Here is a 60948-nt window from a genome sequence, read left to right on the forward strand (position 1 = left end):
GAGCTTCCATAGCCAATGTGGTTATATCTAAGTGTGTGAGTTGTTTACTTACTTTTTAATTAGTCTTCCCATTAACAGCATTACATTGTTCATTCAGACTACTATGATTTTTTTTATCATCCAATATTTTGAGAAGACATTGCCTCCCTTGCCTGCTTGAAGGAAATGCCCCTGATGATATAAAACATGGGTTGAAGTTTGAGTATTTATGTACAGACATAATATGTTCCCTATGCATGTATATATACACTCTTGATGTCGATTCTTCTGTCTTAGGGCCTTGTAAACAAAAGAATATCTGTGTTTCATATTCAGCACTATGTCCATCTCTTTATGTGTCTGGATCTGAGACAGGGAGTGGCAGGATGATACTGCATTAGCCCCTGGCTGCTGCCCAAGAAACTCCACACCAAAATCAATTTAGGCACTTGAGAAAAACAGAATGTGCCCGGCCACCATCTTTGCCTACACTTCTTCTGCAAAGACCTACCATAATGCCTCCTCAGCCATTATGCACCACAAATTCTGTCAACATTGAATAGGTGATTCATCCTCAATATGATTTATATATATTAACATGCATTTGTTGCCACATCTTCAGTGCCATGTATAAACCTTCCGCTTACAGAGTGGAAAGTTTGAGTGTGGAAGGAATCGAAAAGACTGTTATTTTGTTTCTGCTGATAAGCAGATGCTTTTAACCTAATGCAAATAACACTTCACCACTGACAGATTGTGCTCAGGGTGCAACCTGTTGTTTGTTTCAATTGAATTTATTAAGAGGAGGCGCCATTTTTAATCCAAAGTGAATGAAAACAAGGGTAATTATGGTGTCTACCCTGACTGAGGTTATAAGTAGTACTATACCTATAGGCTGCCTGTACCGGGAAGTGGATTAGTAGCTTTCTGTATTTTAGTAGTCTCAAACTCTTGGTGCCATCCCACCAACAGGAATTGATCTAACAAAGTTGCTTGAGGAATGAGTTTTCGATATTCACATTTGAAATGTCTATCTGTCAGTCTCCAGCATTGAGAAGCTGTAGTTTGCCATGAAGAGTATTCAGTGCACGTACAGTAAGAGTAAGTTTGAAAAGTTTTATCCCTCTGAGTAATAATGCTCACTTTTTCCAAAGTGACCTCAAAAATGAATCTCGTAAAACACTTTTGAAATCATTGTGCTCCAAACTACTTTCAGTCTGACACTGAACATAAATTTATGGTTTAAATAATTGCTTTCCGATTGTTACAGTGTGAGCTGTGAGGACAAGAAAGGTCAGAGTATTCCCCATGTAAAAAAAAATACAGTGTTTTGTCTCTATTTAGTGGCCTTGTATTTCATTAATATTATATTAGTATATTAATATTATATTATTATTAGGGCCGGGACTTTAACGCGTTAATTTAGATTAATTAATTACACAAAAATAACGCGTTAAATTTTTTTAACGCATTTTAATTGCACTTAGTTTTGCACTGCGGAACGTTTCTTACTGGATGAGATTCCGCGGACCGATTATACTGGAGCACCAACTAGCGTTTAGACAAGCTGCGTCCGTCCTAAATAGTATTGTATGTCCCAAATCGTAGTATGTTTAAAAAATTATTCCAAAGATTCCCGGATGGTCTACTTCTTAACGATCAATGCACACTCTTAACAGCTAATATTGCCCGCAACACACTGCGCCGTGAACGAGGATTCGATTAGAACTACAAACACGCATAAAAAGTGTTAAAAAACTACAAACATGGAGGATATACGCGACCAACGGACAGGTAGAGAAAGGGGTTTACGTGATAAATAATCAGTGTGTAACCTGATAAAAAATATTTTTTAAATGTTATCCGCGTTATATTCCATGTGCAGCAACATTTATAATGATAGGTTTGGTCATTAACGTTTAAATGCATAATTAAGCAAACACAAGAGCAGAGTTCTCGGCATGAAAGACTTGTTAAAGAACGTGCCTCTTGCTACACTTAATGGCAATATTGCATTGGTCTGTTGGACTTGGTTGAACAAAAATAAACAATATTTTGTTGCTTAAGCTTATGTATTCAGTCATTATTCAATGGTATACTAAAAATCCATGTAAAAATCTTAATTCTCACTGTTCTCAGGTCAAATATTTATATGCGATTAAAATGCGATTAATTTCGATTAATTAATTACAAAGCCTCTAATTAATTAGATTACATTTTTTAATCGAGTCCCGGCCCTAATTATTATATTAATTATATAATATAATTAATATAATTAATTATATTATATTATGTCACAACACATTAAAGAGCCACAAAATGGCATTAATTGTTTGAATTTCTTAAAAAAATGACAAAATGTGAAAGCTGAGATTTTTTCATACCTAACGTAACCTGCTCTGTCTTGTCTGTCTTGTATTTTATTTACTGCGTCAGAACATGATGTGCCATTGAAGAAAAACATACATTGTGGCACACCAACAAACAAGACAGAGCAGGTTACTTTTGGTATCACTGTAGTGTCTCAGTTCAAGCGGCACGTGACATAAACATGACATGAACACGACATAAATGTGAATAAACATCAGAAGGTATCTTGTTTCAAATGCGGAAAGACGTCAATACACACCATTTTTCAAGTTTAAGTCCACCAATGTCAATCTACTTTACTGTCAGGTTTGTTTGTGGGACAAAATGTCAGATTCAGCGTTATGATTGGTCCGGTCACCTGTCAGTCAAACTCCCAGGAAAGGGTCAATTAAATCTACCATAACATCACTTAAAGGAGAAGTTTACTTCCAGAACAAAAATGTACAGATAATTTACTCACCCCCTTGTCATCCAAGATGTTCATGTCTTTCTTTCTTCAGTCGTAAAGAAAAAGTTTTTTTAAGGAAAACATTTTAGAACATTTTTCTCCATATAGTGGATTTCAATGGTGCCCCAAGTTTGAACTTCCAAAATACAGTTTAAATGCAGCTTCAAAGGGCTGTAAGCGATCCCAGCCGAGGAAGAAGGGTCTTATCTAGCAAAACGATTGGTTATTTTCTAAAAAAAAAAAAAAAAAAGTAGTTTATATACTTTTTAACCTCAAACCTCAACCTCAATTCCGGTTCAAGACAGTTAGGGTATGGTATCTCATTTTCTCCTTCAACTTCAAAATCGTCCTACATCGCTGCAGAAGTACCGACCCAGTGTTTACAAAGTGAACACGCAAGGAGGGTCAAACGCCCTTTACAAAAAAAGGTAAAACAGCAATGTAGAAAATTATTTTTTCAACATACCCTACCTGCCATGAACTGAAATACACAGAGTTCACGTAGAGCTAGACAAGATAAGCTTTTGAGGTTAAAAAGTATATAAATTGCTTCTTTTTTTTTTTTCTTTTTTTTTTTTTTAATTAACTGATGGTTTCGTTAGATAAGACCCTTCTTCCTCGGCTGGGATAATTTAGAGCTCTTTGAAGCTGCATTAAACTGCATTTCGAAAGTTCAAACTCGGGGCACCATAGAAGTACATATTATGGAGAACATTCCTGAAATGTTTTCCTCAAACAAACAAATTAATTAAACATCTTGGATGACAAAGGGGTGGAGTAAATTGTCTCTAAATTTTTATTCAAATAAAAAATTGTATTCTTCTCCTTTAATTCAGTGTAAAATACAGACTTACACGTTACACAATCTTACTCCAAATCCACACACTCTGAAAAGCTAACAAGGAGAAATTAATGAACAGATTGAATTAAGTACATCATGAACTGATTGGATTGTGTTATACTGTAATGAAGACAAGTGTTGGGAGGGGAAGGGCTGAAAATGTACAAGTCATTTGAGCATCTTCCAGCAGTTCTGCTGCTGTTTCTGTATGAAACTGATACTCTATTACTGCATTTGTATGACACAGCATACAATTTTTTTGCCGAATCTGCAACTTCTGTAGGAAGCACTAAGAGAGGATGAGCACTGATGCGCTGCATGCAACATTCTTTTCCACAGGAGACCATCTGTGAGATACTTTGTATGTGCTTTTTTGTTGAGAATCATTTGATACATCAAGCTTTTATGACTCATATAGTAGGATATAGGGGAATATGGAGCTCCTTAGGAGATAAAACCACCTCAGATTTATGCAGAGGCCCAGACTGGTGCAAATTTGGTGCAGTTGATATTTATATGGTCAAAAAGTAAGATGATATGTATGTACATATACATGCAACTAAATGGGATCTTTATAAACTTATAGCAGAGTACTTACATAAATGCAATACATTTTAGTTGTCACACTATATTTATCAATATGTTTTAGTAAGATGATATTTAAATGCTTAGTTTATGGTCCAAGCTCTAGAGGACAAATATAATGCAGTGCACAATGATGATTGAAAGATGAAATAAACATTCCTCATCTATCCTTTATACTTCATACTATCTTTATACTCATGATTGCAAGTACTAAAGTAACGAAGGCAATATTCTGACTTTTTTCTCAAATTGCATGATATAAACTCACAGTTGCAAGAAATAAAGTCAGAATTGCAAGAGAAAAATCATTTTTTTTTACTTTTTTACTCACAAATGTGAGTTTGTATCTAGCAATTCTGAGAACTGTAAGCTATAAACTTGCAATTGGCCGAGTATATGTCATACAATTCTGACTTCATTTCTCAGAACTGTAGTTTATATCTCACAATTCTGACTTTATAACTCGCAATTGTGAATTTATATCATGTAATTCTGAGAAAAAAGACAGAATATTGCCTTTGTTACTCAGAATTGAGTTTAAATCTCGCAATTCTGACTTTATTACTTGCATTCGTGAGTTTATATCTCAATTCGGAGAAAAAAAAAGTCAGAATTGCGAGATAAAAATTGCAATAACCCTTTTTTCGCAACTACCTTTTTTTTTAATTGAGTGGTGGAAACAGGCTTCCATAAGATTGTGTACATCAGGTTTTTCAGCAAAGTTTTAATCATGTTGATAAACTTGCATTTCAAATGTGAAACAGCAGACTTTATAGGATCATAGGCCTGTTTTTGTTGTGTACGTTGTATGTCAGAGTTCACTAATTTAGCCCTTGTGATTATAGTGTGCCAATTTAATAATTTTATACCTAAATTCCATCATAAACATGTGTGGGTAGAAAAATGTTCTGTTCTAATCCCTGACAAATATGTACCCTTAATGTTCTGTGACTGCACTGACAGAGTTATAAAAAAAAAGTATGAATCAATCCACTGTCGATTGTTTTTCCCTGAACTTTGAGGACAAGGTTGGCATGCTTGGAATACTTGGTTTGTTTTGTAAATTAGAGCCGGAGAGAGGGCAATTGTTCAATCACAAATTATTTAATCTTGTTAATTAGGGTTTTCTTAAGGTAATTTCTAGTGTAAATGTGCACTAGAATATAGTAATGTATACGGTGTAAGACAAAATATATTTAACTGAGCACAATAAGGCCATTCATTACAGTCTCCCGAACATACCATGGGAAATGTTTAATTTATTTTAATCGTTGCAGTGAGCCAGAGGACAACTGAATGCGATTACGAGAAAAACATGTAGTAGAAAATCCAGGAGAAATGTCAGTCTAATGATTACTACAGTGTGCTAAATTAGCTAATTATAATTCATTAGCTAATTACATTTTCGAAGGAGGGCAGATAGATGTTTGCCTAGGGGAAACCCAGGATGCTCAAGGATGTGATGTGTTATTCATTGTAACGTTAACCACAAGATGTGTTTTGGAGAAAGGTCACAATGACGTCTTTAACTTCTTTGATCAGGTGATCTGACTAGATTTAACTTTTTCTCAGGTGTTTATATATAAAAAAAAGGCATATTAAAAATAAGCATTTTCTCCAGTGAACTTTTAATCACAATTCAATTATTGATTAACAGCAGAGTCTCACAAATTAGTTTTGGGAGAAAACATTTACTTCCTTTTCTTCCACTCTACAATTCCAAGACTTGCTAAGCCTTAAAGTGGTAGTTCATGCAAAAATGAAAATTACCCCATGATTTCCTCACCCTCAAGCCATCCAAAGTGTTATTCTTTCAGATGAATACAGTCGGAGTTATATTAAAAAATGTCCTGGCTCTTCCAAGTTTTATAATGGCAGTGAATGGGTGTTGAGATTTTAAAGTCCGATAAAGTTCATTTATCCATCACAAAAGGTACTCTACGTAGATAGCCCTGGGGTTTAATAAAGGCCTTTTGAAGTGAATTGATGTGTTTGTGTAAGAAAAATATCCATATTTAAAACTTTCTAAACCAGAATCTGTAGTTTCTGCTAACTGTCCTATGCATTTATGAACGAGAGTGGCGTTCCACCGGATGACGTAGGACATACAGTCAAGCCTGAAATTATTCATACCCCTGGCAAATTCTGACTTAAAGTTACTTTTATTCAACCAGCAAGTTTTTTTTTTACTGGAAATGACACAGGTTTCTCCCAAAAAATAATAAGACGCTGTGTAAGAGGCATCATTGTGGAAAAAAAAATACAGTACAGACCAAAAGTTTGGACGGTACTGTATATTTTTCTGTTTATTAAAGTTTTTACTCTACATTTGTGCAGTTTTCAGTGGGTTAGTGATATTTTTAAAATATATATAAATTAATAAATATTTTTTAAATGGGTTTCTATACAAAAACTGCTTTTTTATGTAAAATTCACTTTATAAAAGACCCACATTTCTAACTTTAATTCATGGGGATAACATGGATAATTTCACATGGTTTAGTGTAAGATTTTTGCCCATCTTTTGGAAAATCCAGTTTTAAAAGTAAAAAAAAAAAAAATAACTTTTACCAGTAGGTGGCTGCAGAGCTCCACTATTTGCTATTTGCTATTTGACCACCTGAAAGATATTTTTCACAAGTTTTTTCAGTTCAATTCATATCTACAGTACAGACCAAACGTTTGGACACACCTTCTCATTCATTTGAATCTTGGATCACCACACACCAAAGGCTGCTTGGCCTTTGCAAATGCTCATCTGGACAAAGAAGAAGACTTCTGGTCTTCTGATTTATCGTCAGATGAAACAAAAATATAATTGTTTGGCCACAATGATGTAGCCCTCATTTGGCGTAAAAAAGGAGAAGCCTTCAACCCTAAGAACACCATCCCCACTGTCAAACATAGTGGTGGGAATCTAATGTTTTGGGGGTGTTTTTCAGCCGGTGGACCAGGGAACCTAATCACAGTAAACGGCACCATGAAAAAGGAGCAACACATCAAAATTCTCAACAACAACATCATGCAGTCTGCAGAGAAACTTGGCCTTGGGCACCAGTGGACATTTCAGCACGACAACGACCCAAAACACACAGCAAAAGTTGTGAAGAAATGGTTAGCAGACAAAAACATTAACGTTTTGCAGTGGCCCAGCCAGAGTCCTGACTTAAATCCAATTGAGAATCTGTGGAGGGAGCTAAAGATCAGGGTGATGGCAAAGAGACCCTCCAACCTGAAAGAGTTGGAGCTCATCGCTAAAAATGAATGGGCAAAAATACCAGCGGAGACATGCAAAAAGCTGGTTAGCAATTACAGGAAGCATTTAGTTGCTGTAATAGCCAATGAAGGCTATTCAATTGATTATTGAGAAGGGTATGAATAATTATGGACATGCCACTTTTTGTTCAAATGTAAATAAAAGATGAGTAATTTTTTTTTTCCCACAATGATGCCTCTTGTACATCGTCTTATCTTCTCGGAGATGTCATTTCTAATAAAAAAAAAAAACTTGCTGGTTTAATAAAAGTAACTTCAAGTCAGAATTTGCCAGGGGTATGAATAATTTCGGGCTTGACTGTACACTGCAAAAAATGCTTTTCTTACAAAGGATTTTCTAGACAAGTAAAAATTATTTCGCTTGCAGAAAAAAAAAAGTCAAAATTAAGTGAGTTTTTGCTTAGAACAAACAACATAATCTGCCAATGGGGCAGATTATTTTAATTAATCTATAATTAAAATCTATAATTATTTTTCTCACCCCATTGGCAAATTATTTAGCTTGTTTCAAGCAAAAATGCACTTAATTTTGACTTGTTTTTTTCTGAAAACAAGTTGGAAACAAGACAAAAAAATCTAAGTAAGAAAAGCATTTTTTTTTTTGCAGTGTAGCCATTGGGTAAACTCCAGTGAAAATATGCTAGTCTCGCAAAGAACCAAGTTTTGTTTACAGCGAAGGAAAACCTCTCCTACTTTGTTGAAATCCAAGAACGATGGATTTGTTTCTTACAAGCATATATCTTTTCATTTCACAAGGGATTAACCAATGGGCTAGGTGTGGATTACTTGTGGATTATTGTGATGTTTTTCATCTGTTTGGACTCTGATTCTGATGGCACCCATTCACTGCAGAGAATCCACTGGTGAGCAAGTGAAGTAATGCTAAGTAATTTCTCCAAATCTGTTCTGATGAAGAAATAAACTCTACATCTTGGAAAGCCTTTCCAGGTAATTTTAATGTTTGGCTGAACTATTCCTTTGAAATAAAAACAAAGCCAGAGGGAACACATTAAACTCTTTGACTTGCTTACTCATTCAAACATCAGATTTATTTGCTGAGCGCCTCTATATCTGTCTCCCTTCAAAGTGAAAGAATTCAATTGTCTGTCTGCTTAAATCATTCACTGCTTTTTGACTGAGCAGAGACGAGACAATACATTACGCTCTTCCCTGATGATATTTTGAATGTTTTTGGAAGCTCCCTTGCATCTCATTTTTACATTTTATGCATTCTTACTCTTAGATTTCTCATGTTTTGCTGAGTCACGTCAGTGCAAAATTGTATATCAACCAGCAAAAACATCATCAGGGGGATTGAGGCGCCTGGCCCGCATTTGAGTGGATACTCATTAGGAATGAAACATGTTGCTGCATCTCTATAACAAATAAGTCTTAAACTCAATGATTCATTTATACAATATAGCTTAGTGCAGATATATTGATTATGGCTTTATAAATTGAATGATGTCAACACTTTCATAAAAAGATGCCATAATGTCATAACTCTCATCAAAACAAATTACCACCAAGTATTAGCACAGCACTGTTTTCTATGCAAAAGGTTTTAGTCTTAAAGGAATAGAACCATGGTAAACAGAAGCTCAAACGTGCTTACTTAATGCACAAGAACCCATAAGGTTTGTTATGTCACTTTTTATGCTATTGACTATTTTTGATTAGTTTTAGGTATGTTTTTTTTAATATATATATATATATATAATTTTTTAGTTAGTAAAAGCCTAAATTAAATCTGTTTATCATGTAAAGTGATTGTGTCACTTCGGGAGACTTAAGTTACAGTTGCGGTCAAAAGTTTACACCCCCCATCAGAATCTGCAAAGTACTAATTATTTTACCAAAATAAGAGGGATCATACAAAATGCATGTTATTGTTTATTTAGTACTAACCTAAATAAGATATTTCACGAAAAAGACATTTACATATAGGCCCTTGTTTGTCCTTAACAGTTAAACTGCCCGCTGTTCTTTAGGAAAATCTATCAGGCCCCACAAATTCTTTGGTTTTCCAGCATTTTTGTGTATTTTAACCCTTTTCAACAATGACTGTAGGATTTTGAGATCTTTTCACACTGAGGACAACTGAGGGACTCATATGCAACTATTACAGAAGGGTCAAATGCTCACTGATGCTCCAGAAGGAAAAAACATGCATTAAGAGCTAGGGGGTGAAAACTTTTGAACAGAATGGAGATGTGTAGGCTACATTTTTCTTTTTTTTGCCTAAATATCATATTTTTTCATTTAGTACTGCTCTTCAGAGGCTACAGAGAGTAAATACATGTTTCCCAGAAGACAAAATGTTAAATTTACCCTGATCTTCAAATTCCAAAAGTTTTCACCCCCTGGCTCTTAATGCATAGTTTTTCCTTCTGAAGCATCAGTGAGCATTTGAACCCTTCTGTAATAGTTCCATATGAGTCGCTCAGTTGTCCTCAGTGTGAAAAGATGTATCTCAAAATCATACCTAAAGGATTTTTCTGAAGAACAGCAGGCAGTTCAGGACAAAAAAGGGACTCATGAACAACTATCACTAAACAAAAAAACAAAAAAAAAAAAAAAAAACAGCTGTGGATCATTCAGGTAACAACACAGTATTAAGAATCAAGCGTATGTAACCTTTTGAACGGGGTAATTTTTTTATAAATTCAACTATTATTTTCTCTTGTTGACTCTTTATGTGAAATATCTTATTCAGGTCAGTACTAAATAGACAATATCATGCATTTTGTATGATATCTCTTATTTTGGTAAAATAATTAACATTTAGCATATTCTGAAAGGAGTGTGTAAACTTTTGACCTCAACTGTAAACTGCTGTCAAAAGTTCATATGGATTACTTTTTGTGTCTTTATGAAGTTTTGGTGGAATGGAATTTCAATGGAGGACATAAATCTCTAAAGTGTCTGAAATACTATTTTAATTGTGTTTGGAAGATGAACAGAAGTCTCATGGATTTGGACTCATATGTGACCCTGGACCACAAAACCAGTCATAAGGTTAAATTTGACAAAACTGAGATGTATACATCATATGAAAGCTCAATAAACAAGCTTTCTGTTGATATTGTTTGTTAGGATAGGACAATATTTGGCCGAGATACATCTATTCGAAAATCTGGAATCTGAGGATGCAAAAAATCAAAATACTGAGAAAATCACCTTTAAAGTTCTCCATATTAAGTTCTTAACAATGCATATTACTAATCAAAAATTACATTTTGATATATTTATAGTAGGAATTTTACAAAAAATCTTCATGGAACATGATTTTTACTTAATTTCCTAATGATTTTTGGCATAAAAGAAAAATCAATAATTTTGACCCATACAATGTATTTTTGGCTATTGCTACAAATATACCTTAAGACTGGTTTTGTGGTCCAGGGTCACATATGAGGGTGAGTAAATGATAACAGGAGTTTTGGGTGGACTATCCCTTTAAAAAAAAACATGGTAAAACATTGTGTGCCAAAGATCAAAAACAGTGGAACAGAACAACATCCCACTGAACATTGAATCAGTGCCTGTGTGACCCAGACTCAACTCCAACTGTGGGCCGTGACTGTGAGTTTCTCAAAGTTGGAATTTATGGCAGTATTGCCATTTAAAGACCACTTGTAACCAAGGCCAACGAGCAAAGATGCGTAACCCGATATAAAGAACACAATAGCTTGATTTCAGAACAATATATCAAGAGTTTCATGAACACCAAATGCCAACGGCCTTCCCAGTCACCGGCTCCAAACATGACAACATCATTATGGGGCATTTTAAAGCACAGAGTGTGGTCGATTTCAACATTTAAGAAGGAATAATATCACACATTTTTGGTCAGATAAAATGCAATATATATTTTACACTAACTTGAATTTTCAAAATGCAAAAACAACCCTTTTAGCCCCAAAATGATATCCCCACACTATCGATGTGTGATGCATTATGAGGTAATGTGACAACAGTGTAGTGTGTTGCTGATTCAAACAGATTACAGTTCCATTTTGGTGCTACTAAAGGAGTAGAAATGACACACTGCACTTTTGAAAACCTGATTAGACCGCTAATGGTTTCTTAAAAATGATGTAGGCTAATTTGATTTCCTTCACTTTGTGTGAATTATATTAATCAAGTATAGAAAACCACATGAGTAAAGGCATTCACTGTTCATAAATCATTTTAAGTAAACTCAGAAAGTTGGTTGTGCAGGTTGGAACATTTTTTGGAAAAAATAAAATAAAAAATTAAATAATTTATGTGACCCTGGATCTATTTGTAGCAATAGCCAACAATACATTGTATGGGTCAAAATCATTAGGATATTAAGTAAAGATCATGCTCCATGAAGATATTTTGTATATTTCCTATCATAAATATATCAAAATAATTTTTCTCTCCAACAGTTATGAAAAACGATATCTATTCAGTGACTCAGCATCTTGTTTTGCTGGCCAGGCTAGAAGGATTTGATTTATATTGTATGATCGCCCTCTAGTGGAGAACCACTAGCAGTTCATCAAACATCACGTGGTCAATCCAGGAACAAGAAGCTACTATCAATAAATAATACCAACACTAAACTATATTGTGAATGTAAATGGATTTATTTGTTTCACAAATGTATAAATATATAAAATGGTAATTGCATTATGTTATAAGGAGGTTAATATATATTGTTGGTTATTTGTTTAATATAAAGCATCCTTCTGGTTTGGTTTAATTTATTATTAGGACAATGATACAAAAGAAAGTGACAAGTCAGGTAAAACAGAACTGTGTTCTAGTTCAGACATTTTGAGTATGATGTACACATGGTTTGTTAGCCTTGTGTTAATTAGGAGCTTTTTGGCCCATTTCCTTCCAGCTCTTCCACAGCAGCAAGCTTTGGCTCTTACCCTTGGTGACCAAAAAGCGAGGTAGTTTATAGCCATTAAACTGGCCTACTCCAGCATCCTTGCCCATAGCAATCAGCATAGTAACATTACCTGATTGGGGAAAGGACATTGATCAGTCAACTGCTGTCTGAATTCAGTTTATAAAAGGACAGTTCACCCAAAAATGAAAATTCTGTCTTTAATTCTGTCACTCACCCTCGTGTCGTTTCCAAAGCCATAAGACCTTAGTTCATCGTCAGAACACAAATTAAGATATTTTGGAAGAAATACAAAAGCTTTCTTAGACAGCAAGGGTCCTACAATGTTCGAGGTCCACAAAGGTACCAAGAACATAGACAAAATAGCTGTTATTTTAGTTTCTGCGCAACAAAAAGTATTCTCACACTGTAGCTTCATAAAATTACGGTTGAGCCACTGTCACATGGACTATTTTGTTGATGTTCTTGGTACCTTTCTGGACCTTGATGTGGTAGGACCCTTGCTGTCTATGGAGGTTCAGAAAGTTCTCAGATTCACAAAAAATCTTAATTTGTGTTCTGAAGATGAACGAAGGTCTTACAGCTTTGGAACGACATGAGGGTGAGTAATTAATGACAGAAGTTTCATTTTTTTGTGGACTATCCCTATAATTTATAGGCTATAAAGAACTATGAGAAAAAAAAACTATATTGCTGGTTGATTTATGTTACCTGTGTGATATGAGGTTAAACATTTTCCTGTCAGGCTGTTTATGATATTGGTGGCTGCAACCGCAGCATGAAGTCCAGCATGATACGCCAACTTGGGTTCATCGAGATTGACACAGTCACCCACAGCATACACATTGGTAAAGCCTTCTACCTGCAGGTGCTTGTTGACCTTCAGAGCACCACTCTCGGTCATAGACGCACCTGAAATATCAGAAAAAAAAAGACCAAATATAAACACACAGAGTGAGAGTGAATGGGTGAGGAATCAACCAGTTAAATGAGATCATAAAAGGACTAAACTACAAGTCAACAAAGAATTGTGTGACATGAAAACATAAATATAACATTCTCCAAGCTTTGCAACTGCACAAGTACACAATCCTAACCAGGGAAGTGTAGTTTTTAATAAGGCATGATTATCCCTTATGAATTAGCCATAACTTTTATCATGCACACAAAATATGGGGTAATCCAAAAATATTCACATATATTAATAATCGGTGTTTGAAATGGTACCTATAAAAATGCTTTTCTCTTCACTTCTGGAATAAAAATTTCCTGATTTTCCTTCTTCAGTCAAAAAGCAATTGCGTTTTTTAAGGAAAACATTCCAGGATTTTTCTGCATATAGTGGACTTCAATGAAATCCGACAGGTTTCAGGTCCAAATTTCAGTTTCAATGCAGCTTTAAAGGACTCTATACGATCCCAGTTGAGGAATAAAAGAAGAGAAATCCCTTTGGAAAAGTCACACATGGTTAGTTCTTCATCTGTGTACTCTGGTTCAAAAAGGTAAGGTGGGGTTGAAAAACTCATCTCATTTTCTCCTGCAACTTTAAAAATTTTTTGGAAATAACTGATCGTTATTCCTTGGCTGGGATTGTGAAGAGCATTTGAAGCTGTTTTGAAAATTACAAATTTGCAATTTGGACCTTCAATATGTTGGGTCCCACTGAATTCCACTATATGGAAATCATGTTTTGTTCCAAAATGAATGAAATTCTGCTATTTTATGACTGTTCAGCGAATTCACACAAAACAGCTATCACCCAAATTCCATTTGAGGATGTAAATAAAGATTACTAAGATTAGATCGAATTTCAACAATCACAAATAACTATTAGCTCATTTATTACATACAAAAAGCACTTACTCAGACTGGACCTGTATGCCTCAGAGTTGATCTTACTTCCTGTGCAGCAGATAATTAGATCCGCAGTGACCTGATCGTTCTTATCGGTCTTGACCACCATGTCCTTCCGACACACATTTAATTCCAGCTCATTAAGGTTCGTCACTTTCCGCCCTTCATTCAGGTAAATAGGAAAAAGAGAAGAAAACAGTCGCACATTTTATGTTATTCGTTACTGTGCAAAAGCTATAGGCCATAAGTATTTTCCCCAACAACAAAACAAGGTTTTAAGACAGTTATTTCTATATTTTGATGTAGTGTGTCAGTAGAAAATATCAGTTTACATTTCCAAACATTCCTTTTGCCATTAATTGTAATAATCCAGGGAGATTTTTGTATGCACAAGAAATAAGTGCTCCACACAGAAATCTGATTTTACCATCATCCAGTAAGTCTGTGATTACATGACAGACTAAATCCAGATGAACTGTGACAAAATCTCCAAGACACTTGAAAAAACCTTACAGGTACCTGAAAAACTATGCAAAAGTGTACCTAGAACAAAAGCTGTGTCACACCGAATGTTGATTTGATTTAGTTGATAGATCACTTTGTTTCTATTTTTTTTACACAAGTGCCTAAAACTTTTTACAGTACTGTAGCTTTGCAGGAAGGTTTCCTCAAGCGTCTTGTAGATGTTGCCACTGTTCTTCTGGATTTAGTCTGTCTCAGTTTGTTTCTTCTTGTAAATGCAGACAGACTGGATGATGGTGAGATCAGATCTCTGTGTGGAGCACTGCCTTTTGTCAGACTACTTGTGCAAACAAAAATCTCACTGTATTGTTACAATTATTGGCAAACAGAATGTTTGGAAATGTAAACTGATATTTCCTACTGACACACTACAGCGAAAAAAAAAAAAAAGACAAAACTATTTTTTGTTTGTGAAAATACTTATGGCCTAAGACTGTTGCACAGTACTTTATATGTGGCCTAAAGCATAGTGCATGTAATCCAATATTGTATTATTTTGCATAATCAAATTTTTTATTTCCTTTTCCTGAAACGGCAAACTCCCCATATAGATCACATATGTAAGGAATAATGTACAATCAATCTAAACACTTTCAGGATGAGGAAAGTCCCCTTAGCCCCATACCCAACCTTAACTGGCTTCTAATTAAATAAATCAATAGGTGGACATGAAATATTGATTACAGCTGTTCGCTGTATAGTATTTTAAAGCTCTCATTAAGAAAAATATATGGAAGCCCGTTTCCGCCAATAAATAAAAAATAAAAAAGGTTTATTGCGACTTTTATCTCACAATTCAATTTTTTTTTTTTTCACAGAATAAATTGAGATATAAACCCACAATTGCAAGTTATAAAAAGTCCTCTCTTTCTGACTTTATTTCTTAGAATTGTGAGTTTATTTCTCAAAACTGCAAGTTTATTTCTCAGAATTGCGAGTTTACGTCTCAGTTTTGCCAGTTTATATCTCAGGATTGCCAGTTTATATCTCAGAATTTCCAGTTTATTTCTCAGAATTGCCAGTTTATTTGACTAACATGCAATTCTGAGTTTATATCACACAATTCTGACTTTATAACTTGCAATAGCGAGTTTATACCACACAATTCTGACTTTATTTCTCAGAATTGCAAGTTTATATCTCAAAATTCTGATTTTATACCTTGAAACTGCAAGTTTATCATCCAATTCATTTCTTACTCGCTTTTGCGAGATTGTTTTAACGTAATTCTGCTTTCATTTCTTAGATTTGTGAGTTTATTTCTCAGAATTGCGAGTGTATATCTCAGTTTTGCCAGTTTATATCTCAGAATTTCCAGGTAATTTCCCAGAATTGCCTGTTTATTTCCTGCAATTGTGACTAACATGCAATTGCGAGTTTATATCATGCAATTCTAGCTTCATTTTCACAATTCTGACTTTTTATCTGAATTTATATCACGCAATTCCATATCTCATATACATGTCTCAGAATTGCCAGTTTATTTCTCAGAATTGTGAGTTTATATCTCAGAATTTCCAGTTTGTTTCTTAGAATTTCCAGTTTATATTTTACAATTGTGTCTTTAGAATTCACAATAACGAGTTTATATCACGCAATTCTGACTTCATTTCTCAGAATTGCGAGTATATATTTTACAATTCTGACTTTATCCCCCGGTTTCACAGACAAGGCTTAAGCCTAGTCCCAGACTAAAATTTAAATCTGAGCCGTTTAAACTGAAAGAAACTTCCTCTGACTGATATTAACATATATCACTCCCTTTGTTTTGCCTCAAGATGCACACCAGCAATGTTTTTTCTAAGGCATGTCTATAAAAAAAATACTTAAATGTCCTAATTAAACTATTGCCTAATCCTGGCTAAATCTAATCCCTGTCTGTGAAACCAGGCCTCTAACTCGCAATTGCAAGTTTATATCTCACATTTCTGAGGAAAAAAGTCAGAATTTCGAGATGTAAACTCGAAACTGCGAGAAAAAAGGTAATTTTTGTGACATTAAAAGTCGTAATTACCTTTTTAAATTTTTTTTATTCAGTGGTAAAACACACACACACACACACACACACACACACACACACACACAAGAAGTTTTCTACAGTCATTCTCAGGATCTGCTTCCAGTTAAATTTGCTAACAACTGCACAACTGCTAATAGTATTATTTATATTGGAGCGCAATTACCAAATATCAGCATTCAAATTTGAGCCAATGTTTTTGTTTCTTATGTTTTGAAATGCAGCAACTGTCAGTGTGAGACAATATGTTTCCCATCAATTTCAATATCAATATCTGTATCAGCAACACTGGGTCTCCAGTGTCTCATATTTCTCACTGTAGTTCCCTCAGAAGAATAACAGACATGTGATGCCCCTGTAGATGCTAAGCAACCCTGACACGCAAGATCATTACCTAGTAACAGCTCCACCCCCTTTTCCAGCAGCACCTGTTTGGCTTGTTCTTTGACAGACGGCAATAGATCAGGATCAGCCACCTCCTCCCGCGGGTGGATCAAAATCACCTACATGAAATTTGCGTGAGACAATAAAAAAAGGTAACCTTACAATATAAAATGCAAAGTCCATTTGTGTGCAAATGCAGAGTTCTACCTTCTTGTCAGTAAATTCAGTCCTGATTTCAGCAGCCATTTCAACACCGGTGGTTCCGCCACCAACAACTACAACCGTGCCTGCTTCCTGGATCTGAAACATTACATGAAAATGTAAATAAGTCGCTTTTTAACAGTATAGGCTGTGTTGTCAGTTAACATCATATCACACTGTGGTTATGTAACAGCTCAAAATAAACACAACTCACCACTTTAACAAAGTCCTCATACTTCTGAATAGCTAACTGGTAGGTGTCCACAGAATTGTGTTTGCCTGGGAAATGTCCGCTTGTTCCAGTACACAGAATGAGGTGGGAATAACGTACTTGCTGTAGATGTAGATTAACATAAGCACTTACTGACGCTCACATATGCTCATTATTTGTTTTCTTTTGCTGGAACATTGTTATATTACATACCTTTTCATTGTCAAGCACAACTGTCTGCGTTTCGGTGTCTATCTGCACGACACGGCCTTGGAGGAAATTCAGTCCAAATGTCTCTTTGTATGGTATGAATGTCTGTTTGGCAAAACCTAGATGAACATACAAAATAACTGCATTAGTGAATTATTTTGTTTGTTTTATTACATTAGACATCTTATTATTAGCATACCAGGTTGAACTGAGGCACGCAGTGCTGCAACGTTGTGATGAAACGCATCCAGGATGTCAATAAGCATGAAAGGCACTCCATGATGTTTAAGGTGTTGAGCAGCTGCAATGCCACCAAAACCACCGCCAACAATCACCACATGGACATTATTGTCAATGGACACCTGACCACCCATAATGCTGCTTCACTACTGAGAAGAGAGAAGGAAAAAAAACAATTAAAATGTCTTAAGCTAAATTCAAAATTTCATGATGCATCCTTGAAAAGTGTTCGTTTCTTTTTTTTAAAGTATACATTTTGAACACACACACACACACACACACACACACACACACACACACACATATATATATAAGAAATACCCATTATTGCACATTTCTACACGTCTTTTTACTATGCATGTCCAAAAAGGCGATTGTACCTCAATTTGGAAGATAAGTAAGCATTCCTTTATCTTATATAGAAATGTATATATTTTAATACAATTACTTCACCCGAAATGCTTGGTAATAATAGATGACAAGATTAAGAAAAACACTGACGATAAATGTTTTAACATAAACAAAGTGGCCTACACCTATGTGCTCATATAATGGTATATATCCATATACTGTGCCTGCGATTAACACGTACCGCTATATTAAAGCTCATACAAATGCTCATAATCTTTTGCATGCAGCGTAAAAGTTTTTTTGTATACATACCAACTAATGTGTGGAGGCTTCTGATTGTATTCGGGCTTCGTTCTTCTACACGGATGTCTTCATGTCTTTCTGCTTATAGAACTGTATTATATCCAATAGTAGAGCGCGTAGTATGGTGGTGGGCGGGACTTTTGTGATTGAGTTGCATCGTAGCCAATGGCAAAGAACTTGGTTAGCGTCGAGTGGGCGTGTCTGTTTGGTTGCGTGAGTGGTGAAATGTGTACTTTTTTCCTCTTTTATACCACTGACTGCTGCTCTCATAAGAGGTTGAATCAGAAGGTCATTTTAAGAATAAGGAAAAGATAAATACATTTAAAACAAACAAATAAATAAAGCAGATTTACACAAATGTTGTCCAACTGCAGTAATCGTTGTGATTCATATTCCCAGATGATTCATCGAAACACTTTACATATCAGTGAAAGGTCAGAAGTCCAGCTGAGTCACGATGACAAAGTTTTCTTCAACTGATTTACTGTATACCAGATCTACGTTGTACATGTATTTTTCCAAGAATGAATATCAAATAATAATACGAAATATTATTTAGAAATATAACTGATAGCCAGTGTTGAGGAAAGTTACTTTCAAAAGTAATGCATTACAAATTGCTTCACACGGTAAAGAAGTAACTTAGTTACCTTTTATGGAAAGCAAAACTTTTGCGCTACTTTTTTATTAGTATGGTTGAACTGAATCAACGAAGGTCAGCAGAAAATACATTGGTTGATGAAATGGAATGTGTCATATTCTGAGTTTGCATTTTACTGTTTTTATTCAATTTGAGGAAATACTGGATCTGTTTTTGCGCAAATGAGATGAGTAAACGCATGTTACATGCACCAGTGTTGGGGGTACATTACAAGTAACGTGAGTTACATAATCAGATTACTTTTTTCAAGTACACTAGTAAAGTAATGCATTACTTTTTAATTTCCAAAAAAATATCTGAGTTACTTATTAAAAAATGTAACACACGTTACTGTGTTTTCCTATTTGTGACCCTGGACCATAAGTCGCACAGGGTTATTTGTAGCAGTAGCCAAAAATACATTGCATGGGTCAAAATGATTGATTTTTCCTTTATGCCAAAAATCATTAGGATATTAAGATCATATCCCAGGAAAATTCTTTGTAAATTTCCTACCGTAAATATATCAAAACTTACTGCGGTCAGGCCAGCCGCCAAGTCGAAAAGCACGGTCAATCTAGCCGCCAATATATTTCGGCGGTCGCGTATAAACTGCGTATTACGGTAATAGCGTCAGAGAACTGATCCAAATGGCAAAGCTCGTCTAGAACGCGATTTTTACCATAGTGCTCATATATATATATATATATACTCTCTGTTTCTTACAAAATAAGAGCCCACCCAAATCTGATTTATTTGTTATTTTGTCTCTACTTTAGGAAGCTATAAAAATAAAAGTTCTAGATTGCACAGACTACTTTCACCTCAGATTGACAGTGCACCTTGCCACAGTGCTAGCAGCAGAGTTTCAGGATTATCTGATGTGGAATTACAAAATAAGAGCCCACCCAAATCTGATTTATACACTGTTTTGTCTCTATTTTAGGAAGCTATAAAAATAAAAGTTCTAGATTGCACAGACTACTTTCACCTCAGATTGAGAGTGCTCCTTGCCACAGTGCTAGCAGCAGAGTTTCAGGATTATCTGATGTGGAATTACAAAATAAGAGCCCATCCAAATCTGATTTATTTGTTATTTTGTCTCTACTTTAGGAAGCTATAAAAATAAAAGTTCTAGATTGCACAGACTACTTTCACCTCAGATTGACAGTGCACCTTGCCACAGTGCTAGCAGCAGAGTTTCATGATTATCTGATGTGGAATTACAAAATAAGAGCCCATCCAAATCTGATTTATTTGTTATTTTGTCTCTACTTTAGGAAGCTATAAAAATAAAAGTTCTAGATTGCACAGACTACTTTCACCTCAGATTGAGAGTGCACTTTACCACAGTGCTAGCAGCAGAGTTTCAGGATTATCTGATGTGGAATTACAAAATAAGAGCCCATCCAAATCTGATTTATTTGTTATTTTGTCTCTACTTTAAGAAGCTATAAAAATAAAAGTTCTAGATTGCACAGACTACTTTCACCTCAGATTGAGAGTGCTCCTTGCCACAGGGCTAGCAGCAGAGTTTCAGGATTATCTGATGTGGAATTACAAAATAAGAGCCCATCCAAATCTGATTTATTTGTTATTTTGTCTCTACTTTAAGAAGCTATAAAAATAAAAGTTCTAGATTGCACAGACTACTTTCACCTCAGATTGAGAGTGCTCCTTGCCACAGGGCTAGCAGCAGAGTTTCAGGATTATCTGATGTGGAATTACAAAATAAGAGCCCACCCAAATCTGATTTATACACTGTTTTGTCTCTACTTTAGGAAGCTATAAAAATAAAAGTTCTAGATTGCACAGACTACTTTCACCTCAGATTGACAGTGCACCTTGCCACAGTGCTAGCAGCAGAGTTTCAGGATTATCTGATGTGGAATTACAAAATAAGAGCCCATCCAAATCTGATTTATTTGTTATTTTGTCTCTACTTTAGGAAGCTATGAAAATAAAAGTTCTAGATTGCACAGACTACTTTCACCTCAGATTGACAGTGCACCTTGCCACAGTGCTAGCAGCAGAGTTTCAGCATTATCTGATGTGGAATTACAAAATAAGAGACCACCCAAATCTGATTTATACACTGTTTTGTCTCTACTATAAGAAGCTATAAAAATAAAAGTTCTAGATTGCACAGACTACTTTCACCTCAGATTGAGAGCGCACCTTACCACAGTGCTAGCAGCAGAGTTTCAGGATTATCTGATGTGGAATTACAAAATAAGAGCCCACCCAAATCTGATTTATACACTGTTTTGTCTCTACTTTAGGAAGCTATAAAAATAAAAGTTCTAGATTGCACAGACTACTTTCACCTCAGATTGACAGTGCACCTTGCCACAGTGCTAGCAGCAGAGTTTCAGGATTATCTGATGTGGAATTACAAAATAAGAGCCCACCCAAATCTGATTTATACACTGTTTTGTCTCTATTTTAGGAAGCTATAAAAATAAAAGTTCTAGATTGCACAGACTACTTTCACCTCAGATTGAGAGTGCACTTTACCACAGTGCTAGCAGCAGAGTTTCAGGATTATCTGATGTGGAATTACAAAATAAGAGCCCATCCAAATCTGATTTATTTGTTATTTTGTCTCTACTTTAGGAAGCTATAAAAATAAAAGTTCTAGATTGCACAGACTACTTTCACCTCAGATTGACAGTGCACCTTGCCACAGTGCTAGCAGCAGAGTTTCAGGATTATCTGATGTGGAATTACAAAATAAGAGCCCACCCAAATCTGATTTATACACTGTTTTGTCTCTATTTTAGGAAGCTATAAAAATAAAAGTTCTAGATTGCACAGACTACTTTCACCTCAGATTGACAGTGCACCTTGCCACAGTGCTAGCAGCAGAGTTTCATGATTATCTGATGTGGAATTACAAAATAAGAGCCCATCCAAATCTGATTTATTTGTTATTTTGTCTCTACTTTAGGAAGCTATAAAAATAAAAGTTCTAGATTGCACAGACTACTTTCACCTCAGATTGAGAGTGCACTTTACCACAGTGCTAGCAGCAGAGTTTCAGGATTATCTGATGTGGAATTACAAAATAAGAGCCCATCCAAATCTGATTTATTTGTTATTTTGTCTCTACTTTAAGAAGCTATAAAAATAAAAGTTCTAGATTGCACAGACTACTTTCACCTCAGATTGAGAGTGCTCCTTGCCACAGGGCTAGCAGCAGAGTTTCAGGATTATCTGATGTGGAATTACAAAATAAGAGACCACCCAAATCTGATTTATACACTGTTTTGTCTCTACTTTAGGAAGCTATAAAAATAAAAGTTCTAGATTGCACAGAATACTTTCACCTCAGATTGACAGTGCACCTTGCCACAGTGCTAGCAGCAGAGTTTCAGGATTATCTGATGTGGAATTACAAAATAAGAGCCCACCCAAATCTGATTTATACACTGTTTTGTCTCTACTTTAGGAAGCTATAAAAATAAAAGTTCTAGATTGCACAGAATACTTTCACCTCAGATTGACAGTGCACCTTGCCACAGTGCTAGCAGCAGAGTTTCAGGATTATCTGATGTGGAATTACAAAATAAGAGCCCACCCAAATCTGATTTATACACTGTTTTGTCTCTACTTTAAGAAGCTATAAAAATAAAAGTTCTAAATTGCACAGACTACTTTCACCTCAGATTGACAGTGCACATTGCCACAGTGCTAGCAGCAGAGTTTCAGGATTATCTGATGTGGAATTACAAAATAAGAGCCCATCCAAATCTGATTTATTTGTTATTTTGTCTCTACTTTAGGAAGCTATAAAAATAAAAGTTCTAGATTGCACAGACTACTTTCACCTCAGATTGACAGTGCACCTTGCCACAGTGCTAGCAGCAGAGTTTCAGCATTATCTGATGTGGAATTACAAAATAAGAGACCACCCAAATCTGATTTATACACTGTTTTGTCTCTACTATAAGAAGCTATAAAAATAAAAGTTCTAGATTGCACAGACTACTTTCTCCTCAGATTGAGAGCGCACCTTACCACAGTGCTAGCAGCAGAGTTTCAGGATTATCTGATGTGGAATTACAAAATAAGAGCCCACCCAAATCTGATTTATACACTATTTTCTCTATATTTTAAAAAGCTATAAAAATAAAAGTTCTAGATTGCACAGACTACTTTCACCTCAGATTGAGAGTGCACCTTGCCACAATGCTAGCAGTAGAGTTTCATGATTATCTGATGTGGAATTACAAAATAAGAGCCCACCCAAATCTGATTTATTTGTTGTTCCCCTTCAGTCGAATCACTTCGACGTTACTTTGGGATCTTGCTTGAGAGACCAATCATCTCTGAGCCTTATTCAAAAGGCCAATGAAAATTGGCGAGTGGTGTGTGCGTGCCAGCCACACCCCCGTACATACGGGTATATAAGATGGCGGCGCGCACCACTCAAACAGACTTTTTGCTTCAGAGCCAATGGTTCGAGCCGTCTACAGCTGTTACTACGAGCGATTCATCTGCCGTCAGTTCTTCGAGAGTTCATGCTATCTCTCCGCTGGTTTTTGCCAGATCTAAAAGAGTGTCTTTCATCCCGCGGGCTGCCGTTTTCACGGCATCAACAAAGCCTTTGCAAACCAGCGAGCAGCCCCGGCGAGTGCACTGCTGCCCCCGCGGCTCCTCCCTGTGCAAACCGGGATCACAAAAGAGCAATTTCTCACAGCTGTTAAGACGTTCTTTTCAGAATGGCTTTTCGGCCGTGCGTTTCTGGGTGCGGTAGTTTCCTCTCCTCAGCGGACGGACATGAAAGCTGCCTCACGTGCCTGGGCTTCGAGCACGCTGACGCGGCTTTCATGGATGGTTCATGCCCACACTGTGAGAGCATGACCATGGACACGCTGAAGTCCCGCCGCTCGTTCACGAGCCGGCTCCTCCCGCCTTCCTCCCGCGGTCGGTCGTTAAGCCGTCAATACTTTTCGGCCGCCGCAGTGAGGCCTGGGGGAGACATTCAAATTACTGTAGAGAATGCTCCGCTGGGCCGTAAAGCCCAGCGGACTTCTCTACATCAGCGTGACCCCGTCGAGTTCCCGCAGCAGTACGCTTCCCCGCCTGCCGGGCTGAGCGTCTCCTTCGGTGCTCCTGCAGAGAATGAGATGTCTATCGCAGCATCAGAGGGAGAGTCAGATGGTGAGACGTCTTCTCCATTGGCGCAGCACCCCCCCGTGGTCGCTGCTCCTTTGGAGACTGATGTCGAGCTGTCGGCTATGCTCCTCCGGGCCGCCAGGGGGATCGGTTTGGAGGTTTCCAAAGAACCTCCGTCCGGTCCTTCCAGGCTGGACGATTGGTTCCTGGGGTGGGGGCACCGGCGGCCTAAACCAACACCAGCTCCGTCCCCTGCAGAGATACTCGCAGCCCGACATCGAGCTCCCCGTGGGAGAGGGACGCCGCCCGTTTCTCAGGGTCCTGCGAGGAATACCCGCAGGCGAGCCACGAAGCGTCCCTGAGGCGGGCACTCCGGAGGTGGAAAAATCCGCTCTTTGGGGGACGCGGACAACTGCGTCCCCACTTCCGGTGGAGGGCCGGGAGTTGCTGTACACAAAAAGAGTTGGGTATCTCACCTCCGGAGCTCCGGCCCCGTGTTTCCTTCCTGAGCAGCATTTCCACTCCTCGGAACCAGACTCGGAGCCGGATGTCGCCAGCGTGGGAATCAGGGAAGAAGGTAAGCGCTGCTCAACGCAGCCAGACTTTTCTCCAGGACGTTTATCCTTCTGGGATCAGTCCCCTTCCCCTTTCCCCCCCAGGCTGCCCCACCGCGGTCACGTCGGTCAACGTTCCCTTGATACCCCTGTCGACTCTGCTGGGAGCCTGGTTTCAGCTTCCCAGCCCCTCGCAGTGGTTGATACGGACGGTACGTCTCGGCTATGCGATTCAGTTCGCCAGGCGTCCCCCCAGGTACAGAGGCGTGTTTCACACTACTGTTCAATCAGACACACATGCCGCTGTCCTGCGTGCGGAGGTTGCAGTCCTACTGGCGAAGGATGCAATCAAGCCTGTCCCTCCAGCCGAGATGAAGTCAGGGTTCTACGGGCCCTACTTCATCGTGCCCAAGAAGAGCGGTGGGTAAAGACCCATCCTGGATTTCAGAGCACTGAATCGGCCCCTTCTCAGGCTGCCGTTCAAGATGCTCACTATGAGGCGCATGCTCACATGCATCCGCCCCCAGGATTGGTTTGCAGCCATCGACCTGAAGGACGCGTACTTTCACGTCTCGATTCTTCCTCGACACAGACCCTTTCTATGGTTTGCTTTCGAGGGTCGAACGTATCAGTACAAAGCTCTCCCATTCGGCCTCTCCATCCTCAACTATCTCGACGACTGTTTTCTCATAGCTCACTCGCGAGATCTGTTGTGCGAACAGAGGGACCTGGTGCTCCAGCACCTCAGCCGTCTGGGCCTTCAGGTCAACCGAGAAAAGAGCAAACTCTCCCCAGTGCAGAGGATCTCTCTTCTTGGTGTGGAGCTGGACTCGGTCGAGATGACAGCCCGCCTCACCAACGAGCGTGCGTTGTCGGTGCTAAACTGTCTGGAAACAATCAGACAAGAAACAGCGGTTCCTCTCAAAACATTTCAGAGGCTCCTGGGGCATATGGCAGCTGCAGCCGCGGTCACGACCGCTTCAGAACTGGTTATACGATCGAGTCCCGAGATGGGCATGGCACCGTGGCGCACTCCGGATTGGCGTTTCCCCGCAGTGTCGCCGCCTATTCAGCCCGTGGTCCGACCCTGCTTTCCTACGGGCAGGGGTGCCCCTAGGACAGGTGTCCAGGCACACCGTGGTCTACACGGATGCCTCCACCATGGGTTGGGGTGCTGTATGCAACGGGCAAGCAGCATCGGGCTCCTGGACAGGACCTCGACTGCAGTGGCATATCAATTGCCTCGAGTTGCTGGCGGTGTTTCTGGCCCTTCGCCGCTTCCGACCGGTGTTGCCTCAGAAACACATGCTTGTTCGTACCGACAGCACTGCGACCGTAGCTTACATCAACTGTCAGGGTGGTCTTCGCTCCCGTCGCATGTCACAACTCGCCCGCCGTCTGCTCCTTTGGAGTCAAACGTGGCTGAAATCGCTACGTGCCATTCAAATACCAGGGGAACTCAACCGTGTGGCCGATCAGCTCTCACGGCAGTCCACCCACCCTGGAGAAAGGCGACTCCACCCCGAGACAGTCCAGCTGATTTGGAGCCATTTCGGGGAGGCCCAGATAGATCTGGAAAATCCCCTTGAGGAAGGACCATTCTTTCTCAGGAGATGGGCACAATTTGGCACCCGGGTCCCGATCTATGGAACCTGCACGTCTGGCTCCTGGACGGGACGCGTCAGACCTCGCTGGCCTCCCACAGGCCGTAGTAAACACTATCACTCAGTCCAGGGCTCCCTCTACAAGGCAGGCTTATGCACTGAAGTGGGGTCTGTTCGTCGACTGGTGCTCCTCTCGAGTAGAGGACTCCCAGAGATGCACGATTGCAGTTGTGCTTTCCTTCCTGCAAGAGATGTTGGAGCGCAGGCTGTCCCCTTCGACTCTCAAAGTGTACGTTGCGGCCATCGCAGTGTATCACGATGCAGTGGATGGAACATCCCTAGGTAAGCACCCACTGTTCGTGAGGTTCCTTAGAGGTGCCAGGAGACTCAATCCTCCCATACCGCACCTCGTACCCTCTTGGGACCTTTCCGTCGCCCTTCGTGGCCTGTAGGACGCTCCATTTGAGCCACTCGCCTCAGTTGAGCTAAAAAAAATATCTGTCACTCAAGACAGCGCTCCTGACGGCGCTGGCCTCCATCAAGAGGGTAGGGGACCTACAAGCCTTCTCTGTCGACGAAGCGTGCCTAGAGTTCGGGCCCGGCGATTCTCATGTTATCCTGAGACCCCGGCCCGGTTATGTGCCCAAGGTTCCCACCACGCCTTTCCGCGATCAGGTGGTGAACCTGCAAGCTCTGCCTCTGGAGGAGGCAGATCCAACCGCTGCGCTACTGTGCCCAGTTCGTGCTCTGCGTACATACGTGGACCGCACTCGGCCCTTTAGACGTAGCCAGCAGCTCTTTGTCTGTTTTGGAGGTCAGCAGAAAGGGAATGCTGTCTCTAAACAGAGGTTGGCCCACTGGGTGGTCGAGGCCATCTCCCTGTCTTATTTATACCAGGGAGAGCCATGCCCCTTAGGACTTCGAGCCCACTCAACAAGGAGTGTTGCCTCGTCCTATGCGTTGGCTCATGGCGCCTCTCTAACAGACATCTGCAGAGCTGCGGGTTGGGCGACACCTAATACCTTCGCCAGGTTTTATAACCTCTGCGTAGAGGCCGTGTCTTCCCGTGTCTTAACATAAGACATCAGGCAAACGGGAGACCGGCTGGTGCCGGCTTGCTGCGCCATTCCTTCGGGATCCGTGCGCCATTTCCCAGCTGTTCCCTCCAAGAAGCGAACCTGGGCCCTCCATGCCCCGCAGTCAGCCTAGTGTGGAGTAGTTACTGACTGTGCTCCTGCCGGGTCTCCTTCGCCCCGCAAGGTTGTGGCAAAATACTTCAGTATTATTCCCCCGGTCAGCCAGAAGGCCGTGGTTTCCCTCGTGTATCCCTAGCCCCTATGGATACATTGAATTATTCTCATTCCACATGTAAAATATCTCATGTGCTCCGCCCCCCCAACCCCTGCTTCAGTAACGTAACCTTCCAGGGCGTTGGGAAGGTTACGTTACAATAGCCGCCTGCGGTCACTTCTGAAAGGACCTGCCTGCACGTGGCGTTGGCGTAACGCGGCGTCAGGGTCGTGGCCTTTTCCATGGGTCTAAGTTCCCAATGTAACGTCGAACAGAGACGTTACATTCCCCTGCCACGACCTGACGTCGCGCTGACGCCAGGCTCTCCCGGCTCTTCAGCAAAAGCCTGTTTGAGTGGTGCGCGCCACCATCTTATATACCTGTACGTACGGGGGTGTGGCTGGCACGCACACACCACTCGCCAATTTTCATTGGCCTTTTGAATAAGGCTCAGAGATGATTGGTCTCTCAAGCAAGATCCCAATGTAACGTCGAAGTGATTCGACTGAAGGGGAACAACAAATAAATCAGATTTGGGTGGGCTCTTATTTTGTAATTCCACACCAGATAATACTGAAACTCTGCTGCTAGCACTGTGGCAAGCTGCACTGTCAATCTGAGGTGAAAGTAGTCTGTGCAATCTAGAACTTTTATTTTTATAGCTTCCTAAAGTAGAGACAAAATAACAAATAAATCAGATTTGGATGGGCTCTTATTTTGTAATTCCACACCAGATAATACTGAAACTCTGCTGCTAGCACTGTGGCAAGGTGCACTGTCAATCTGAGGTGAAAGTATTCTGTGCAATCTAGAACTTTTATTTTTATAGCTTCTTATATTAGAGACAAAACAGTGTATAAATCAGATTTGGGTGGTCTCTTATTTTGTAATTCCACATCAGATAATCCTGAAACTCTGCTGCTAGCCCTGTGGCAAGGTGCACTGTCAATCTGAGGTGAAAGTAGTCTGTGCAATCTAGAACTTTTATCTTTATAGCTTCCTAAAGTAGAGACAAAATAACAAATAAATCAGATTTGGATGGGCTCTTATTTTGTAATTCCACATCAGATAATCCTGAAACTCTGCTGCTAGCACTGTGGCAAGGTGCACTGTCAATCTGAGGTGAAAGTAGTCTGTGCAATCTAGAACTTTTATTTTTATAGCTTCTTAAAGTAGACAAAACAGTGTATAAATCAGATTTGGATGGGCTCTTATTTTGTAATTCCACATCAGATAATCCTGAAACTCTGCTGCTAGCCCTGTGGCAAGGTGCACTGTCAATCTGAGGTGAAAGTAGTCTGTGCAATCTAGAACTTTTATTTTTATAGCTTCTTAAAGTAGAGACAAAACAGTGTATAAATCAGATTTGGATGGGCTCTTATTTTGTAATTCCACATCAGATAATCCTGAAACTCTGCTGCTAGCCCTGTGGCAAGGTGCACTGTCAATCTGAGGTGAAAGTAGTCTGTGCAATCTAGAACTTTTATTTTTATAGCTTCTTAAAGTAGAGACAAAACAGTGTATAAATCAGATTTGGGTGGGCTCTTATTTTGTAATTCCACATCAGATAATCCTGAAACTCTGCTGCTAGCACTGTGGCAAGGTGCACTGTCAATCTGAGGTGAAAGTAGTCTGTGCAATCTAGAACTTTTATTTTTATAGCTTCTTAAAGTAGAGACAAAACAGTGTATAAATCAGATTTGGGTGGGCTCTTATTTTGTAATTCCACATCAGATAATCCTGAAACTCTGCTGCTAGCACTGTGGCAAGGTGGGCTCTCAATCTGAGGTGAAAGTAGTCTGTGCAATCTAGAACTTTTATTTTTATAGCTTCCTAAAGTAGAGACAAAACAGTGTATAAATCAGATTTGGGTGGGCTCTTATTTTGTAATTCCACATCAGATAATCCTGAAACTCTGCTGCTAGCACTGTGGCAAGGTGCACTGTCAATCTGAGGTGAAAGTATTCTGTGCAATCTAGAACTTTTATTTTTATAGCTTCCTAAAGTAGAGACAAAACAGTGTATAAATCAGATTTGGGTGGTCTCTTATTTTGTAATTCCACATCAGATAATCCTGAAACTCTGCTGCTAGCCCTGTGGCAAGGAGCACTCTCAATCTGAGGTGAAAGTAGTCTGTGCAATCTAGAACTTTTATTTTTATAGCTTCTTAAAGTAGAGACAAAATAACAAATAAATCAGATTTGGATGGGCTCTTATTTTGTAATTCCACATCAGATAATCCTGAAACTCTGCTGCTAGCACTGTGGTAAAGTGCACTCTCAATCTGAGGTGAAAGTAGTCTGTGCAATCTAGAACTTTTATTTTTATAGCTTCCTAAAGTAGAGACAAAATAACAAATAAATCAGATTTGGATGGGCTCTTATTTTGTAATTCCACATCAGATAATCCTGAAACTCTGCTGCTAGCACTGTGGTAAAGTGCACTCTCAATCTGAGGTGAAAGTAGTCTGTGCAATCTAGAACTTTTATTTTTATAGCTTCCTAAAATAGAGACAAAACAGTGTATAAATCAGATTTGGGTGGGCTCTTATTTTGTAATTCCACATCAGATAATCCTGAAACTCTGCTGCTAGCACTGTGGCAAGGTGCACTGTCAATCTGAGGTGAAAGTAGTCTGTGCAATCTAGAACTTTTATTTTTATAGCTTCCTAAAGTAGAGACAAAACAGTGTATAAATCAGATTTGGGTGGGCTCTTATTTTGTAATTCCACATCAGATAATCCTGAAACTCTGCTGCTAGCCCTGTGGCAAGGAGCACTCTCAATCTGAGGTGAAAGTAGTCTGTGCAATCTAGAACTTTTATTTTTATAGCTTCTTAAAGTAGAGACAAAACAGTGTATAAATCAGATTTGGGTGGGCTCTTATTTTGTAATTCCACATCAGATAATCCTGAAACTCTGCTGCTAGCACTGTGGTAAAGTGCACTCTCAATCTGAGGTGAAAGTAGTCTGTGCAATCTAGAACTTTTATTTTTATAGCTTCCTAAAATAGAGACAAAACAGTGTATAAATCAGATTTGGGTGGGCTCTTATTTTGTAATTCCACATCAGATAATCCTGAAACTCTGCTGCTAGCACTGTGGCAAGGTGCACTGTCAATCTGAGGTGAAAGTAGTCTGTGCAATCTAGAACTTTTATTTTTATAGCTTCCTAAAGTAGAGACAAAATAACAAATAAATCAGATTTGGATGGGCTCTTATTTTGTAATTCCACATCAGATAATCCTGAAACTCTGCTGCTAGCCCTGTGGCAAGGAGCACTCTCAATCTGAGGTGAAAGTAGTCTGTGCAATCTAGAACTTTTATTTTTATAGCTTCCTAAAATAGAGACAAAACAGTGTATAAATCAGATTTGGGTGGGCTCTTATTTTGTAATTCCACATCAGATAATCCTGAAACTCTGCTGCTAGCCCTGTGGCAAGGTGCACTGTCAATCTGAGGTGAAAGTAGTCTGTGCAATCTAGAACTTTTATTTTTATAGCTTCTTAAAGTAGAGACAAAACAGTGTATAAATCAGATTTGGGTGGGCTCTTATTTTGTAATTCCACATCAGATAATCCTGAAACTCTGCTGCTAGCACTGTGGCAAGGTGGGCTCTCAATCTGAGGTGAAAGTAGTCTGTGCAATCTAGAACTTTTATTTTTATAGCTTCCTAAAGTAGAGACAAAACAGTGTATAAATCAGATTTGGGTGGGCTCTTATTTTGTAATTCCACATCAGATAATCCTGAAACTCTGCTGCTAGCACTGTGGCAAGGTGCACTGTCAATCTGAGGTGAAAGTATTCTGTGCAATCTAGAACTTTTATTTTTATAGCTTCCTAAAGTAGAGACAAAACAGTGTATAAATCAGATTTGGGTGGTCTCTTATTTTGTAATTCCACATCAGATAATCCTGAAACTCTGCTGCTAGCCCTGTGGCAAGGAGCACTCTCAATCTGAGGTGAAAGTAGTCTGTGCAATCTAGAACTTTTATTTTTATAGCTTCTTAAAGTAGAGACAAAATAACAAATAAATCAGATTTGGATGGGCTCTTATTTTGTAATTCCACATCAGATAATCCTGAAACTCTGCTGCTAGCACTGTGGTAAAGTGCACTCTCAATCTGAGGTGAAAGTAGTCTGTGCAATCTAGAACTTTTATTTTTATAGCTTCCTAAAGTAGAGACAAAATAACAAATAAATCAGATTTGGATGGGCTCTTATTTTGTAATTCCACATCAGATAATCATGAAACTCTGCTGCTAGCACTGTGGCAAGGTGCACTGTCAATCTGAGGTGAAAGTAGTCTGTGCAATCTAGAACTTTTATTTTTATAGCTTCCTAAAGTAGAGACAAAATAACAAATAAATCAGATTTGGATGGGCTCTTATTTTGTAATTCCACATCAGATAATCCTGAAACTCTGCTGCTAGCCCTGTGGCAAGGAGCACTCTCAATCTGAGGTGAAAGTAGTCTGTGCAATCTAGAACTTTTATTTTTATAGCTTCCTAAAATAGAGACAAAACAGTGTATAAATCAGATTTGGGTGGGCTCTTATTTTGTAATTCCACATCAGATAATCCTGAAACTCTGCTGCTAGCACTGTGGCAAGGTGCACTGTCAATCTGAGGTGAAAGTAGTCTGTGCAATCTAGAACTTTTATTTTTATAGCTTCCTAAAGTAGAGACAAAATAACAAATAAATCAGATTTGGGTGGGCTCTTATTTTGTAAGAAACAGAGAGTATATATATATATATATATATATATATATATATGAGCACTATGGTAAAAATCGCGTTCTAGACGAGCTTTGCCATTTGGATCAGTTCTCTGACGCTATTACCGTAATACGCAGTTTATACGCGACCGCCGAAATATATTGGCGGCTAGATTGACCGTGCTTTTCGACTTGGCGGCTGGCCTGACCGCAGTGAGAATCGAGCATCACTGATCACCCACTGCACATATGAACTTTAACAATCCAGTCCAGAATTACTAACCCACCAGCACATAGGCCTACATCTCACGTCTTAGTTTAAACTATTAATTTGTTAATATAGATTTCAAAAGCCCTTTCAGCTAGTTAATTTTAAACACATTTGGGATTATTTCAGATTCTGTTGACATGTAGACACCGATGACATTACGTTACCCAAAATGCAAAATAAAGACATTCAGTTTTCATTTTAGATATTAAAGCATTTACATTTCAAACACAAATTGACTAACATTTTGCAACATAGATACAACAGGACACAAAATGCGGATGTAAACCAAAGATATGATGGTAAGGCTGTTCTAGCAGGTTCATTCAGCCACATTGCATTCTGAACAGTCTTTATGTTGTTTATACTGTACAGTTAATACAGAATTTATTTGAAAAGCTTAAACTTTTTTAGAAAGGGCTGCACAGTCTCTTTAGGGTAGGGCTTCAGTGCAAGACATGTGGGGATATTCTCTGGCTGCTCCATCCATAGTTTATGTGCAATGTCTTTTTCACGTAGAGTGCTGGAAAGAGTGGAGAGAGAAGCCTCATCTGGTGCCTGTGGGAAGAAATATTTTTTAGAACTACAAAATGCGTTCATATATAAATTAAATTAAATAATCTGTCAATTGTTCATGTCACTTATACGTATGCAAACGGCGTTAATAATAGTATTAGTTAACAATTAGAAATCAAAGACTACTATCCAGCACTGCAGAGACTGAAGCACATGTACATGTGATGTAATTGCAGTACTAACCTGCAGCACTACTTTGTGCATGCTGTCCAGTTCTGCCAGGTATTCCTGAGTATCAGGGTCACTGTAGTGTAAATGAATGGCAGCGGTGGCCGCATGACAGGCTTGAGTTATAACCGCTCCTAAAGGCCATGATAAAGTGTGGATCAGGTCTGATCTAACGATCACGTACTGGACTAAACGCCTGGACGTGCCACTACTCGGCGTTGCCATTTTATTGAATGTGAAAATAGCCAGACCGGAAATGACACGGTCAGCGGGTTCATGTTTACGTTCCGGGTTTATTTCTTCCCCTCACTAAAATGTTTGACTGGATGCCATCTAGTGGTTGTTTGAGTACTCTGCTGATTAATTTGTATACCGGTATGCATACATAATAAAAAAAAGTTTTAATTTAGTTTTACTTAACTATAACCAGCCTGGGAGACCAACCTGATCTCTGGTAAAGATTTATATACTGTAAATATTTAGTGAGCCGCAATTTTTCTAGTTAAAATAAACTAACTAAACCTCGATTGCCTCACACATGTGAGAATAACTCAAAAACACGTTTTATTACACCAATGAGAATTTGATCATTCAAAACAATGCATGTTTTTCTCTCTATAGAAAAAGTATATAAACTATCAGTCAAAAGTTTTTGAACAGAAAGTTTTTTAATACTTTTTAAAGAGGTCTCGTCTGCTCACAAATTGAATGCCTGGGGTCCGTTCTTCGTACCTCGCTTACTACATCCAAGATCAAATGACACATCTAAGATCAAATCATCGCGCTAACTATGAGCTCGCTATTCCGGTTCTCCGAACGCACCTGTTGTTGATGATTAGTATAGCTGGATGAAGTTATTTGAGATCACTGGGTGGCTTAAAAGGGGATACGTATCGATAGTAGAAACATTGATCGGCAACTCTTTGATTGGTCGGCGAACATGACGAAGGAGCGCGCTCAGTATTTTTCTGCAGCAGAGCAAGAACTCTTGATTGAGGGATTTCAGGAGTTTCAGAGTTTATTTAAAACGCAAGGGAACACTGCAAAGGCTGGAAAAGCAAAGAGAGAGGGCTGGCAAAAAGTTGTGAACACATTAAATGCGTTAATGCTGCCCATGTTACATGTTTTTTCCTTGATATGTTATTTTATTTATATTTTTATTTTTTTATACACTACTGTTCAAAAGTTTGGGGTCAGTAAGACTTGTAATAGTCTTTAAAGAAGTCTCTTATACTCATCAAGGCTGCATTTATTTGATTAAAAATACAGAAAAAAACAGTAATAGTGCAAAATGTTTTTACAATATAAAATAATGTTTTTTTTTATTATTATTTTAACATACTTTAAAATAGAATTTATTCCTGTGATGAAAAGCTGAATTTTTATCAGCTGTTACTCCAGTCTTAAGTGTCACATGATCCTTCAGAAATCATTCTAATATGCTGATTTATCATTAGAATGATCAATGTTGGATAATATCAACAGTTGTGCTGCCAAATATTTTTTGGAACCTCTGATATATATATATATATATACCATAGACTGTAAAAAAAGATATATACTTTCTTGCAAGATACTTTTTTTTCCCCACGTGAGTCAGTCCGCGTCAGTCGTGCTCTTTAACCAATCAGATGTGACCTCGCCATTTCAACCAATCATAACCCGCCAGGAGCGCAGCCTAAATCCTGTTTACATGAAATAAAACCTGCTCCAGAGCAGGTTTAAGCTTGCGCACCTGTTGCTATGACAGCAAGTCCCGGATGAGCTTCGAAGAACCGAGCGATCCAAGATCACGCAAAATCGTCAACAATCAAATCCAGCTAACTTAGTTAGCGAGGTACGAAGAACGGACCCCTGGATTTATTTGATCCAAAGTACAGCAAAAACAGTAACATTTTGACATATTTTTAATAACTGTTTTCTATTTGAATATATTTTAAAATGTAATTTATTCCTGTGATTTCAAAGCTGAATTTTAGCATCATTACTGCAGTCACCTGATCCTTCAGAAATCATTCTAATATTCTGATTTGATGCTTAAAAAAACATTTTTTATTATTATGTTAAAAACAGCTGAGTAGATTTTGTTAAGGTTTCTTTGATTAATAGAAAGTTCAGAAGAACAGCATTTATCTGAAATAGAAATCTTTTGTAACACTATAAATGTCTTTATCATCACTTTTGAAGTATAAATTTCTATAATTTCTTTCCCCCAAAAATAGACTATTATACTATACTATATTACTATACTATATTTGCAAACGCTTTTTATTTCAGATAAATGCTGATCTTTGGATCTTTCTATTTATCAAAGAATCCTGAAAAAAATTATTCAACTGTTTTATATATTGATAATAATAATGTTTCTTGAACAGCAAATCAGCATATCAGAATGATTTCTGAAGGATCATGTGCTACTGAAGACGAGTAAAGATGCTGAAAATTTGGTTTTTGTTTACAGGAATAAATTACATTTTAAAATATTTTATTTTTTATATTTTTTTAAAAATAGTAAAAATATTTCATACTGTCTTCGCTGTACTTGGATCAAATAAATGCAGGCTTGGTGAGCAGAAGAAACTTCTTTAAAAAACCATGAAAAATCTTACTGTTCAAAAACGTATGTAACAAAAAACTAAACAACGCATATTTCAGAAAACCTAGTGAGATAAAGGTAAAATTATGTTACTTAAAATAAACATTTAAAAAACGTAAACGTATTTTATTTTAGCTAGCTACAAAGGCAACATTTTGCATTTTGATTTAGTTTACCTTGATGTACTAAAATAAACATGTATAGACATAAAAAAAAGTAAAAAACAAAAACAACTTGAAATGAAAACTAAAAATATAAAGTAATTTAAAATATGAATAAACACTATAATAATATAAAATAACCAGATTGAGAGACCGGTTTTAACAAGCTAAGACCAGCAAACCTACTTAGGCTGGTTTAAGATGATTTGTTCTGCATAATCAAAAAGCTTCCTAGTAGAATATTGCTTAAAAGTGTTTAAGAAAGAGTGAGAAAGTGAAAGAGAGAACAGCATATGTTTTCATAAAAAGGCTTGAATGATTGCTGTCATTTTATTTTCTCTAAGACATACAGTGATCATCTTTAACTTAATCCTAATATTCATGTCCTGCATACAACCAAATTCACACCTAAAAAGAGGTCTGGAATGTGCAGCTCAGAAACTTTATAGGAACAAAGTATAAAAAAATACTCTAGGTCCAGCTCTTAAAATCATCAAAATGAGCCGATGCCCATCGCTCGTCTCATTTGCTCAAATGTAAGCCAGAAAGTCAAAGACCAGGGAGCCTGGAAACAATAACAGAGTTAGAATAACAACACAGACAAGACAGAAAAACTTCAATAAGCTTGTGTCAAATTGAAAGTCAAAGTACCATTCTAAACCAAGTTGGTAGAAATCCTTTATAGAGGGAAAAGAATCCTTCTTTTCTCACCGACTGAACTAGACAATCAGTGGAAGACTTGTAAAGAAGACCCCTGCGAACAGAATGATAAAACAATATATTATTATAACTAAATAACAGTCTCGCTTATACACATTAGCTTTTAAACTAACCTGCCATTTGAATCCCGTGGCTGGTTCATTACTCTAGTTTTCACCACATCAGCTGGTGTTCCCATAATAGCTGCAACCAATCCTGAGCATATGCTGTGAAAATGTTTTGGAACAAACTGTTGAAAATGACATTATTATGTATGTCAATATTAGCAGTCTAACAGAATTTCACCTTGCCAATCCATGACAAATGCTGTTGTCTGGTATGGAGGTGTTTCTTAGCAGAAAGTGCTTCACGGTGTCATATGTCATGAGATCTAAATGTGAAATAAAATGTTTAACGTATTGCAAAAAGGCAGCTGCCAATAGATTTCTAGAAATTGTGACTACTGAACCTCCTAAATTAACCAGTGCAGCTCTCTGAACATTGGGAACCCATCCAACCCAAAGGCCTCGTATTCCTCCCTCTGCTACAATCTTCGTAAAAGCGTGGTAAACCCCATGTACTCTGTCAGGGATGAATTAAAGGAATAGTTCACTCAAACATCTACTTATCCTCAGGCCATCCAAGATGTAGATGACTTTGTTTTTTATATCAGAACCGATTTGGAGAAATTTAGCATTACATCACTTGCTCACCAATGAATCCTCTGCAGTGAATGAGTTCCGTCAGATTAGAGTCAAAGTCATAACTTTACATACACCCTGCAGAATCTGCACAATGTTAAGTATTTTACCAAAATAAGAGGGATCATACAAAATGGATGTTATTTTATATTTAGTGCTGACCTGAATAAGATATTTCACATAAAAGACGTTTACATATAGTCTACAAGAGAAAATAATAATTGAATTAAAAAAAAAAACGACCCTGTTCAAAAGTTTACATACACTTGATTCTTAACAGTGTTGTTACCTGAATGTTCCACTGCTTTTTTTTGTGTGTGTTTAGTGATAGTTGTTCATCAGTCCCTTGTTTGTCCTGAACAGTTAAACTGCCTGCTGTTCTTCAGAAAAATCCTTCAGGTCCCACAAATTCTTTGGTTTTTCATCATTTTTGTGAATTTGAACCCTTTCCAACAATGACTGTATGACTTTGAGATCCACCTTTTCACACTGAGGACAACTGAGGGACTCATATGCAACTATTACAGAAGGTTCAAACACTCACTGATGCTTCAGAAGGAAAAACCATACATTTGGAGCCAGGGGTGTAAACTTTTGAACGGAATGAGGATGTGTACATTTTTCTTATTTTCCTAAATATCAAATTCGTTTTTTTTTTTAGTACTGCCCTTCAGAAGCTACAGGAGATACGTACGTGTTTCCCAGAAGACAAAATAAGTTCAATTTACCCCGATTTTCAATTTCAAAAAGTTTTTCACCCCCTGGGTCTTAATGCATCGTGTTTTCATTCTGGAGCATCAGTGAGCGTTTGAACCTTCTGTAAAAGTTGCATATGCATCTCTCGGTTGTCCTCAGTGTGAAAAGAAATCATACAGTCATTGTTGGAAAGGGTTCAAATACACAAAAATGCTGAAAAACCAAAGAATCTGTGGGACCTGAAGGACTTTTCTGAAGAACAGCGGAGTGTTCATGACAAACAAAAAAAACACAGCATTAAGAATCAAGTGTATGTAAACTTTTGAACAAGGTCATTTTTGTAAATTCAACTATTACTTTATCTTGTGGACTATATGTAAACGTCTTTTATGTGAAATTTCCTATTCAGGTCAGTACTAAATAAAAAAATAACATGCATTTTGTATCATCCCTCTTACTTTGATAAAATAATTAACATTTTGCAGATTCTGCAAGGTGTATTTAAACTTTTGACTTCAACACTGCATGTTTGTCATTCATTAAGTTCTAAAGTTTCTAACTTTAAACCATTACTCCTCTATAATCCGGAAGCAACAGTTTAAAGTTAAAACGCCTTAATGATGGATTTGTTTCTTACAAACACACAGCTTTTCACTTCACAAGGTGTTAAGAGTTGTGTGGATTACTTCTGAATTTTTATGATGTTTTTATCAGCTGTTTGGACTCTCATTCTGACAGCACCCATTCACTGCAGAGGATCCATTGGTGAGTTGATCCATTGGTGAGTTGATCCAAATCTTTTCTGATAAAGAAACAAACTCATCTACATCTTGAATGGCCTGAGGGGAAGTTCATTTTCAGCCAATTTTAATTTTCAGGTGAACTGTTCCTTTAAGTCTGTGCCTCACCTTGGCGGCTTTCCTTCCAGACGGCGCCTGCCCTCCATTTGCATCTGAACCTTCACTAGATCTGTTGGACTAGCGATGAACTGGCCCAAGGCGCCTGATATCATACTCCCAATCACTGCTTTCCTATACACATCATAGAACACATGCTGATCCCATCTACGTAGACTTTAATCACTGCGCCGTTTCATATTTCACAGATGTTTTCCTCACCATATTGGAAAAACGCCATCTTCTGATCTTCCCAAGACAGATTCCCTGAGCTGTTCATAGGCCAACATCCTGCCTCCTGAATACACTGAAGATGAGGAATTTCAAAGGTCAGAAAGGGGATTCAAATACAATCAGCTGGACATTAAATCACTTATTTATTCAGTCAAGTTTGTTTATGAAGCTCATTGCAATTAGTACTTTACCTATATGTCTGTAGATAGCTGGTGTGACCCCTTGCCACAGTTTCAAGGGTCCTTCTTCTCGCACTATACCCATAGCTGTGCTCAACATGCCCCTGTATTTTGGAGGCTGTGCACTTCCACCATGCTGTCGGGAACCACCTTCACCTTGTATCTGAAGTCTGGTTTTGGTAAGGTCCAGAGGGAATGTGACTAAAATAAAAATTGTATCACTTTTAAATTATTTCAATATATTGTGGATATTCATTAATATACAAATATAGAAACACTAAAAACTAGAAAGTAAGTGTAACTACCTAATTCTGCAACAGTTGCAGCACATGCTGAAAGAGTGAACTTTGATACTCTGGGCCACCGCGAATTTTCTTGTACAGCAGACATTGCAGGTATCCTCTGATTCCTACTTAAAAAAATATTTATAAAAGTAATTCTACAACGATTTGCCAAAGAACCACGAGCCTGGAGAGCATGCTCTTTAAGTGTTTACATTGTACAATACAGGACTACGACCTTTAATAAGAGGCGAAGCCGTTTTTTGAGCCATGCCGGTTGGTCGGTGTAGTTACCGACCCCCTTACGCAATACTTTGTAGACTACAAAAGAAGCGTCAGGTACCTAAAACCACATTTCCCACAGCAAAGGGGCGTCAACACACATAGCCTACGTAAGAAGACCAGCTACTTACGTAAGACCGCCCGTCATTTTTTTGTACGCATGCGCTCTTCGGCGACGCTCATCTAGCTACACACACTACCAGCCAAAAGTTTTTGAACAGTAAGCCTGCATTCATTTGATCCAAAGTACAGAAAAAAACAGTACAGTTTTGAAATATTTTTAATATTCAAAATAACTTTGAAATAAAATTGAATATATTTTAAAATGTAATTTATTCCTGTGATTTCAAAGTTGAATTTTTAGAATTTTACGTGAACCTTCAGAAGTCATTCTAATATTCTGATTTGCTGCTTCAAAAACATTTATTATTATTATGTTGAAAACAGCTGATTATATTTTTTCAGGTTTCTTTGATTAAAATAAAGTTCAGAAGAACAGCATTTAACCATATTTAACTGAAATAGAAATCGTTTTCTATAAATTTATAAAATTATACTGGCTCCAAGCTTTTGAATGTTATTGTGTATAATACAAAAGCTTTTTATTTCAGATAAATGCTGATCTTTGGATCGTTCTATTCATCAAAGTATCCTGAAACTCCCTTACTCAACTGTTTTAAATATAATATTGATAATAACAATAAAATAATAAATGTTTTTGAACAGCAAATCAACATATTAAAATGCATATTAAACGTCGGAAGGATGTGACACTGAAGACTGGAGTAATGAAGATGAAAATTTAGATTTGATCACAGGAATAAATAACATTTTAAAATATATTCGAATAGAAAGCAGTTATTTTAAATAGTAAAAATATTTCACAATATTGCTGTATTTTGGATCAAATAAATGCAGGCTTGGTGAGCAGAAAAGTGTTATAAAAAACATTAAAAAAAGCTTAATGTTCAAAAACTTTTGACTTTATATCTATCTATCTAGTCATATATATACACACACACACACACACACACACATTAATATTATTATATATTAACGTAATAATATTAATGTGTGTGTGTGTGTGTGTGTGTGTATACACACACACACACACACACACACACACACACACACACACACACACACACACACACACACACACACACACACACACACATTAATATTATTACGTTAATATATAATAATATTAATGTGTGTGTGTGTGTGTGTGTATATACACACACACACACACACACACACACACACACACACACACACACACACACACACACACACACACACACACACACACACACACAATAATATTATAGCCTATATTAACGTCGACTTGTCGATATATACGACAATAGCAGTAATCAGCAATAAATTGCTATTTACTGCCATCTGGTGTCTAGTAAATGTAATTTCATATATAATTCAAACATTTATGGATGGACAGCATTTTCATTGAATATTGCTGTAAATATCGATATAATAAAATAAAAATTAGATAGTAGCTATTACTTGTATCATTTACCCATCAAACTAAAATTTTCCATAGGCTATAGTTTATTTTATAGTCAAATCAAGCTATAGAACAAAGAACTAGGTCTAGCCTATATTGTTAGAATTACGCTATTAAAGTAGGCGTTTAATCTGTTATGTCTATTTTTAATGTTAGTATTTTATACATATGTAGCTTCAAATCAATTACATCCAGAAGCTCTTAAAAAACTGTACATTTTGTTTAGATATTGATTCGCTTTGCGACATGTTATTATGGGCCCTGCCATTCCAAATGTATCCAAAAATTAACTTTAGGTTAATAATGACTTAGTAACTAGGTTAAATCTAAAAGGGGCCGTTTAATGTGACGTCACACATGCAAAGCCATCTATGGTAGTGCTTTCTCATTTCTATCAGCCTATAGTCAGCAGAGCGGCGGCACAAAACCACCACAAAGGTAAGAACCTATAACTGCTTTGAAATGTGTTTTATGTTAATTCATTATTTACCCGAATATAGTTTTTTTTTCCAGTGGAGTTATGATTTTATAATCCAGAATCTGTATTCAAGCCTCTTAGATGCGGTATAAATTGCATTTACGCACAAAAAGTGTTTGTTTGATTATTTATTCTTGTGTACTTTAAAGAATTAAATCTGTGTGGTGATCGAATTCAAGTAAGGTGTGATTCACAATAGGCTTCAGTACGATTTCTCACACATTTCCTTCACTTTCAGTGCTTAGACTCGTACTTCCGCATTGCTTGATCAAATGGTAATCCTCGTGCTCCGTAAAAGCCGTGCAGGCGTTTATTAATTATGCCTTATTATGTTTAACCTACGGTATGGTATTAATCACGCAGGCCACACGTATTAATTTCTTAATCAAAATTCGAGATGATAAGTAATTATGGTCTTTATGGTCAGCATCTGCAATAAGCCGGTAGGGTGCGGCGTTGCAATTCTCAACTCGTCCAGAGAGGGCGCTAAATAAAGCACATAAAGTGCAAAATGACTGTCTAAATCAGATTACCGATTTATTCAGGATGTTTATTGTTGTAATCCACATTGGAATGTTTAGGACGAGTTATTATTTATTATTATTTGCAGTTTTTGTGTAATATGTTCACATATTCAAACTTGAACCTCAAAACAGGCTGTGAAGTCTTCCATGACATAATGCAGAAATAAGTATAGAGTAATTAAAAAGTAAGGCCTGTACAATATTAACATGCATGTATACTTTCAGTGACAAAAATGAATGTGGAACATGAAGTTACACTGCTCGTTGATGAGATTCGTCGACTGGGCAGTAAAAGTAAGTCTACTATTTTTGATCAACATCATTTGTTAGGGATAAAGTCTAAGACCTCCAGTGAAAATGCTCCTTTTTGTCTATTTTATCCATTATATTATGAAAATTTGAGTAAAAAATTTGAATTGAAAATTTACATGAATTTGAATTTTAAAACGTCTTAGTACTTTAGTCCCATTTTCTAAGAGTAACTTGTGCTTCAATGGAAGAACATCTGACTTTACAAAAAATTTTACATGATCATTGTCACAAATTTGCTTATTGGTTTGGAGATATAGATGTAGATATATATACAGTACCAGTCAAAAGTTTTAAATGTTTTTTTTTTTATTAAGAATTCTCTTCTGCTCACCAAGCCTGCATTTATTTGATCCAAAGTACAGCCAAAACAGTGTATTTTAAATATTTTTACTATTTAAAATAACTGTTTTCTATTTGAATATATTTTAAAATTGAATTCATTCTTGTTATCAAAGCAAAATTTTCAGCATCATTACTATAGTCTTCAGTGTGATCCTTCAGAAATCATTCTTACATGAAACATTTTTTATTATTATTATTCGTATTAACAGTTGAGTACACTTTTTCAGAAAGATCCAAAGATCAGAATTTATCTGAAATAAAAAGCTTTCATAACTAGCTTTTCATACACTATACCATTCAAAAGCTTGAAATCAGTATTTTTTTATATAGAATATAGAAATTAATACTTATTTTATTTACTTTTATATGATAAAGACATTTATAATGTTACAAAAGATTTCTATTTCTGATAAATGCTTTTCTTCTGAACTTTCTATTCATTAAAGAAAGCTGTTATTAACATAATAATAATAGTAATAATAAATGTTTTTTTTTAAGCAGCAAATCAAAATATTAGAACGACTTCTGAAGGATCATGCGACTGGAGAAATGATGCTAAAATGATGCTTGGAAATCACAGAAATAAATAAAATTTCAAAATGTATTCAAATAGAAAAGTTATTTTAAATAGTCTAAATATTTAAAAATTTTACTGTTTTAGCTGTACTTTGGATCAAATAAATGCAGACTTGGTGAGCAGAAGAGACTTCTTTAAAAACAATAAAAGTCTTGGTGTTCAAAAACTTTTGACTGGTGAAATATTATTACAATTTGATGCAATAAATGTGATCTATTTTGATATATTTTAAAATGTAATTTATTCCAGTGATGGCAAAGCTGAATTTTCAGCAGCTATAACTCGGTCTTCAATGTCACGTGATCCTTTAGAAGTTATTCTAATATGCTCTAAAATATTGTATATTATATAACCTTTACACGTCATAATTTATTACTAATGCACATCTTTAGATAAGGAGTTCTGAATAAATGGGAGCAGTATATCAAAAGATTTTTTTCTTTTCTGTGATGACTTTAGTTGCACATTTAGTTTCTATTAGTTGACAAACTGTACTCTCAGTATTCTACAGTATTTACTCAAACCAGACTGATGATTCCTCCGTACTGCTTGCTTTTCTTTTGAGATTCGCTAACGTTGATTCTATATTGTTTTGGTGCTTTATTAAGTACATAAGTGTTAATATAAGCCATTCAGAGTTGTTTTGATTTCGAGCGACCCCTGACCACCCTCACTGTCTCACAGATGCAGATGGAAAGATCAGCGTTAAATTTGGAGTCTTGTTTAACGATGATCAATGCGCCAACCTCTTTGAAGCTCTGGTCGGAACGCTGAAAGCGGCCAAGCGAAAGAAGATCATCTCATTTGAAGGCGAGCTCTTACTGCAAGGAGTTCACGACAACGTTGATGTCATTTTACTGCAGGACTGAATTTAACAGTCTTTTCTAAACCCAAGTAAAAAGTACAAATGTGTTTTTGACATGCCATTGCTACATTTTGATATGGAAATATACTTGAGAATGTAACATTTTTGTATACTGGATTGGAATATTTTTATAGGGCAACCTTTTCTCTCTCAGGGGAGTGATCTGCACAAAGTTTTTGGAAAAGTAGCAATCTTCCCTGTTCAAACAGCTCATTATAGTGTGCATGATCATGTTACTGGTTTTCTAAGACTGAGTGAATTCATCAAACATTGTTTTCGAGCTAATTATAAATATCCACACAGGTTAATGTCAGTTCTACAAATTATACCTCTATTGTTGTATTCTGACTGTATTGATTTGATCTGACTGTCTTTAATCATGAGATTGTTTGTTTGCAGTACCATTATTGTAAAATTATGTTATATGTGCAAAGGCTGGTAAACATAAATATTAAGTAACATTTATCTGCTGTATGATTTCAAAAAGAGCCAAGTTCAACAAATCATCACAAACAAAACTGTTCCAGTGTGATATTCTGTTATAGAGCTCTTGCAAAAAAAAAAAAACACATTGTACTTGTGCTGTTCTCATGATTTATGTCTGTACAAATGTTATAAGTCTCCCAATGGTGCCGTTTGTGCCATTTGAAGCTCAGGAAGACCTCAATATGAGGAGCAATTGGAAATAAAGACTTCATCAATGATTACATAGAGGGAGTATGTTTACAACTTTGTACTGAGTCATTATTATGACAGTGGGGTGAATAAAATTGACTGCGGAATTTGCTTGGGAAGAGTTTTTAATCTTTTTTTTTTTTTTTTAAAGATAAATGTATGCATTTAAAACTGACTTTACATTTCTGTTGATGTCTTTCTTGTGATGGTTCATCTGCTTCTCAAATGGCTGGAGACGGTTTATTTAAAAGTGCAATAAACTCTGTCTTATAAATACACAAACTGGAGTTCAGACATTTTATCTTTTACATTTACAACTGTTTTCGTTTTTGAATAAATGAGCCTAGTTAAAATGGACATTTAGAGATTTGGCTTTGAATTTTTGAAAGGCATTCGCACCTAAAATGGTTCTTTGGAAAACTGGAAAAATGTTCTTAAGAACAAGGTTCTAGGTGATACAGCTGTGAAGATCCATTTCTAGGTTCTTTAAAGCACATACAGTTGAGGTCAAAAGTTTACATACACCTTGCAGAATCTGCAAAATGTTAATTATTTTACCAAAATAAGAGGGATCATACAAAATGCGTCTTATTTTTTATTTATTACTGGCCTGAATAAGATATTTCACATAAAAGATGTTTACATATAGTCTACAAAATTAATAATACTTGAGTTTATAAAAATGACCATGTTCAAAAGTTTACATACACTTGATTTTTAATGTTTGTTGTTAACTGAATGATCCACAGACGTTTTTTTTTTTTTTTTTTTTAATGATAGTTGTTCATGAGTTCTTTGTCCTGAACAGTTGTTCTTCAGAAAAATCATTCAGGTCCCACAAATTCTTTGGTTTTTCAGCATTTTTGTGTATTTGGACCCTTTCCAACAGTGAATGTATTATTTTGAGATCCATCTTTTGACACTGAGGGCAGAGTCGGCACCAGACCATAACTAACAGGGGGGCACACAATAAACAACAATAACTTGGAAAAACGAGGCATAAAAAACCAATACAGTGCAAGCGCACACTCATACAAGTACACATGCTAAAGACACAATGACGCACGAGACGCCGCAAAAACACACATCAACTGTAGTTTCTCTTTTTTTTTTTTACATGAAAAATCATGGAACATTCAATGCTTAATTTATTTTAATTATTCTTGATATATATTAAATTTATTAAAAACTGTGTAGGGGGAGCACAACAATCTCTTTGGGGGGGCACGGCCCACGAGTGCCCCCCCATAACGCCGGCACTGACTGAGGGCAACTATTACAGAAGGTTCAAACGCTCACTGATGCTTTAGAAGGAAACAAGATGCATTAAGAGCCGGGGATGAAAACTTTTAGGATTTTGAGGATCAGGGTATATTTAACTTATTTTGTCTTCTGGGAAACATGCAAATATATTCTGTAGCTTCTAAAGGGCAGTACTAAATAAAAAACAAACAAACAATTAGGCAAAATAAGAAAAATGTACAAATCTTCATTCTGTTCAAAAGTTTTTGCCCTCTGGCTGTTAATGCATTGTGTTTCCTTCTGAAGCATCAGTGACCGTTTGAACCTTTTGTAATAGTTGCATACGAGTCCCTCAGTTGTCCTCAGTGTGAAAAGACGGATCTCAAAATCATAAAGTCGTTATTGGAAAGGGTTTAAATACACAGATATGCTGAAAAACCAAAGAATTTGTGGGACCTGAAAGATTTTTCAGAAGAACAGTGGGCAGTTTAACTGCTCATTTTTATAAATTCGACACTTTTCTCTTGTGGGCTATATGTAAACGTCTTTTATGTGAAATATCTTATTCAGGTCAGTAGGCTACTAAATAAAAACTAACTTATTTATCCCTCTTAGTTTGGTCAAATAATTAACATCTTGCAGATTCTGCAAGGTGTGTAAGCTTTTGACCTCAACTGTCTCAAGTTCTCTGTGGAACTTTAAATGCTTCTCCAATGAAATTTGGCTAAAAGACCATTTTATGTTCTAATTAGACCCTTGAATTTGAAGAATATCATGTCGAAGAGCAAAATTAAGGTCTTATCTCGTCAGATAACAGCTCAAATAGCATGTTTATCACTTGTAAAGCCATATGTGGCAAAGCATGTATGGCTTAAATAATTTTAGCAGTGTGTCGATTATTTGCTCGGGACTCCCTCTTAGGTCTGTGCTATTAATAACTCTGAGCTCCGGGTCTGGATCAGAGATGGAGGCGGGGCCAGAGGAACGTTCTCTCTTCAGAGCAGGAATCAAAACAAGAGAGGGACACGCCTTCTTCATGGTGTACCTCTGCTGTCAAGACTGCCTGCATAAATCTGGAGGATGATGATCGAACTGTAACATCTGCATCCCCCGTGCATTACAATTTGCAGTGAAATCGTCAAGCAGCCTCGACATGATATCCGCAGAAAAGATCGGTGGCGATCGCTGACAGGCTGCATTCATACTGAGCGCACCATTATGCCCAACCAAAAAAGCAACAAGGGGAAGAGAAATAAACGCACGAACAGTAGCGGGGACGAGCAAGAAAATGGAGCCTGTGCGTCTGCGGTTACAGGAGGAACTGCCTCGGTGTTGACTGGAGCGACAGCGGGTCCGCCGAGCGACAATAGAAGCGGTAAGAACGTCACTTCAGTCAGTGTTCTACCGAATGGTACGTTTCTCTGAACGTGCGCGCGCGTGCGTTACCTTCTCTTCCCTTTAATGTTCTTTCACTTGCAGCAACTTGTTTTGTGCGCGTCATCACCAGCAGAATTGTTACGACATTGGCTGGAGATTTCCGTGTTTTCACTTATCGTCCTGCACAAGGTGGTTGCGTAGGCCTTGTTCAAGGGTAGATGCACTTGGCATAGAGTTGCATGTGATCTGGAGATCAGTGTTGTGTGTATGATGTGTAATGGCAGGTCATATCACCCTAATGATGTGCAGAATAGAATGGCTTTGGCTCTTGAGGTAATGGAAGGTGGTATCTATTTTTGAGTGGCAGCTATGAATAATGGAATATTTACAGCGAGAGCTGTTGAATATCAGGGCGCAGGTAATCACAGCCATGTTATATTTAGTACTACAGCAGCGTAATTATTTTTATCAACATTTATTGACAAGTAGTTTAAGTAAGTTTTAGACAAATTGTATGTCTTCACCAGGAACAAAAATAGTTCAGAAAACTTTTGCAGGTCACTAAGCAATGCACAGGTTAAAATCTGGATTGGAACTACTTTTATGAGTGGAGTGGAGCGTTCAAAAGAATGCTTTTGTCAGATTAGTTCACTTCCAGAACAGAACTTTAAAGATAATTTACTCACCCCCTTGTCATCCATGTCTTTCTTTCTTCAGTTGTAAAGAAATTGTTTTTTGAGAAAAAAAAAATTCAGGAACTTTCTCCATATAGTGGACTTCTAGGTACCTGCGAGTTCAAACTTCCAAAATGCAGTTTTAATGCAGCTTCAAAAACTCTCAAAAACAATTCCAGCCAAGGAAGAAGAGTCTTATGTAGCGAAACGATCAGGTATTTACTAAAAAAAAAAAAAAAATGAAAAACGTCTGCGATTCGCTTAAATCTAATTTTCTCCTCCAACTTCAATGACTTTCTTTGCACGTTCACTTCGTAAACACTGGGTCTTTACTTCTGCAGCGATGTAGAACGATTTTGAAGTTGGTGGAGAACATGAGATGGGAGTATTTTGACATACCCTAACTGCATTGAACCGGAGTGCACAGAGTACGCATGTGCATCGCAGAGCTAGACAAGATGAGAATTTGAGGTTAAGATGTATATAAATTGTAATTTGTTTTTGAAAATAAAAGATAATTTCACTAGATAAGACTCTTCTTCCTTGGCTGGGATCATTTAGAGCCCTTTGAAGCTGCATTTAAACTGCATTTTGGAAGTTCAAACTCAAACTCCATAGAAGTCCACTATATGGAGAAAATTCCTGAAATGTTTTCCTAAAAAACATAATTTCTTTACGACTAAAGAAAGACAGACATGAACATCTTGGATGACAAGGAGGTGAGTAAATTATCTGTACATTTTTGTTCTGGAAGTAATCCTTCAATCACCTGACTCCACTCCATATTTTAATTTTAACACATCAGCACACTGAGAGAAACCCAGTCAGAGCAATTACTGAGCTAGGGGAAACACTACCAGCGAATTTATACAACTTTAAAAAAACATAGATGCTATTCTTTCACTCTTTACTTTGAATATTCTAGTTCGAAAGGTAGTGAACAAACAGTATTCAAACAGAAAAGCAGCGCTGTCCAATCAAATCTGAGGAATGAGCCTTTGTTTTATAATTGTCTTTCACTGCCTCTCATGAGACACACATTCAGACTTCATTCAACAGTAGTGTTGCGTAATATTGGTTCTTTTTGAGTGGATTCGCACCCACAGAGTAATCATAAATAGAACTGATGTATTGAATGTACTGACATTGAGCATTCTGTCAGTGAAGCTGCTTGAATCACATTGTCTATAAATAGACATCCCTTCATGAATTTGGTGAAGGTTTGCTTTTCGGGTTTATTATTTACAACATTATTTGTGACCCTGGACCACAAAACCAGTCATAAGTAGGATGGGTATATTTGTAGCAATAGCCAAAAATACATAGTATGGAGCAAAATTCTCGATTTTTCTTTTATGCCAAAAATCATTAGGATATTAAGTAAAGATCACGTTCTGTGTAGATATTTTGTGCATTTCCTACCATAAATATATCAAAATGTTATTTTTGATTAGTAATATGCATCACTAAGAACTTAATTTGGACAACTTTAAATACGATTTTCTCAGCATTTTGAATTTTTTGCACCCTCATGTTTTCAAAACAAAAAAAAAATTGAGCTTTGTGTTCCAGGGTCACATTTATTAAATTAATTATTCCGTTTTAGTGTATAATATAAGGTATTGTAATCTGCATTGCATATATTTTACATTAAAGGAACAGTTCACTCAGAAATGTAAATCCTCACATTTCCTCACCCTCATGTTGTTCCAAGCTCTTTTTTTTTCTTCCTGGGACATAAAAGAAGATGTTAGGCAGAATGACAGCATAAGTCACCATTCACTTTCACTGCATCTTCTTTTCACCTACAATGAAGGTGAATCATTCTAACATCTCTTTTTGTTCTACTGAGGAAAGAAAGTCATACAGTTTTGAAACGACATGAGGGTGAGTAAATGACTGTAAATTGTCATTTTATGTGAGCTATTTCTCTTGCATCAATTCTAAATTAATATGATATGCCGTTGTGTTTGGCAGAGGCCCCATGTGCCACCCCATTAGTGTGCAGTCTGGGCCGTCCCGTTGATCTTGAGAAGGACGACTACCAGCGTGTGGTGTGCAACAGTGAACTCTGCCCCTACGGCAATTGGATGCACCTGCAGTGCTTCTATGAGTGGGAGAGCAGCATCCTGGTGCAGTTCAACTGCATCGGCCGAGCCCGCAGCTGGAACGAGAAGCAGTGCAGACAGAACATGTGGACCAAAAAGGGTTACGATCTGGCCTTCCGCTTCTGCTCCTGTCGTTGCGGCCAGGGACACCTGAAAAAAGACACGGACTGGTACCAGGTGAAACGCATGCAGGACGAGCGCAAGAAAAAGATGCCGGAGAAAGGGAGTGGGAAGCTCAGCAGTGTTGCCTCCGGAGGAGGTGTTGCCTCCGGAGGAGGTGGCGCCTGTGGCGGATGTGGTCCGGAAGTTCCTGATGAGCCCAAGAAAGGGAAATCATCTGCAAGCCATAAGCTAGCACACCGTGGCTCCAGCCAGGAACTGTCTCGCAGACAATCGGCAGATTGGCAGAACTGTCAGGAGAGATGTCACGCTGGTCCTCCCAATGCTGCCAGCGGGGTTTCCCACGGGCTCCGCTCCCCTTGCGAATCCCCCGCTCAGTCCCCTCCATCGGGCTTCTCCTCCTTCTCTCCCCAGTCCCTCGGTGGGCCGCGGAGTTCGAGGCACCTGGGCGAGTTTCTTAAGAATGCGTTTCATACGGAAGGCCACAGGAAGCATTTGCTGTCCGGAGGTGGGATGCCACGTGGCATGGCTCAGTTTGAACAGGGAGCAGCTAACATGTGCCTCCCTCGGCTTTCTCCCGGAGACAACCCTGTGCAGTTCTTGAGGAGGCTGGATCTTTCGGAGCTGCTCACGCACGTTCCCCGCCACAAGCTCAACACCTATCATGTGCGAATGGAGGACGATGCCCAGGCCGGGCAGGGAGAGGATCTCAGGAAGTTCATCCTCTCTGCGCTCAGTGCGAGTCACCGCAATGTGGTGAACTGTGCCCTCTGCCATCACACCCTGCCCATCTTTGAGCAGTTCCCTTTAGTGGACGGAACGCTATTCTTAAGCCCTTCACGCCATGATGAGATTGAGTATGATGTACCCTGCCATTTACAAGGTGAGCAAATCCACTATTCACACTCAGAAGGCGTTGTTGCTTGTTTACTTTACATATGTGACCCTGGACCACAAAACCAGTCATAATGATCAATTTTTTGAAATTGAGATTTACATATCATCTGAGGGTGCAAAAAAATCCAAATATTATGAAAAAAATCACCTTTAAAGTTATCCATATGAACTTCTTAACAATGCATATTACTAATAAAAAAAAAGAAAACATGATCTGTACTTAATATCCTAATGATTTTTAGCATAAAAGAAAAATCTATAATTTTGACCCATACAATGTATTGTTGGCTTTTGCTACAAATATAGCTGTGCTACTTAATATTTTGTGGTCCAGAGTCACATATTTAAAGAAAAAAATGTGTGTGGAGGTGTTATTTCACATCCGGGTTCCATAAATTACACAAAAAAAGATTTGCTGTAGAAACCTAAATTAATTCATTCATATATTACAAAGTTAATTATAAAGTTTAATTCTGTTTAAATTGAATGAAATTTTTATTATTTAAACAAGTTTCAGTTAAAGCAAACTTCCTGAATAATTGTTTGAACATTTCCAGTGTACCATATCAGTTGCTAGGTAATATTTAGGGATTCTTTTTTTATTTTATCAGTATTGGTTGATATTTATGGAAACCCGTTTCCGCCACTAAATCAAAAATAAAAAAAGGTTATTGCAACTTGTTATCTCACAATTCGGACTTTTTTTCTCAGAATGGCATGATACAAACTCGCAATTTGGACTTTTTTTCTTGCAATTGCGAATTTGTATCTTGCAATTCTGACTTTCTTTCTCAGAATTGTGAGATATAAACTCGCAATTGCAAGTTATAAACTTCAGTTCTGAGGAGAAAAAAAGAATGATATGTTCACAGAATTGCAAGTTTATATCACGCAATCGCAGTGTTATTTCTCAGAATTGCAAGATATAAACTCACAATTCTGAGAAATAAAGTCACAATTACGTGATATAACGTTGCAAATTGCAAGGTATAAAGTCAGAATTCTGAGATATGAACTTGTAATTATGAGAAATGAAGTCAGAATGGTGTGATATAAACTGGCAATTGCGAGTTATTAAGTCAGAATTGTGAGATATACAGTTTTTTTTTCTCCTCAGAACTGGACTTTATAACTCGCAATTGCCAGTTTATATCTCACAATTCTGAGAAAGAAAGTCAGAATTGTGAGATACAAAGTTGCAATTGCAAAAAAAAAAATCTGAATTGCAAGTTCTGATCGCAATTCTGACTTTATTTCACGCAATTGTGTTTATATCCCGCAGTTCTGACTTTATATCAAGGAATTCTGACTTTATAACTCACAATTGTGCTTTATATCTCACAGTTCTGAGAAAAAAAGTCAGAATTGTGAGATAAAATGTCGCAATTACCATTTTTATTTTTTATTCAGTGGCAGAAACGGGCTTCCGTAGATACTGGATATTTAATAGTTGCTTGTTTCTCCTATTTTTCAATTTAGATGCCATCATCTTTAAAAACACTAATAATTTAATAGCACTGTTAAATTTAAATTTTAATCTGTCCACTGCTAATGTAATGTAATGTAATCTCATAATGAATATCCATTTTTATACTGTACATTATAACATTGCGATGCCTGAATTCACTTGGAACATTTAATATGATGATTTTTATTTTTAATCTGTTTAGACAAAATTGTATTGAATTTTAATATTGCCTATTTACTGCTTAGCAGCCATAAAATGAAAATAATTATTAGACACATTTTTAGTAGGGCTGGGTAAAAAATAGCGATTTCTCGATTTTAATCGAATCTTATTTTTATGAAGTGATATTGATTCTTAAATCACAAATCAATTAGTCTAGACTGTTTTCGGTTTATGAACGTCTCAGATTTCAAACTGTTTAATGTGGGGTGACGCATTGCTGTTGCGCCTTAATTCAAGAGAAGTCGCACATGGACTGATTGTCTCCTCTGCTTTAATACCAGTTTCAGCTCGAAATAAACATGAATAAACATCTGAAGGTATGTTGAAAAGAAAGTGTACAACTTTCTGTAATCCGTGTCCCGTGTTATGTAATCGCTCTATCAGTGTTATAACCGCACAAAATATCAATATATGATGGAAGCAATGTCTCGTATCTCATTTACCTCAGAAAAACATATTTGGTGACCAGAACTCATTAGTCAGCTAGAAAAATTAACTATATTTAGCATTTTTCTAAAAAATATGCACCATATAACATATTTATTATAGTTTTTACTGTTCATCACTGTTTAATTTGTTTGAATAAATCTGTCAAGTTTTTATGACAGCCACCATTTAAATGTTTATATTTCAAAAAAGCAATTGTAGTAGAACATAGTTATGTAATTGAAATTTTATTATTATAAAAACTTCATCGCACTGTCAGCATTTAATATTGTAGTAATGTAGTGCCAACTGACTCTAATATATATTTTGCAGCATTACTTGCGTTCTGCCAAGAAAATGTGGCATGTACTGTACCTGATGTATATCCAAAATAATCAATATTGAATCGAATCGAATTGAATCGTGAAATTTGTGTCAAAACCCAGCCCTAATTTTTTAGTATGTCCTTGTTTTTGCTATGGGTTCACAACATTGCAATTTTTTTCATTGAGTGTGTCTCTTTGCCCTGGTTAGAAAAGAGTTTGTTGACTTTTCTGGAACATTGCAGGCACGCTGTTAATGGCTGATATAGCAAAAAGAGCAAAAACTTTTCCATTCCCAGCTTTTTTTTTTTTCATTTTTATTAAATAACACTGAGCTGAGTCAGTTGATAAACTGTGCATGATAATACTTTTACCATAGCAGGAACAATTCAAGTATCATTAAATAGCATTTGAGAATGAAGTATGACTGTCGTTGAAGAGTAAAGCAAGGTTCTGAGCAAAGTACCAAGAACATAAATTACTTTGAGTTCATTGGGAATAGAGCGAATCCTTTTCTTCTCTCTAGTAAAGAAGCGAAGCAGCTGTGACAGATAATAATGCTTTGATCATGGCATGTCATTAAATCCCTATTAGAATATATTTTCATTAATTAGAGTCTAATTGCAGTTTAAAGGGCTTTCTGTTTATGTTCTAAAGGGAGGCTGATGCACCTTTATGCCATCTGTGTGGACTGCCTGGAGGGAGTGCACAAAATCGTATGTATAAAGTGCAAGTCCAGGTGGGATGGAAGCTGGCACCAGCTGGGGACAATGTACACATACGACATACTGGCTGCATCACCATGCTGCCAGGTAATCAATTTGTTTGTGCTCAGAAAATGCTAGATTATATACTTAATTACAGTTGAAGTCAAAAGTTTACATACACCTTGCAGAATCTGCAAAATGTTAATTATTTTAGCAAAATAAGAGGGATCATACAAATTACAAAACGCGTGTTATTTTTAATTTAGTACTGACCTGGATAAGATATTTCACATAAAAGACGTTTACATAGTCCATAAGAAAAAATAATAGGTACATTTATAAAAACGACCCTGTTCAAAAGTTTACACACACTTGATTCTTAATACTGTGTTGTTACCTGAATGATCCACAGCTGTTTTTTTTCATTTAGGGATAGTTGTTCATGAGTCTCTTGTTTGTCCTGAACAGTTAAACTGCCTGCTGTTCTTCAGAAAAGTCCTTCAGGTCCCAGATTCTTTGATTTTTAAGCATTTTTGTGAATTTGAACCCTTTCCGACAATGACTGTAAGATTTTGATTTGTTCACATGCAACTATTACAGAAGGTTCAAACGCTCACTGATGCTTCAGAAGGAAGAACGATGCATTAAGAGCAAGGGGTGAAAACTTTTGAACAAAATAAAGAGATGTGTACATTTTTCGTATTTTGCCTAAATATAATACTTTTTTCATTTAGTACTGCCCTTCAGTAGCTAAAGAAGATATTAACATGTTCCCCAGAAGACAAAATAAGTTAAATTTACCCTGATCTTCAAATTCAAAAGTTTTCACCCCTGGCTCTTAATGCATTGTGTTTCCTTCTGGAGCATCAGAAAGCGTTTGAACCTTGTGTAATAGTTGCATATGAGTCCCTCAGTTGACTTCAGTGTGAAAAGATGGATCTCAAAATCAAACAGTCATTGTTGGAGAGGGTACACAAACATGCTGAAAAACCGAAGAATCCGTGCGACCTGGAAGTTTAACTGTTCAGGGCAAACAAGGGGCTCATGCACAGCTGTGGATCATTCAGGTAACAACACAGTATTAAGAATCAAGTGTATGTAAACTTTTGAACAGGATCATTTTTATAAAATGTATGTAAACATCTTTTAAGTGAAATATCTTATTCAGGTCAGTACTAAATAAAAAAGAACCTCTTATTTTGCTAAAATAAGAGTTTGTAAACTTTTGACTTCAACTGTATATATAAATACTAATCAAATGCTCCACCACTCTCCATCTGCCTAGGCCCGGCTGAACTGCAAGCATTGTGGGAAACCTGTCATAGATGTACGTGTGGGCATGCAGTATTTCTCAGAGTACAGCAATGTACAGCAGTGTCCTCACTGTGGAAATCTGGACTATCACTTTGTAAAGCCATTCTCCTCGTTTAAGGTTCTCGAAGCTTATTGACAAAAGTTGCATTTGCATGCTAGTATTTTTCCCTGTTTTTTTTATTGATAGAATTACTTATTTTGGGCTCTTGTCGACACTTTGTGTGGAACTAGTTCTCTTTAGGAACAAAATAGAAAGGATCAAAGCATACAATGCTGATCGTCAGAGAGCGTGTCTTTTATTAAAAGAAAGAGGGTGTGCTTTTGCGTATATTCTAACGCCATCCTTGAAATGTTCGAGCTTGCATTTAAAAAACAAAGCAACAATACTGTGACAAGTGAATGTATCTCTGTATGCCAAATTTGCTCTTTTGTACAAAAAAACAAGAAAACAATAAAATACATAAAAGGAGCCTTCTGTTTCTCACAGAGTAATTATTAATTATTTCATGGCTTGGTCAGTTATCTTTTTGATCTCGATCTCATCCACCCAGGGCCTGTCTGCATAATTCCTGTTTTCCATATCAAATAGCATTTGCTCAATGAACATCATTATTGCAGATGAAGCAGCTTCTTTGATAAAATAATGAGGCGCTCTCATGTGGACAACCTTTGGTTTGTGAATCTTAGAAGACAAAAACGTTTATTGAGTGAGAGAAATCAATCAATTTTTACATAAAACTGAAATGTACTAGAACAATTTTTGGAAACTCCTGTGGAACAACAAACTCTTTTGGTTGTTATTGTCTAACTATAACCGAATTTTAAACCCTTAAATTACAAAAATATGTCAGTAGCTACTACGTACAGTAACTCAAGATTAAATGATCTATTATGCACTCAGTTGTTTTCACAAAGCTTAGTAAACACATTTTAATGTGTGTATTTTTTAATACCTTTATATTTTAAGCTTCAGGCTAAAGGTCAAGTTTCGTACAGACCCGCTGGCTCCCTCATTCCCACTCATGACCATAACTGCTGTTCCTGATATAAATTCACATTCTGTTAGAAGCCAGGACTGCCTGCAGGTATAACTCAGTATTCTCTGACTTGCTCTGAATCTTAAATTTTTAACAAAGTGTAGTTTATTGCTACAGAACGAATGTATTTGGGTCTGCTTCCGTATTTGTATGTGCTTAATAGGACAAAGGCGGCTTCTTTGTGTACTTGGAGGGTCGCTGTACAATGGAAACATATCCAAACTAAATATCTATTGGAACCTGCAATGCTTTAATATGTGTACAAGGTACAGGATGTGTAGTGGGGAAAAAAATGCGAAAGCATTTATATATAATACAGGTTAATACATATTCACTTGCAGGTATAGACACTGAATCATTTTGAACAGTGTAAGCATAAAAGCTGCTTGCCTTTTTAGGCTGTTGCCATGGAAACTGCTGCTTGAGTAAAAATCATGGTGTGCAATAGGAGTTATTGTATGCCAGTGACCAGCAGTTAACATAATTCATCATCAATCTAACTTACTTTGAAAGTCCTTTTACTAAATGATGCCCAAATGTAATTTGGTGTTCATGCCAAGGAAGTAATCACTATTATTGTTGCCCTGTCTTGCTGCATTTGTGCCATTTGTACTTCACATTGTGTGGGTTAGTGAGAAGAGGTGTGTTTTTAGGAGTTTTTTCCCGATATTTTTATGATAATATCGTATTTCTTGTTGTAACGATGTGCCAGCTGAGATTATGGAGTATCACTCACTTTGCTAAATAAATAAAAAGAGGCACATTGAGAGATGAAACCTATTAGAATGTAGTTATTATTTTAATAAATGCCCAGATAATTCGTTATGAAAGCCAAAAATATCCCTTTATATTTTTTAATAATAATATATAGTAATATCACACATAGTGTGCCGTTTTCCCTATTATCAACACGTGAGCGCATTCACAAATATTATATTATTGTTTTGTTTTTTTTGTTTTTATAAACCTTGCATTAGACTAGAGAAACAAGCGCACAGCCATCTTTAGAATTTTGTGTTTGAACTTGCATTTCTGTGGTGGCTATCCACCTCATTCTTTAATGCTGAAGTAAGCCTATGGGCGAGACTTCCAGTTCATTACTTGCTATTGGGAAATAACGAAAAGAATAACAATGTAAATGGTAAAACTGCTCTACAAACCAGTGTGTTTATAATTAAGATAATACATTAAAATATTATGGTACACCAACTCACCAGTAGACAGTTTCCACGATGTGTTATCAATCGTCCATATAGGTGGCCCTGAATGAAGCCTATTTGAATGCAATTATTATTTATGAAAGCATAACAATTCCATTGATTTAACAGCTTCCACATGTTTTTTCAGTGGTTTAGACAGCATAAAATAGCAGAACAACATATTCAGTAGTACATTAACCATTCAATCCATGCTGTTGTTTATTTCCAATATGGCCACGCATCTGAATAACTGACCAAACCTTGAGGTAAGTGAAAACCCTCTATTTTCAATATCAAGCAGCAAAACAAATTGTTTGGTAAAGCTTTGTACAGTATGGAAGCCGTTTCCGCCACTGAATTAAAAAAAAATGGTAATTGAGACTTTATCTCACAATTCTGACTTTTCTTCAGAATTGCATGATACAAACTCAATACAATACAGTTCAGACTTTTTTTCTCTGAATTGTTTGATATAAACTCGCAGTTGCGTGTTATGAAGTCAGAATCGTGAGATATAAACTAGCAATTGTGACAATAAAGTGAGAATTGCGAGATAAAAACTCACCATTCAGATTTTTTCCTCATAATTGTAAGTTTGTATCTCACAATTCAGACTTTTAGATATAAACTCGCAATTGTGAGTTATAAAGTACAATTTTGAGGGGGCAAAAATGTTCTCAGAATTGTGAAATATAAAATAGCAATTCTGAGAACATATCAGTGTTTTATAACTTGCAATAGCATGCTATAAAGTCAGAATCTGAGAAAAAGAATTGCGAGTTTATGTCTCAGAATTCTGACTTTATAACTCACAATTGTGCATTTTTATCTCATAATTCTGAGAAAAAGTCACAATTGCTAGTTTATATCACGCAGTTCTGAGAAAAAAAGTCAGAATTGCGAGATGTTCATTTACAATTGCGAGGGGGGAAAAAGTCGCAATTACTGTTTTTTATTTAAAATTTAAATGGCCGCACCAACTCTTGGTGGAGAGCATCGCCGTTTAAGTAATTATTATGGAGTTAACGAAAGTTATTGGTGCATTTTAATCAGGCGGATGCAGGGCAGGACTGGGGTTGAAATTCGGCCCTGGACAAATCCAGACCATTCGGCCCACAAGTTCCCCCGTGAAAGTTTTGTTGGGTTAAAGAGTCTTTAATTGGAGTAAATAAATGAATGAATAAAACAGGACAGAAACAAATAATGATAGATACTGCTGAATTCAAATGCAACAAACTTAATAATGTATTTTTGTCACATATGCATGCAGTAAAGCATTGATTTTGAGCTAGAATGCAAGAAATTTATTGTAATAAATTCTGTTGTTAAAAAAAATCATTCTGTAATAAAAATCATTTCTTCACCCTCATGTCGGTCCAAGACTGTGTGACTTACTTTCTTTTGTGGAACACATGATTTCTACTCATACTCTATAGACAAACATTTCTTGAATATCTCGAAGTCTTCCTTTATGTTTCACAGAAGAAAGAAGTTCATACAGGATTGAAATTACATGATGTTGAGTAAATGGTGACAATTTTTATTTTTGGGTGAACTGGCCCTTTAAGAACTTTAATATTTTACTCCAATTAAAATGATTTACAACTAAACATTAAATGAATGAAATTATTGCTTAGAATCCAGATATTGTCACAAGAAAACATTACCATGGTCATATGGTAAATAGTAATAATAAACTATGAAATTTGTAATAAAAAATGTACAGTAATTATGTATTGGCGTTATGGCCTTATGTATTGGCGTTTTCATGCAGTTTTCATGCAGTTTCCAAGCCCAGCAGAACCTTTAATGTTCTCATATCACATGACTGTATAGCACAATTCTGTGTTGTATCTGAATGGATCAAGCAACTTGAGTTGTTTATCACTTTACATCGTGGCGAAAGCGCAGCCCACGTTCGTCAGCGCTGTGCAGGTGACTGATCCCGCCGGTTCAGTTTTGGGCTGTTTGCGGTTTCGAATGCGCTGTCAAGCGCCTATAATGGAGGAAGACCCCCTTGCTTCCGCGATCGGCCCACCCATTCACCGCCCACCAGGAATGTCCCGGTGCTCCTGTCCTGATGGCCAGTACATCCCTGGGCATCCCTCAAGCTGTTAAACGTAACATTCATACTAGAGGATGGATACCCGAGCCGAGCCCGGCGGTACCCGACGGGCCGTCCCGGGTTCGGACGG

At 37.2% G+C, this 60948-nt stretch overlaps 5 protein-coding genes across 5 annotated transcripts; 2 read left to right on the forward strand and 3 right to left on the reverse strand.

The window, feature by feature from the left end:
• Window positions 1–12190: 12190 nt before the first annotated feature.
• On the reverse strand, window positions 12191–18758 carry LOC141283575 (ferroptosis suppressor protein 1-like). Its single transcript, XM_073816875.1, has 9 exons — window positions 18690–18758; window positions 17986–18175; window positions 17790–17905; window positions 17580–17699; window positions 17372–17464; window positions 17175–17283; window positions 14251–14403; window positions 13099–13299; window positions 12191–12499 (listed from the first exon to the last, which is right to left on the reverse strand). Exons 2-9 carry the CDS (start codon window positions 18158–18160, stop codon window positions 12345–12347), a joined length of 1122 nt encoding a protein of 373 aa, XP_073672976.1. The 5' UTR covers window positions 18161–18175; window positions 18690–18758; the 3' UTR covers window positions 12191–12344.
• Window positions 18759–33121: 14363 nt separating this feature from the next.
• LOC141283804 (putative peptidyl-tRNA hydrolase PTRHD1) lies at window positions 33122–33845 on the reverse strand. Its single transcript, XM_073817128.1, has 2 exons — window positions 33632–33845; window positions 33122–33430 (listed from the first exon to the last, which is right to left on the reverse strand). Exons 1-2 carry the CDS (start codon window positions 33839–33841, stop codon window positions 33260–33262), a joined length of 381 nt encoding a protein of 126 aa, XP_073673229.1. The 5' UTR covers window positions 33842–33845; the 3' UTR covers window positions 33122–33259.
• A 2844-nt stretch (window positions 33846–36689) lies between these two features.
• LOC141283505 (mitochondrial uncoupling protein 4-like) lies at window positions 36690–40401 on the reverse strand. Its single transcript, XM_073816788.1, has 9 exons — window positions 40084–40401; window positions 39791–39979; window positions 39588–39672; window positions 39378–39500; window positions 37542–37654; window positions 37379–37463; window positions 37207–37299; window positions 37025–37127; window positions 36690–36938 (listed from the first exon to the last, which is right to left on the reverse strand). Exons 1-9 carry the CDS (start codon window positions 40166–40168, stop codon window positions 36867–36869), a joined length of 948 nt encoding a protein of 315 aa, XP_073672889.1. The 5' UTR covers window positions 40169–40401; the 3' UTR covers window positions 36690–36866.
• A 2700-nt stretch (window positions 40402–43101) lies between these two features.
• LOC141283581 (costars family protein ABRACL) lies at window positions 43102–45784 on the forward strand. The gene is made up of 2 exons (XM_073816879.1): window positions 43102–43162; window positions 44784–45784. The coding sequence occupies exons 1-2, from the start codon at window positions 43102–43104 to the stop codon at window positions 44966–44968; spliced, it is 246 nt and encodes an 81-aa protein (XP_073672980.1). The 3' UTR covers window positions 44969–45784.
• A 2117-nt stretch (window positions 45785–47901) lies between these two features.
• Window positions 47902–56986, forward strand: heca (hdc homolog, cell cycle regulator). Its single transcript, XM_073816822.1, has 4 exons — window positions 47902–48256; window positions 50910–52043; window positions 55154–55308; window positions 56489–56986. The coding sequence occupies exons 1-4, from the start codon at window positions 48100–48102 to the stop codon at window positions 56651–56653; spliced, it is 1611 nt and encodes a 536-aa protein (XP_073672923.1). The 5' UTR covers window positions 47902–48099; the 3' UTR covers window positions 56654–56986.
• The last annotated feature ends 3962 nt before the right edge of the window (window positions 56987–60948 follow it).

This window comes from Garra rufa, chromosome 13 (assembly GCF_049309525.1).
Source record: "Garra rufa chromosome 13, GarRuf1.0, whole genome shotgun sequence".
In the NCBI taxonomy this organism is placed as follows: Eukaryota; Metazoa; Chordata; class Actinopteri; order Cypriniformes; family Cyprinidae; genus Garra; species Garra rufa.

Bases quoted from the DNA above. Each gene is read 5' to 3' on its own strand.
- LOC141283505 (XM_073816788.1), bottom strand. From the start codon at position 40,168: ATGTCTGCTGTACAAGAAAATTCGCGGTGGCCCAGAGTATCAAAGTTC. The intron at 39,980-40,083 runs GTAGTTACACTT...TTTTTATTTTAG, and splicing joins TGCAACTGTTGCAGAATTAG to TCACATTCCCTCTGGACCTT. The intron at 37,655-39,377 runs GTGAGGCACAGA...CATCCCTGACAG, and splicing joins CTGGAAGGAAAGCCGCCAAG to AGTACATGGGGTTTACCACG.
- LOC141283581 (XM_073816879.1), top strand. From the start codon at position 43,102: ATGAATGTGGAACATGAAGTTACACTGCTCGTTGATGAGATTCGTCGA. The intron at 43,163-44,783 runs GTAAGTCTACTA...ACTGTCTCACAG, and splicing joins TCGTCGACTGGGCAGTAAAA to ATGCAGATGGAAAGATCAGC.
- LOC141283575 (XM_073816875.1), bottom strand. From the start codon at position 18,160: ATGGGTGGTCAGGTGTCCATTGACAATAATGTCCATGTGGTGATTGTT. The intron at 17,465-17,579 runs GTGAGTTGTGTT...GTAATGTTTCAG, and splicing joins ATGAGGACTTTGTTAAAGTG to ATCCAGGAAGCAGGCACGGT. The intron at 17,284-17,371 runs GTAGAACTCTGC...AATTTCATGTAG, and splicing joins CTGAATTTACTGACAAGAAG to GTGATTTTGATCCACCCGCG.
- heca (XM_073816822.1), top strand. From the start codon at position 48,100: ATGCCCAACCAAAAAAGCAACAAGGGGAAGAGAAATAAACGCACGAAC. The intron at 52,044-55,153 runs GTGAGCAAATCC...TATGTTCTAAAG, and splicing joins TGTACCCTGCCATTTACAAG to GGAGGCTGATGCACCTTTAT. The intron at 55,309-56,488 runs GTAATCAATTTG...CCATCTGCCTAG, and splicing joins CTGCATCACCATGCTGCCAG to GCCCGGCTGAACTGCAAGCA.
- LOC141283804 (XM_073817128.1), bottom strand. From the start codon at position 33,841: ATGGCAACGCCGAGTAGTGGCACGTCCAGGCGTTTAGTCCAGTACGTG. The intron at 33,431-33,631 runs GTTAGTACTGCA...TTCTTCCCACAG, and splicing joins TGCACAAAGTAGTGCTGCAG to GCACCAGATGAGGCTTCTCT.